This window comes from Schistocerca americana, chromosome 6, assembly GCF_021461395.2.
Source record: "Schistocerca americana isolate TAMUIC-IGC-003095 chromosome 6, iqSchAmer2.1, whole genome shotgun sequence".
NCBI classification, from domain to species: Eukaryota; Metazoa; Arthropoda; class Insecta; order Orthoptera; family Acrididae; genus Schistocerca; species Schistocerca americana.
Genome location: NC_060124.1, coordinates 257,147,082 through 257,219,170, shown reverse-complemented (window position 1 = coordinate 257,219,170; position 72,089 = coordinate 257,147,082).

Genomic DNA, 72,089 nt, shown 5'->3' with positions numbered 1-72,089 from the left:
AACAACGGGCTGTTTCTGACAAAAAGAATTTAGAGTAGCCTATTAATATTTAGCTGCTGCACCTGCTAACTTTTATTTGCTTTCGAGAACATCATTACTCCAACACAAAAGAACATCATGGTGAGAAATGGGTAAGTCAGTTTTATTTCATGGCAGATCTCACCTTGCACCATTGAGCAGTCTGGGTTGTGAGGTGTCGTGCTAGCAAGCACATCAATTTTCAGTGAACAGTGCTTCTAATTTCAAGCAGTTATTTCCTCCTGAGTAGACCAGAAATTTATTTTTGTGGATATTCTTAGTCGGACGTTACACTTCACATTACACATTGTTCATGACGTACTTCGGTACTGAGTTTTAGTTACATAGTTTTCCATAGTTTTCATTGAGCACACAATTACATTCTTTTGGAATTTAATTAAATTCATTTGCCTTAGCTCTAATTTTACATTTCATGAAGTTTAAAGTTTCATTTCGCGACACTGTTCACGTACGCAGTACAGGGCCACCCAACAGTCAGTTTTGCTCAGCAACTGAATACGATGCCTGAAGTACAACACACACACACACACACACACACACACACACAAAGATTTCAAATGTATATATATTGTTTTCTCTCACATGCAGATCAAATTTTGTAGAAAACTTACAACTCCTGCTTTCCAGCTTAACATACGGAGGTACCATAGCGAAATGCATCGACAGTTTCTCTGATAAACAGTTGTTGACGTTGTATTCTGATTTACATTGGCTGTGTGATATGGATGACAATATCATATTTGTAGATTCACTGGAAAATCATCACGGAATGAAGATTCAAAAGCTTTTGAATTCTACATCAATCCTAGGAAGACACCGTTTACGGTTATACACAAAATCAGAAAAATTATAGGAAAGTAATTCAGAAATATGCTGGAATTTTTAGTTGGAAAGGCTAGACTCGAAGCGCTGGATCAGTTCAATTCAAACTAAATATCATCAAGTGATACGGTAAACTAAAATCAACAGTTGGCTAAGGCCCATTATCTCAACTTGTGGTTTTTGAATGCAAGTTTTTCACAGTTTTAGGCTACATATAAACAGAAATCTCTTGAAAATGGACCAAATTAATTCAGATCCTCTGAAATGTGGACTTACAGATGCACACGCAGAATCTCTTGATTGACAGAATTCCAAACTATCGATTTATGAAGAACTAGAAAAGGTTCTTTAAAACCACTAAAATCCGAGCGGAGTGGCCGCGTGGTTTGAAGCGTCATGCACGGACTACGCTGTCTCTCCCGCCGGAGGCTCGAGTCCTCCCTCGGGCATGGGTGTGTGTGTTGCTCTTAGCATAAGTTAGGTTAAGTTAGATTAAGTAGTGTGTAAGGCTAGGGACCGATGACCTAAGCAGTTTGGTCCCTTAGAAATTCACACACTTTTGAACATTTTGAACAAACCACTATAAACTAGTCTCTGATTACTTAGCGACGTGAGGAGACAGTATAAGAATCACAGCTAACGCTTCCAGGTGAATATGGAAGATGTTCATAATCTAAGAAGTTGTTTAAGAATTTCACTTGAACTTTTATCTAGTAACTTTCTCAATGGATGAAGAAGAAAGACGAAGTGCTGAACAATCACCTCATATCGGGTAACGGATCATCACGTTGAGGTAAATAAGAAAAAGTAGAAGAAGAACAAGAAGAAAGGCTGAAAGAAACTAAAACATCCTTCCTACTTCAGTGTTGGCAGAAAGTACAGTGACGTCAGTCATTCAATATTGATGAGTAATTTATTCTCTCAGCAGCTTTTATTGGTATTAGTTTCACACACTACCGATATCGGAACTAGATAGCTTCAGAATCGAGATCTCTATAATTGTGCTGTCTCATACACGGCTGGATGTACCCAGCGAGTCCGCATGTTTCAACTTTACTTAAAGAAAACAAAACACAGTAGTAAAACTGTTGATCAACGCCCAGACAGATTGTTTACGCCGGGGTGGTGAGACAGAACGACAGTCGCTGCAGATGAGACAAAACAAACTTATAAATCCCAGCTGATTCAAGCGCTATATTAAGGGACCTGGAGATAAGAGTCTAGCTTTCAAGGCATTAGCATAATGAAAAGAAAGAGAAACTTTTCTTGAAAGACAGTCGTTTTCAGCACCAAAAGCCATGATGTAATATTTTTGGCTAATTTATCCTTGAATGTGACTGACCTGATAAGACAGAAAATGATGTTGCTGAATGAGAAAAATCCGTTTGGTACCTTACTTTAAGCTTTCAGTAAACATGCAAATTTGTGCAGCTTGGTATAATGTGCAACTGCTTGCGTGTACCCAGATAACGTGAATCTATTGGGCAGTACTAGGTGGTGTTTGCACGGATTGAGTGCGTGGACGACCACGTCACACGGCACACAGTAACACGTTTCAAGCGTCTCAATGTTTGCACTGTCTGCTTTATAGAAATGAGCTCTCGAAGGCAATTACACCGTCTTCCCTAACATTACGTAATCTTATACGGGCGTGAAGCAAATGCTTCTCATTCCCTCGTGATGAAAAAAAGAGTCCTTCAGTGCAACTTATCGTAGCAGTCGGTAAAGCATCGCCGTAATTTCGTGAGCGCGTATCTGTATACGAAGCAGATCTTTAGAAACAGGTATACCAGGTGTAGAAGTATGAAACCGTAATTTCCCTTTAGATGGTGCTAGCCGTCAGTATAGGGCCCTTGAGATCGCGTCTGCAGCGCCACATGTTTCCTGTAACGGCTGACGACGAATGTCAGCACACAGTAATCCAAGTTCCATACATCGGCATCTGTTTCAAATCCGTAAATATGTCGAGTTTTGTGCCAACGAACTACGATTTGTAGACAACATTGGTTTTCTGTTGTCATTTGAAGAAAACTGCTTCAGAGTCGCATCGAATGATTGACTAAGAACGTGCTCTTGGGAAAACACAGTGTTTCGAATTGTTGAAAAAATTCCAAAGTGCTGACTTTGACGTAAAAAACTTCGAGCGCGGGAAACCACCGAAAAAGTTCGAAGACAACGAATTGCACGCTTTACTGGATGGAGATGATGCTAAAACTCAACAGCAACTACCACTACAATTGAATGAGACGCAGAAAGCCATTTCTCTTCGGTTGAAAGCTCTGGTAAAGGTGCAGAAAGTGGGAAAATGGGTTCCGCATGAACTGAATGAAAGACAGCAAGCAAGTTGAAAAACCACTTGTGAAATGCTGCTCGCCAGATACAAAAGAAAGTCGTTTTTGTCCATCGAACAGCGACAGGTGATGAAAAATGGATATATTTTGAGAATCCTAAGCGTCGTAAATCGTGGACGAATCCAGGCAAACCATCGACATCTACTGCAAGACCAAATCGCTGTGGAAAGAAGACAGTGCCCTGTGTTTGGTGGAATCAGAAGGGTGTTATCTATTATGAGCTGCTAAAATCTGATGAAACAGTTAACACTGATAGCTGATAACAGAAAATGATCGATTGAAATCGAGTATTACGTGGAAAACGACCTGAATATGGAAAAAGGCAACACAAAGTCATATTTATCATTGATAACGCGACATCACACGCCGCAAAACGGGTCATGGAAACAATCGTTCATTTGGGAACTACTTGGGCATGCAACTCATTCTCCAGACTTGACTCCGTCCGATTATCATCTATTTGCATCATTGGGACAAGCTCTCGCTGGACAGCGCTTCAGTTCGTATGAAAATGTACGAAATTGGCTCGCTGACTGTTTCGCTTCAGAAGAAGGTTTCCTTTGGCAGGGTGTTCATGATGGGATGGAAGGAATGTATAAACAGCAATGGAGATTATTTCGAATAATATACTGTTTATCATTTTCAAACAAGAGACGTGTAATTATTGCAACCAGATTCCAGTTTCATACCTCTACACCTGATAATTGAAATACGTTGATAAAAATCTAAAGTCTTCACTGCAAGCTCGTGATTGGGCTATTGGCCTGTCTGTAGTTAGACTACAGCCGTTCTTCGCTTTGGGGCTAGGAATGTGGGCACTTCGCCCCAGCCACCTTTTACTCCCAGAAAACAAAACTCCGCTACTCATTTGACAGTACTGTAGTGGCAGCTTCTGCCACCTAATGTATCAGGATGACAAAATGTAGCGGGAAGAGGTAGAAGGCACCATATTAAGACTCATCCGAGCTTTCCAATTGATTTGTTGTTTCCCACTACAATGCCGTGTTCCCCTCAGTCTGGGTCACCAGGTCCCACAGTGCTCAGGACACCACTCCGCTGTCTGCAAAACAGCTTGGCGCGGAATAGCTGCCTCAGCAACCCATGCATGCACTGTGTGTCGGCCTTGTACGCCAGCGGAGTGTGTCATCGTCAGGATGCTGGCAGTCGACTCAGTGGTCTGCATCCCTGCCAACTCAGGGCCGCTCAATGTGAGCCGGAGGCGGCCAGCTGCGTGCTTCTCGCTGGCGTGACTGAGATTGCGGTGACAACAAGCAACTGCGATCCAGGGTCTAAATCTGCTGCCATCACCTCAGGATGCCTCCGGAATGTGTTGGGAACCAGGACGACTGGCCTCGGAGGCGAGCCATGGAGAGGCCCGCTGCTGGCTGGCTACCGACACCTCATTGGCCTCAGAGGCTCGAACCAGCGACCCACTGTGGACTGGAACGCTGGCGCCCCATTTGCTGCTGCGTGTAGCTAGTGGTGTGACAGGCCCGCCGTCCAGGAGAGCTGTCACACTTGAATGAATCTCGTTAGAAACCTGCACCTATAACTGTGCGCCCCTGGTTTTCCATTCGTTCCACTTCGCGTCACGTACTCTCAACACGCTAGGTTGGCCAGTGGGCCCCTTCTGCCTGTCATTTGCGACATGCAAAACAGCTACATATAGTCCTTCAGCAATATGACAACCCTGAGACCTCTATTCTACTTCGCAGCTGTTGGTATGAGTAACTCACTGCAATCCGGCCCACACCTGGCTGTAACTTTTGCTCAGAATATTGCACAAAACTAAGTTTCCCTATGCTGAACGGTGGTGCCGCTACAGTAGGCTGAGTGGACTGGGGTACCCTGGAGGGACTGGGACGCCTCCAGGTGCGACTGATGGCAGTGTGCCATCCTCTACCCAGAAAACCGCCAAGACCACGAATCCCACAGATCGATGTATAATACGCAATAGTGACACTATGTAGGTCACTATTCAAGTGTAGGCGTAGTTAGCCACCAACAGTAGTACACAGTGCATTAAGATTAACGTGAACACCGTGGAGGATCAGTGGAGGATATATAAACAAAGCTTATCAGGGGGACGTGGAAAAGAAGCAGTCGTCGCAATGCGGAAACGGTGCGATTTGTCTGACGTCTAAAAGACATGATCCCTGGTTTTCTGGCCAAGGAAGGAAGCACTTCCGAAACGGAGAAGCTGTGAACTATTCGTGTTCTGCAGTGGTGAATGTATACCATGCAGGGCAAAATGCTATCCACAACTGGCACTGAGGCATCTGTGGCACACCACAGACCACAGACAAGATGGTTGAACGATGGACTGGAGATGTGTACGAGCGATTAGACGTGCAACTATTGAGCAACTGACCACCCAGGTTGACAGCGACCTATCAACAGTATCTCCTCAACGACCCTTCAGCGAACGTTTCTGCGTGTGGACCTCCGCAGTAAGTGCTTGATTCATCCGCCCATGCTGACCGGCGACGAAGGCTATAATTTGCATACCAATACTGTAACTGAACGACCACCAATTGGGATAGGTGGCCTTTTCAAATCAGGTTTTATGCTCCATGGACAGATCGCCAGTGGCATACACCGCGTGAAAGGTTGAAAGCGAACACCCTGCATGCGTTACGCTCTGGGGAAAGTTTTCGTGTTATTCTCTGGCGTTCTAGAAGGCACAGTGGATCAACATAACTTTGTATCTATCCTTGGGGGCAGTATCCATCCCTACATGCGGTTCGTTTTTCCTCAGCGCAATGGCATCTATCAGCAGGACAATGCATTTGTCACACTTCTCGCAGAGTTTTATGCGTTGTTCGGAGAGCACCAGGATGAGTTAACGGTACTCCCTTGGTCGCAAACTCTCCGAATTAAAACCCAGTGGAGAATTTGTGGGAACACTTTGATCGGTCTGTTCGCGGCATGGATCCTCAACCGAGAAGCCTACAGCTGCTGGCCACGGCATTGCAGTCGGCATGGCTCCACATCCCTGGCAATACCTTCCAAATGCCGCGCGGGGTAGCCGTGCGGCCTTAGGCGCATTGCCATGATTCCCGCGGCTCCCCCATCGGAGGTTCGAGTCCTCCCTTGGGAATGGGTGTGTGTTGTCCTTAGTGTAAGTTAGTTTAGTTAGATTAAGTAGTGCATAAGCCTGGGGACTGATGACCTCCTTAGTTTTGTCCCATAAAACTTTCCAAATCTCTTTGTGCATGTCTCGCAGCAGGCCGCTCTGCGAAAGGTCCCTATTCTTTCTTTTGACAGGTGACTGGACATTGTATGTGCTACTTCCGAAACCTTCTAATAAGCATCTCCATATACACGTAACATTAATGTTGCAATAAAAAAGTTGTGTGTCCTTAATTACGGTATAATGTGTCATACAGAGACCATTTATCATGCGTGTTAACACTATAGAATGTTCGAAAAAGATTAAGGAACGCAGAACATTACATATTTATCGCTCAGACACATTTTTTCCGGGACTATATATCTGTACTCAATGAACTACCGGATTTCGTAACTGAATATTACACAATACACAATTAATTACTTGCGTCTGACATCAGATACTGTCGTATTTACGCACTGGTCATCCTATGTGACGTTAAGTGCACGTGAGACGGAAAATTACTCGTTCCTCTTCACAAAGGCGGCCGTTTGTCTCTGTCTGGTGCAATCCTCTCCCGACCGGCTGTGCGAACATTTCGCAAGTGCCGGCTCGTTATCACTAACTCCTGTTTAATTTGAACTTTCTCGGCCAGGAGTGGCTCTTACGGCGAACAGCGTCGAACTAATTACATTCTGTTTCACAGCTGAACTTTGTCCTCTAATTGGCAGAGCATAACGCGAAGTTGGTTGAGAAAGTAATAATGTTCCACAAACATTCTGCTATTTCATCGGACCCTGGAGTGGGCCACAAGAAGCCCTGTGGCGTTTTGGTATCAGATGAATGTTCAGAGTGCAAGGTCATCAGATGTCACGCTACCCTGCGGATACCGATGATTTCTGATTTTTTTTTTTAAGTGTAGTGATGGTCGGTATCCCACACTGCTGAAGTTTCTGGCGAAATGGATGATTCGTCAGTAGTATGTCTGACATAGACTACTCGTGTCTGTAGAACTTCCAGGATCAGATTAATTACAACAAAATTTTTCCTGCAGTGCTATACATTATGTAGAGACTGTTTCAAAATTTCTATAAGCGCAGTTTTTTCATACAAGCTGGCTCTGCCGTGAACTCGATTAGTTTAAAACGATGTCTTGTAGCAAATATTCTTCCTCATATTTCATTATTCACCCAAATCATTAACTGTAAACGTGTTCAAATCTCTAGACGCAGAACCTAAAGGTGGAATTCTTAATTACATCAAGCAGAAAAGCAGAAACAGTAGCTGCATCCTCCCCTCCTTTTCGGTGTCCTTCATCCAGATAACGCTGTGTCTGAATTGCTATGGTACTTCTATTTTACGAAGAATCAATCATACTCCTATACACAGGCTGTTATTACGATCCACTCACCACTGCCAATGACATTCTAAAGCTATTGTAAGCCGCCCGTGGTGAGGTGTCCGTTCAAAGGGTTCTAATGGCTCTGAGCACTATGCGACTTAACTTCTGAGGTCATCAGTCGCCCAGAACTCAGAACTAATTAAACCTAACTAACCTAAGAACATCACACACATCCATGCCCGAGGCAGGATTCGAACCTGCGACCGTAGCGGTCTCTCGGTTCCAGACTGTAGCGTCTAGAACCGCACGGCCACTCCGGCCGACCAAGGGGTGTCCGTGTATCACCTATCTTTGCGTCTAGTGTGACCAAATGTGACCAGCCGGCCCTAGTGGCCGAGCTGTTCTTGGCGCTTCATTCCGGAACCGCGCTGCTGCTACGGTCGCAGGTTCGAATCCTGCCTCGGGCAAGGATGTGTGTGCTGCCCTTAGGTTAGTTAGTTTCAAATAGTTCTAAGTCTAGGGAACTGATGACCTCAGACGTTAAGTCCCATAGTGCTCACAGCCATTTGAACCATTTTTGAACCAAATGTGACCTTTTCTTCAAAGTGTTTGCTTGTCATGGACCTGAAGTGGAAAGTGGGAACCATATAGGTATTTACTAGCAGATGCGGAAAACGACGTAAAAGCACATTCAAGATGACACGTACACCAGCCCTCGTCGTTAATTAGTAAGGTTTATTACAATCGGGCTCGCTGCACCTCCCTCTGTCTAGTATTAGTACGCTCCCCTATCCGAGACGGTAGAAACAGTAGGTATACATAACTAGAAATTATGAATAAAGCCAAAATGAAACATAAAAAACTTTGAAGCCGCTGTTTTCAGTCAAACTATTGTCAGAAAGAACTTGAAGCAGTCACATAAATGAATGGTTTTTAGTGCGAGGATTGCATTCTAAGATTTCCTTCTGTAATCTAACATCTTGTCTCATCTGTAGCAATGCAAATAGTTGAAAAAGATAAATTTAATCGACGGTTTGAGGCCCCTAGCAAACTACATGTATAGCGTCTAGCAATATGGTGACGCGAAACGCGGACGATAAGGTTTGGGGAGAATAGACGGTTTAGAAATATGGTGCTACAGGAGAATACTGAAAATTAGACGGGTGTATTGAGTAAGTAATGAAGAATCACTTAATCAAACTGGAACAATTAGATTAAAAGAAAAGTTCGATGTATAGGAGATACTCTGAAGCTGAGTTGCCGATGCTACGTAATAAGCGTCGATCTATAAATATTCAACTTGAAGAAATACAGCTTCTCAGCAAACATCGCATTTCTGGAACCTTTATTTACGATGCCGGTTTCGATAAACAGAGTTACCATAATCTGATCTCTGTAGAGGTTAACACATGTGGCCAATTTGAGCTGAAAGTGTATTCTATGACTTAAGATACGGAGTATATTTTTAGTTCAAATTGACCACATGTATTAACCTCTGCTGAGATCATATGATGGTAATTTATTTATCAAGAATGGTAATAGTAAATAAAGGTTTTGTGAATGCAATCTTGGCTGAGAGCTTGTCTTCCTTCAAGTTAAATATCCGGAAGCATCAAGGAATCATGGGTTTGTTAATGGGGGGAAGTATGGGGGATACAACTTATAGAGGAAGATCAAGACTTGAACAGAGAGTAGAGGTTCATTGCAGGATTCAGAAGTTATGCAGAAATTAAGAACCTTGTAGACGTTAAACGAGCGTGGACAGCTGCAAGAAACTAGGTTCCAGACTGAAGACCACAACAACAAATGGCCACTATGCCACGAAGATTGAGACTTGGCTGCTCCTTGGAACTGACACACGTATGCTAGAATTCATGTATTAACAAAATAGCTGTAATTCATGTGCTTGTAGAAAGTCTGAATCGGTCATTTCAGAAACAACGTAACTCCACATTTTATACAAAATGAGTTATGTCCAGGTCTTCTTTACGGGTAACAGCAGCGATCTGTATAGAAACGACGTAATTTCCGTATAGATGTGTATGCTTTTTGGGCCAGTAAAAATGATAGAACATCCGTTAAGACACCAGGGAATGGTTTTTCAGGGTACTAGAGGGAGCTGTAGCGGGAAGAAACTGTAGAGGATGTCAGAGATTGGAATACACCCGTCAAATAATGGGGGACGTAGGTTGCAATTGCTTCTCTGAGATGAAGACGTAGGCACTGGACAGGAATCCGTGGCGGGCTGCATCAAACGATTCAAAAGTCTGATAAATCAAAAAAAGGTGTGCGATAGTTTTAGGAACAACGTATCTCCTGGAGTTCTGGTGTTTCTAATCTTAACCTTGATTCTGTAGGCAGTGGTGTGTGATATGTTTATATAGAAAGAAGTAACAAGATTTTTCATTGAAGAGTTGGTTGTGTTTTTGAGAAGAACACAAGATTCCTGGTCCTGTTATCTTATGCGATTGCAAGGTGCACTTTGATAACAGTTTCTGTGATAGTGGGAAACTCCACAAAGATGGGTGTGAGGAACGAAGCTGAATACACGAGAACGTGATCAAGGATAAACAATTGTGGAAAGAAAAACCGACGAGAAATGCAACTGCAAGAAAGCATATTTTGCTAATATTGGCATAGTTTGTTAGATAGATTTAATAAATTCAAGACCAAAGACGAACGGGATATACATTTAACAAGGTCTCATCTGTTCTAACAACGTTCAAAGACCTCGTCTGTCGAAAAATTTGTTATCTACTAAACGTAATCACAGTTTTAATTACCTCATGGTATTCAGTGATGTAGGAAAGTAGGTCTGCCAGAAGACATTTATAGCTTTCTATGGTCTTAAAGGTGACAGTAGACTCTGTCGTCTAAGAACAGTTGATAGCCGGTAACATTCCAGTTGATTTAAGAGGAAAAACCTCCACAGTAAATTTAAAGCCTACGGAAATTAAGTCTTTTCCAAAAAAAAAAAAAAAAAAAAAAAGGCTCAGTATTCTTCCAAGATGATAAATTACCTTGATTCAAAGTTAAATGTGAAAATGATATTTCAGGTGTTTAAAGAAAAACATCCTGACGGAGACATTACGTGTCAGTACTATGCTAAATACTTCAAAGACCATTTTCACTTCAGTTTGGTGCTTCCTCAGATAGATACCTGACGTACATGCGAAGTTCTGAAACAGAAACTGAAATCCCTCATTCCTTAACGAGAAGGCGAAGAGGGTTGCTGAAGCAGAATTAATGGTTCAAAAAAGAAGGGCTAAAAAAATTTCAATACATTTCATGCTTCAACGAATTTGGGCAGAGAAAGAGACGCCATGCAAAATACTTCACTGCCCAATAATCTGGTGCAGGAGCTGCTTCATTTTCGACAGTTAACCCCCAACGTTTCTCATATTCCTAATGGAAAATCAGGAAGTCATTTTAACCTCTATTATGAAACCCAATGTAACAAAGAACCAAATGAAGCAGCTTCTTTTCTTCTGCATTACACAGATAATTGCATTCTGAAGAATGTGAAGGAGCAGCAACTCTTTAATGATAGCCGAAGTGGTCCAAACAGTAATCACACTACAGTAAACTTTTTAATGGCCCCTGTAGAAACACAATGTTTTCTTAAATAGAGCATTTCTTTCCCCTGAGAGAACATTCTGTAGTCCCCAGTGACCGTGACTATTGTGTTGTGAAGAGAAGTTTGTCAAAGCACGATCGAATTTTTCTTCCAAAAGAAGTATGTGAGATAATAGTAAAGTCAAAACTCCCTGGGAAGTTCATGGAGTTCATGGTTACTATGGTAGGCGTTGAAGGTGTAAGTAACTTCCCAAGGACTGGAGGCGTTCTCCATACAAGAAGACAGTAAATTCACTGGAGAGCTTATCTCTGTCAAGAAAAAAGCGTACTACATTCCAGACATCAACGTTAAAGTATTTCAAGTACCCATCTCCGCAGCCAAGGACAGTAGTTGCATCACCATTCAACAACATAGCAGTGTACATACTTTCATCCTACAGGGTAGTAAGAAACGAAATGTGTGCCTACCACAAACAAGGGCATATAACAGACATCTTTCAGTCACTGAAGCTAAACTTACTAACTTGAAGAAGATCTTGTAGTATATTCCTGAAGAATATCAGATATTTCCGTTGAAATTTTAGACAATCATTGATAATTTGAAGTAATAGTTTTCAGCCTTCCATTTGAATTGCCATGTCATAGCATTATAAGATTACTTTTATTACGTAATTTTTAAAAAATATTAGATGCCTCAATTTAATAATAATGTGGAAGGCAATAAATTACTATTGTCGTACATTTGTGTAAGTTTATCGTATAAATCAGTTTTTATATGCTTCATAGCATTTGAAAGTAAACCTATTAAGAAATTGATTACAATAGCACGCATCAGTGATAAATTTTCACAAACGTTTGAGTTAATTTTACAACAAACAAAGTTTACCGCGTATTCACGTGGAAGAGACCTCCAAATACGTCGATTTTGTGTTGACAGTTGTTCCGAAATGAATATCTTTTTTCCTTGCAACTTCTTTTTGATGAAACACCAAAATTTTTCATTAGGATTAGCGTCAGGCGACTGTGAGCTTCAATTCAATATTGCATGTCTTTCCGCTTGTTCCAGTCGCTGAATTGTCCTCCTCCAGCACAAAATCTTTATTTTAGTCGATGAACCAACGTTTGTCAGTCGGAAGCAAACATCTTTGATAAACACGACGCATAATCTGCACTAATGTCATTTCTTGTGTATCTCAGTCAGGACTGAAAGGAAACTAAAGGCTTTATCGACATTGCACGAAGAATAAAGGTTCTCTCTGTTGGGCTGTGAAAGAACTAAGGTGATATATTTCACCATCTGTGTGTAATGCCGACCTTGCTCTTACTTAACGGACTGTATGTGAGGTGAAGTTCATGCAAGAAGAGTTACTTAATGGTTACCTTTCCTAAGAATGAAACGAAAAATCCGTTCTTTCATTCGTGAGTTCAGGGTGTTGCCATTAAATGCAGGTATTAAGACACCCCTCTCAAGGAGAAGAGCACCTGACACAAGTACATGTACATCAAGCGGATTGACGCCGTAAATTACCAATGGTCGTGATTAGAAAAGTAAAAAGCACAAGTGTGGCTTGGTTTAAAGTTGAAAAAGTAGACAGTAGCGTTATGATGATTTATTATTGTGGTGGAATATTAATTATAGTTGGAAAATTTCCGTGTTTCATTGATTATTTGTACGATTTCTATAAAAAGATTTACCGACAGAGTAGAAGGAAATGTACAGAAGAAACAATTTTAGTCCGGATTTAAAATTTGCACATGTCACACACTTTGCGTTATTGCGCCAGTGATGACTGAATTATGTGGTCAAATACTGAACTTATTACTGAGCCATTGACAGACTCAAGTAGCGAGGACCTTTTCTTCCTCCAATTATTGTTGCTTTGTACATTTCAGTTTTTTTCAAATAATGATGCAATTAGACTTTTTTCTTAAAGAGATACTTGCAAGAATATTGTGAAAGAATATCATTTGCTTTTGTTCCTTTCCTGTTTCGTGTGGTACAAGCAGTGTATTTAAATGCTGGCGGCAAACAGACAAATGTAACGAGGTGCAGTATCGTAGGGAATAACGAGTGAATTTTCAGATGAGGTATAATTTCGCCTTGACCATAGCTGATCCCACTGTAATCCAATGAAAAATTAAAAAATTGGGAGTACGAAAGTAATGCTTCAGTAATTGGTTGTTAGAAAAGTAATTTCGTTGTAGCTGCATTAATGAAGAGTTACGACACTGAAGGCTAATCTCCAATTATGATTTGTAGTAATTGCCGATTGGACCGTATCTCAATTTATTTAGAAGGTTCTTCATACATCGTACGGCTTATTCCGCTGGTGTTAACTGTCAACACGGGCGTTCCATCTGATTGTTCTACATGGGCACCTAGCCTCTGCTGATCTACTCTTCTGGAAGTGCAATGCTTAAGAAATTTTCTGGGTAAACAGTTGGTGTTCAGGATATCCGCAATTACGATTTCTGAGTTTGTTACATAAAGGTAATATGAGCTACCTAAGGGAAACTAAACACCTCTCTCTTCCTAATGCCCTTGTCCTTAATACTATACAGCATTCATTCGTCTCTCTCCGTGACTTTACACATAAATAACCTAGTAAAAAATGTAAATGTCGTGGGACTTGGCGTCGATGGTGATGAAATGATGTGATAATGATTAGGACAACAGAACACCCAGTTCCTGAGCGGAAAAAATTTCCGACACAGCGCGCAATCGAACCCGGTCCCTTAAGATAGACATTCTGTCGCGCTGACCACTTTTTTTCTTTTAATCTCATTTTGTTCGTTGTTGATCGTTGTGTTTGGTCGTTGCGGACGTCAGATGACATCCGTTTAAGTTCATTTGTTGATCCTACCACTCAGTTTCTTTATTACAGAGGCCAACCAGCTCTCTGACCGAACACGCTGAGCTACCGTGCCAGCACCACTCAGCTACCAGGGGCGGACTAATAACAACAGACAGTTTCTTTCTCCTTTCTCTCTCTCTATCTCTCTCTCTCTCTCTCTCTCTCACACACACACACACACACACACACACACACACACACACACACACACACACAGTCACACACACACACACACACACAGATCTATACGACTACTGTCTGATTGCACAGACTGACCCGATTTCTTGTATATCTCTGTCTTGCACTGCACTAGAAAAAAGACTCTAACATATCGCTGCGGTGAGGTTAATTTCATTTATATGCATTCAGAACTGTAAGTAGAATATAAATTGTGAATCAAGATCTCTTATATGTATTATACTATTAACTGAATGCAAAATTAGATTATAAATAACGAACACCGTCATCCAATTACAGAACTCTTACCTATTGCTGACCTGTCCATCTTTCATGTCGAAACGTTTGCTGTGGATCATCTACAATACTCACGGTAAAGTGACTGAAATCTACAGAAAACATGATGCGATGATATTGGAAACATTGTAAGTTAACAAAAATATAAATTGTTTTGTGAGCTGGACCACTAACAAATTGCTAGTACATCTTAGCGTAATGTAATTAGGCAGTGAGTCTCACTTCTTAACAATGTTAATTAGTCATCTGGAACCTAAATAAGAGAAATCAGTCTTTTTCATGACTAATAATGGAGGTTTTATGTCACCACCGCCAAGATTAGCAACAGCAGGTATTTCGACAATTTAATAATGTCGCCTTCCTGGCTGAGGTTGCTAACGAGTGCTTATGCCGTGGCGCCAGACCCGGGGGTAAGCCAGTTCGAATCCAGTGCAGGAAACAAGATTCACTGTCAGTATTTGGCCAGCAAGAGGAGGAGAACTAGTGGCGTAAACTCCCTGATCACCAGACTTTGCACCAATGTCCTGGTTTAAACACGAATAATGGGGACGTTAAGCTTGTCGGCTTCCTTTGTGCCATTCGTGAGGAGTACGCTATGTGCCGGCCCCGTTTTCCATTCTCTCCCTTCTCTCATCATCATCGTTATCGTCATTGTCATAATCATCATACAACACAAACATTACACTACACACACACACACACACACACACACACACACACACACACACTCACACACACACAAAATACATACATGTACTATTAAAAATAATGTGTAATGGAGTACGTTGTAAGAAAAAGAAACAAAAATTATTTAATCATTAATTAATAGATATTAATTAATTAAGTTTGTAGGAGGCGTACAGAAACAAGGGGGAAATGTTTGGAAGAAAAAAGAAGCGATTGTTGAAAGGTTTGATTCATCGTACAGAAAAGTCAAAAGAACCTTAGGGGAAATTAAACGCCAAGACGTCTATATTAAGAGTACGAGAGGAGTAACACAATTAAAAGCTGAGTAGAGAGCAAGTAGGTCAAAAGAGTATATTGCAGGCGTCTGGGAAGAGAAGAACTGTCTAGAGACGTGATCAAAGAAGAAATAAGAGTTAATAAGGAGATATTGTGGACGAAGTGTTAGAAACAGAGTATAACAAAACTTTGGAAAACTTCATTAATTAAAACTCCCGTGCTGAATTGCCGTGCTCCATATATGTTATGATTTGAAAAACTTGTTGTCAAATTAGGTGGAAGGAATACAGAATATTCCATCTGAAATTCTAAGATTGTTGAGGGAATTGCGTGGAGGGTATGGAGAAGGTTCCTTCTCAATGTCTATAATCGTTGAGGGACGTGGCACATGCTATCTCATATGTCTACCACGTTTAGTTAAAATTATTTCAGGAATTCGAGGGTTACACTAATTTATACCTGGCACTCCCCACCTCTCCAGACTCAGTATGTGTGCTAGGGGAATCTCATCCCGAAACCATTTCTTGCTGACAGTAAGTCATATTAACTCACTGTTCCGAAATCGGCCTGGCATATTTAGAGAAACTGGAAGAGAAACGTCAGAGCCATACAGTATGCTACTTATCAAATATATCTTTTGTCGTTCTCATCCCAGAGAAAATTACAGTTTATTTTTATGTGGTAACCTCATGCAGTGGCCTATTTATGAGCAATGAAAATGATTGATCTCGTTAACCTTTCTTCACTAATGCGTAGTAACTTCATCATATTGCCGACTAATTCTTTCTCTCTTTCGTTAATATATTCCATCAAATGTGAAGTTACGAAGAACACTGTGTAGTTTATTTACTATTCTTCGTTTCTGATTCCTTTTTGAAACAGCTACAGCACTTTCTGGTTCTCCAGAAAATTGTTCTTAAATGGAGCAGTGTAGGATTTTCACTGATTAGAATTTGGTAGATGTTTAGCCGGTTGGTAAATCCTACGTAAAAGCATCAGCGTCGATCTGATTTAGCTGGCATTCCTTCCCCTTCACACCGTTTCCGCTAGACTAAGAGCAGAGGATCCAGAAAATATGAGGCAGCTTTATAGGAGATTATGTATTGATCATGTCTAGCGCTTCAACGTACACGTGTAGCGGAATTCTGGTCTGCTCTAAATACGGCAAATTCTCAATCTCCTGTAATTTTATTTTTAAATATTCACTGGAAATGACATCTCACTGAACTCCAACAGAAAATTAATTTATTTATTAAGGTAACTTTTTTTAACTAACTTACTATTATGATGCAGAACTTCGAACAATCTGTGGCCAAGGGTCTGCTGCAGACCGTATTCTTTTCGTTATGTAGTTAAATTCTGAGTAGCGCGTGACTCTGTGTGTCTGCTAATGGTGTTTACTACCCACAAATCTTACCTTCTAGTCCTAACGGAGCAAACCTCCTAGGTCCAAAAGGTTTCAATACCGCACACAAGTGTGAAGTGTCTCTGATACTTAAGATGCAATTAATTAAAGTTCAAAAACCTTAATACAAGTGATAAATCTAAGAAAAATATTATTAAAAGCTGAATGCTTAAGTAAATTAAATTAAATAAATAAATGGTAGAAATACGTTCCCCATGTTGCAAAACATAATAAATAGTTTGGGATTTGTTCCTCCCCTCCCCCCACACCACTTGACGCCCCACTCTGTAGCTTCTGTTCGTCTCCGGCATTCGGAAACAGGTATGCAAAAGGCAGGACACTATGCGCAGATGGACTCATGTTCTTCGTTTTTGTGGCTATTCGGATCACTTATTTGAAGTTCTACGCTTAACACTCGCTTAGCACTGCCGTACTATACCGCGCAGGCCGTGCCTGCACTTCCTAACATCTTCCATCTAACGTCAACAACTCGAAGTCGGCAGAAGATTACGAGCGAGTTGCAACAGGGAAATGCCCTGGCCGTTCATTCCGTGTCATCTCTCTTAAGCGTAAATGCAGTGGCGCAAATATCTAGCAGCTTGAAGTTCAACACAATCAAACACAGGAAACATGCACCGTACGGACTGCTTCACTCTCTCTTTTATTCTACAGACGTCGCTCTGTTTTATGTTAACTATTTAACGACCTGTATTCTTATTTCATGCTTTTTGTGTAACTACTTGAAAGATTGTTGTAGTATTTGTCAGTTCTTATAGTTTTTACGAGTGAAGATTGTGTTATAGAGGCATCCATCACGAAGAGTAAAAAATGAAGAGGACACGTAATTATACCTACATAATTTCCTGATTTCCGATTTTGTGTTCAGTTGACAACACATGAGCACTTGTTCACCAAGTGCCGCCCGTAGGTATCAACCATCTGTATTTTAATAGCATTTCACTCAACTGACAAGTAGTCCTAGTGGAATTATTTATACTTATTTCAAGTCGTAATATTAGCTTTTCTTTTCTATATTATGACTTTTGAAGCTGGCCATTGTAAGCCGAAACCGATTATGATTGTGCCATAAAAAAGTGTTTTTGACAAAAATAAAAGATGATAATTCAGTCACCGTCTCCTCAAACACAACGTCTTTTTTTTATATTTTTTCGAAAACATTCCACTCATCTAAATTGCTAGCCCCTATGCGTTATTTTTTAAGATATCTCGGGCCTGGCCCGTGTACAGTGACATAATGAACTATTCCCCTTGTGGGCTCCATGCACCTTAACTAATCTGCTCGTCAGGTTTAGGAGGAAATTGTCAACATATCTTCCCATTGTTCACAGGTTGTAAAAGCAGCCAATCAGTTGCAAAACGAAGGTTTATTAGCTCTTGACTATACCTCTGCCCCTGAAATGTCTAAGAGTTATACTTCTGGGACAGCATCTCAGTTTCTTCCATCGTATGACCATTATGAAGGATCTCCATATCACATTCCTGTAGATATGGGAAGAGTCTGTGACACAGTCACTAGCAAGAGGGTAGACTTCCGATTATGTGGTGAACAGATGTTTGAAATTCTAAGAATATAAGCATAATCGATAGAAAAAAGAGTTGTACACACTGGCAGTGACTATGTCACAGACTCTTTCCACTTGTTTCCTTCCGTTTACAAGGATAGTTGGTGATGGGGAAGGGTTGGGGGGGGGGGCGACTGGCGTCATAGGAGTGGTGGCATGGGTGGGAGGAATTAGCTTAGTAGAGGTACCCCCGTGGTTCTATTTCCCGTCAAAATTGGAATTTCCCCCCCATGACATCAGTGCGATGTTGTCACGCCTATGGCCATTTTCAATACATCTGACAACTCTGCCAGCTGTCCCAGAAGCCACCTACCCCACTAATACTGTGCGTTGTTAGTGAAACTGTTTTATGTGTGTGAAATCTTATGGGACTTAACTGCTGAGGTCATCAGTCCTTAAGCTTCGACACTACTTAACCTAAATTATCCTAAGGACAAACACACACACCCATGCCCGAGGGAGGACTCGAACCTCCGCCGGGATCAGCCGCACAGTCTATGACTGCAGCGCCACAGACCGCTCGGCTAATCCCGCGCGGCAAACTGCTTTATGTAAATGACAGGAATTACACTACTGCATTCAGAGAGTGTTGACAACTGAGAGGTCTGAGGAGAAGTCCAATGCCATTAAATGATTTAAAGAATATGGTAACGAAATCAGAAAACACAGGTGAGCTTGGTGTGGTACCTGGAAGAGGAAAGCGTTCTAACCCACTGGAAGTTATTGACGAGACTGCTGTTGCTGTGGCTGACCACGTAGCATGTGACCCACATAGTGTTAGTGCTCGTGCAGTGTCACAGGAATTTCCGTCCCATGATCAGTACTGCAGAAAATTTTACATCTACTTTACAATGGTTCCCATATAAGATCCAAATAGTGCAGCAACTGATACCTCACGATCTCTATCAACGTTCTGAATTTGCCCTTCAGTTACTGGCACGGGTCGAAGTTCATGACACGTGTCCAGGCAATATTTTATGGAGTAGCAGGGCACTACAGGGTGCAGTAAATGCACAGAACTGGCGAATATCGTGTACTGTGACGTCTGTACGTTATCAAGACCTCCTTGTACAGCAAGTGATTCCCGCTGTGGAAGAGGACAGCAGTGTGGTAACCACTGTTTTCATGCAAGATGGGGGGGTTACTTCATGTCGCTCGTCCAGTGAAAGATGTGCTTAATGTCACCTTCCACGAACGTCTTATTTCCAGGGGTTTTCCAGATAAGCGGCCTGCAAGATCACCTGATCTGAATCCATTTGACGATCGGCTTTGAGGAAATCTAAAATAATGAGTTTACCTGCGACATATTCGGTCTCTATTTGATCCCAAGGCCAGTAGACAAGAAAACAATGTTCAGATTCCACCATAACTACTGCGAGCAACTGTTCATTACGCCGTTTTACAGATGCAGCATCTCTTCGACGTCTTTGGTGCTCATATTGATCAAACTGCGCAAATAGTAGTTAATAACAAAATCAATAGTATTCCTTTCTCACTTGTTTGGTATTTTCTGCCCATAAAATTCCATTAAATGTGGAAACATTTGTGTATGTCTTTCTCGCATTCACAGCAGCAGATTTCTGTCTGTTGGCCAAAACTGGTATTAATTTTTTCCCGAGTAAACCGGTTCCGCTTTAACTGAATAGCATACCTAATAAGTTTTCCTCCCATACGATAATTAATGTCTGCACTGGACCTATGTGAGTAGCTGCACTCTTATTATAACTACACGGCACATTGTCACTGCCCAGTGTCAAGCAATTTCGTAAGCGTACATTCGAAACAGCTAATGCGCTAAGTTACAGCTGCTTCAATCAGAATTCACTATGCGCTTGCGAACTCTCGCCTCTCTGCCTGACACTACCGGTAAGCGAGATAAAATTACTCTGACCAGAACGCAGCCCTGTCACTTCCCACAGTTCGACTCTGCCTGAAAACTGTACTTGCCACGCGGGCCTTGTCACCACATCGCCAGGATGGTTTAGTATATTATGGCACTTATAACTAAACACAAAATCGCGGAATTCCCTTCCAGCTGTAACCAAACGGTCATCAGCGACAATAAATTCACTACACCGAGATAGTAGACATCGGAACAGCAAAGACAGCTAGCTTACCTACATGCATTTTAGTAACAGCGTTGTGACTAATATAAGCATTGCGCACTGTCTGAGCCTGCGAATGTTTCATCAATCAAAAATACTTATCATCACCAAAGATATTCACTTCCTATGAGATTTAAATTTTAAGTATATTATTTATGTAATGTGCACAAAGACAAAGCGTACTTTGCAATACTGCGGAGCCGTTTCTCGGCAAGTGTCTCCTCGCTTGAGGCTCCAGCCGTGGTTTTCTCGAACAGTGGCGCGTACTCCTCTTTGCTAGGGATGGCGGTTTTCGCTGAAACAACCGATTTCCAGTTGCACCGCCCATTTCGTCCCCAGTATAATCTATCTCTGGAAACATCTCACAATAACCAGCTTCTGAAATAACCAACTTTCGTTTTTTACTGCTATTACTTCCAGTAATAAACGTAGACTTTGAAAATTAAATGATTGAAAACGTCTAATGAAGATCAAGTAAGAAACCATGATCAACAGGAGCGAGGGGGGAGGGGGTGAGGCTGCGAAAGAAATTGGTCTAAGAGGCTCCAGCAAAGATTGCAAAGGTTCTCGAAGAAGAAGGGGGCAATAACAACGAGAGCGAAATGTCACACGTTGATGACTTCCCTGCATCATCACAAAATGGCTCTTAGCACTATGAAACTTGAAACGTCCCTTAGAAAAATTATACATGACTGTGCTTAAACTGACACACAATATTATTTTAGCGCAACGCAATCTGACTTTCAGTAATCACTACAAGAGAATGGCTCTGACAAAATTAACCTATACGTTTCACAAATCACTTACCTCACAAAAACCGTCGTTACTCGGAACTACTGCAATACAGCGAGTGCTACTACTGCCAGCTAAATAAAAGATTCAAACTACAGGAGGCACTGACTACTGATAGGCATAGTTTGCAAATGAAAGATTTTAATAGAGAACAAACAATGTATTTACCTTAATAGTCATAATATATATAGCAGCTCATGACATCCATTCTTACAAATGTACTGTTTCTGATGGACACACCTCCAGATTATCCATTCTCAAAAATCCGCCATCTCACTTCCCCACATCCACCACTGCTGGCGGCTCGCCTCCAACTGCGCAACGCTATGCGCTGTTAACAGCCAACTGGCCAACACTACAATAGCGACTATTGCAACAATGCCGACCAGCCTCAGACTGCACACAGCAGAGCCAGTGATTTTCATACAGAGTGCTGCATGGTGTTACCAATATAAAAAACTAAACAGCCTACTTACATAGCCCCCATGCTCCTCACAAAAAATTTTACAAATTGTTTTGGGCACCGGACAATATAGATTTGAAAAAATTTTTCATAACTACAATAACAAAGAAATCAAATGCGCACAGTTATTGATACAATGTTGATCAAAAGCTAAAATTTTCTCACAGTCCATAAAGACAGTCCTGATCATTCATCACAGTAAAATTGCAGTGTTTTTCTCAAAGTCTGAGCAGTAGTAGAAAATGCACACGGAATAAGTGGATTTCCATGCAGTCTTGAAGAAGTAGTGTTGTCCTTCCAACGGAAAGACAGTGCTGATTCTTGACATGCAGACAGGCAATGGGCCACAACAGAGGAAACCCACCGCAGAGTCAGTCGAAGTTTTGAAGAATATTGGTAGGTAGGCCATCACAAAACAGACCACTGTAGTCTTGTTAGAGATTACGGTATTGGTGGGCCACCAGAGGTGTAGACCCACTGTAGTCCTTGTAGAGATGGCTAACAGCCATCTCTTGCGACTGTGCAGGTGCACAATCACCATCAAAGAGTCTTGCGGACAATATAGCAAGTCCATAAACCACCACTTGTGTACTCACAAAACTTTTTGGGATGTCCTTAGAACCAGCAATCCTGTTAACCAGTCCCTTGCTGAATTATCAACACACGTGCAAGCGCTAACAGTCCTCCTTTTTTTTTTTTTTTTACATATTGCGCATATACTATGACCAACAGAAATGTGTGCAGTGAAATGAATGCTTACTAGTTACTTAATTTGATAAACTGGTGTCAATTACAATTTTATAACATGAGAATACAATTACAGAGATACAGAAAACATCATTAAAAACGTAATAATACAGATAACATTTGTAGTAATACAGGCTATACAAAAGAATAGAGGTAAACATATACATCAGTGTTACAGGAATTATGACATAAGTAAATACATAAAAGATCAGAATAACTTTTAAAACATCAACTTCACACATGAGCATTAAAACAAAACAGAATAAATAATGTCTAAGCATCTTTACAAGGCAAATAACATATTATCAGAAAAATTCTACAACATAAATCTTATTAGCTAAACACGTACAGAGAGGAAAAGCACAAATTCACATAGTGTAATAACACAAAAATACAGGGCAGGGTTTGTTTTCTGTGTAACATTTGGTACTGCAGTCCAACCCAAAACTTCATTCCATACATCTTTCGTCTTATTTCAACATTTGTTTCCACCAAAAAAATCCGATCTCAGCATGCTTTCTGTATTTATATGTTCACATATTTCTTACCTCATTATTTATTTTCCATTATCTTACCTCATCATTTATTTCCAAGAAAATCCTACCTAAACTTGTTGTCCCTAAACCCTAATTTTTGTTCATATCCTCTTTCAAAATCCATTTTTGGTCGAGAATTCACGTTACAAGTGTGTAGCAACAAAATCCTGTAAATATAACAGTGTACAAAAAATTTTCGTCAGCCTTGTGGTACATTCACGTATTTACACACACTTCATAACTCTTAAATTACGATTCTTGGTTTCCAACATCCTTTTTCACAAGTCAGAGTCCATAACCACTACTCATTAACCCTTACCTTCTTACACATATAAATATTCGTCGACACTTCTTCAATATTTCATCATAATAAATACATAGCATAATCAAATTCCTCATATAGCATCAGCTTATCGATCATAAACATACCTCAACAGCATAATACACATTGTCATCGTAATAATAACATCATAAAAACCCAGCCAAATCTCAAAAACGTCGTAGCTTTCTGCAATAATTTCAAAACCTAATGAAAATTCTCTGCTCATTTCAATAGTGTCATCTACCTCAAACGTACTTAAAAATCATGATCACATACCAAATACATAATTCAAAGCTCTCATAGTATCACAATGGTTCCGAAAAAATTTGAACAGTTCACAAAGTACAGACAAAATACAGTTTCATAAGTGTGAAGTTATCCAACTGTGTAATTGTGTAAACATGTGTCACTGATGTAGTAAAAATAAATGGTTCTCTTTCAGTTAAATGATCAGATAGCTATGTAATTTATGTGTTAGAGAAATATGGTACCGATGTGTAAAGTTGTATAACCAATACCATACTAGCTAGGGCTCCTTGTGCTTGCCGGACACATAGTACAAAATGTAGGCGTGTACCCCCCTGAGGATTAATGTAATTATACCCTCAGGTGATACAGATTACAGCAATGGAATGAAATGTATCACAGATACCTTTGTATCATTGTACTTCAAATATCTTTAAAAATAAACGTTTTAAATACAAAATTAATCACTCAAATGCGTGTACTGTAGCGCTAAGCTGTGCGTCTTGTTGTAAGATAATCTCTGTGGAGTGTCGTAGTTATCGTCCTCCGAAAGCTAAGTTCTGCAGATGTCAATGTACTTACCTCATGATAAACAAAAATGAAATGCCTTGCGTATGGATATCTCAGTTATTACGCTTATTGCCATGATGAAGAAAGTACTGTGCTGTAACTTATTGTTGTGCTACGGAAAAAGCTGTCTCATTGTAGCTATACCACAAAGTTACTACTAAAACATGTTTTACTTTCCAGAATAATAAAGAAAAACTGTGCAGATATAAAACAGAAATACCGCAAAAGCAACATTGTAAATTGTCACTCATTAGTGATAAAATCGTGTAGCTGTTTTAACCACTGTGTCACCTGGTATCTCACAGGAAGCATTTTAAATCCAGAATGTATTTTCAAGTAAACCAAAATGTTGCATTAAAATCTCATTAGCAGAACCGGTACATGTTCTAAGTATGTGAGCCTTATAGTAGTTACGTAATCTGTAACTAACAAGCAAGAATGTACACACACAATAACACAGTGTCGTCTGTTCACTATAACAACGCACTCGAAAATACTGTCTAAATATGTTCCCTAGGTTCTTGTCTGGATAGTTAACTCCAAAACATTGTTGCATGTTAACAGTTTCTCAATGTGACAAATTGTACTAGTAGCGTGAAGTGACAAAATTTTATGGCAAAGACTAAGTTAAAAAAAAAATAGATTATCTCTCAATAAACGGTTTTACATGTGAAATGTGGTGCAGTCCTTTACCCTTTCTAGTGCACAGATTTTCAGCTTCAAAGTAATTATCATGTTGTATACGTTGGTAAGGAATGCTAAAATCTTTCTCAAGGCTAGCGTCTATTTTATTTTTCTCTGAGCCAGCCGGCGCATGTGGCTGCCTGCGGTGCAGGTCATTGTCTGTCTCTTTGTTCGCGCATGTCGTTATTGGGATTTGGAGGTCTAACTTCTACAAATTCACCTTGTCAAGAGGACCCTGCCCTGTTTGAATCCCGCCAGCTCTGATGAAATTCAGGTCTGTCGTTACGATTATATCGTCTGTCGCCATGTCGGTAATTTCTGTAATTTCTTTCTTGTCGGTTAAGTGGTGGAGAATTCCTCCCTGAATTAACACTGCATGGTGGACCGTCGCGCCTGAAGTTATTCTGTCTCCCGTGATAATAATAGTTCTGGTTGCCATATTGTCTGTTTCTATGGATGTCTCTGTTATATTCATAACTACGGAAATGCGATCTTTCTCTGTAACTATTACTGTGCCAGTGGTTGTCATATGGGTGGTGTCTGTTTTGGTCACGATCTACGTGTTAGAATAGCCTTGTTGCGTCCATTTATTATTTCTGTCACCACGAAATTGGGACGGATGTGAACTGTAATTGTTGTGTTCCTGTTTTCACGTTCCGCGTTTGTCAGTGTCAATTTATAATTCTTGTAAGAGTCCCTGAAAACCTTCAATGTCGTCTTTGCAACGTCCTGCCAAAATAGTATGTCGTAAATGTTCAGGCAATTTGATTAAGCAAATGCGGATGAGTTCTGAGGGGCTGTAAGGGTTTGACAGGTACTGATTCTTGTGCAACATGTCTTCAAAATATTTCACAACACTGGAAAATCCAGATTGTTCGAAATGTTTCATCATTATGATGCTATGTTTTACTCGGTCTTGTGTAGCTTGAGACCAATATGATTAGAGGACGGCATGACAAAATTCTCCTTCACTGTGACAATCGTGAATGACCGATCGCATTCTTTCAGCTGGTTCATTCTCTAAGTAGCCACACATAAATTGTAATCTGTGCTCAATGACCAGTTGGGAGGAAAACAATCAGAGAATTGATGGAGCCACGCTTGTGGATGAATATCGTTGCCGGAATTCTTAAATCTTTTGAATTTATGTGTAGTAATAAACAGCTTATAGTCAAAATCATCATGTCGGCGAGTCGCATATCGGTCATTGTTACGTCGTGTCGGCGGTTCCACCTCAAAATTCGGTGCACCTTGCCAATTTCTTTCATAATTTCCGAAATGCCCTGTGTTATTATTTTGTGGCTTTTCCGTATTTCTAAGTCCCCCTTCCTGTGTTGGGGCGCGAGTGTCCTCTGAAATATGTAATTTTTGTATTACTTGTGCCAACTGATATTGTACTTCCTGGATTTCTCTTTTGTGTTGCGTATTAATTTGATTCCGATTTTGTTTGAATTTCTTAATTTGTTCATGCTCTTCAGTGTCAGTGATGGCTACAGGTCTTGTGTCATTCAGATCATCATCTACCTTTCCAGATAAGTTAGTGAACTGATCCGAAAGTTCGGCTACTTTCTCCGATAGTGTACTTATTTCCTCAGTGTGTTTTTCTGAACCAAATTTCAGAGTGTTCATTTGTGTTGAAATCGTATGTACTGTGTCCTTTAAATTTTCCTGAGATTTTGAAAGTTGCATAACCGAATCGGTAGATGCAACTGAGTCAATTTTAGCTTGTAAGGTCTCATGATTTTCATGAACAATAGTTTGCTGTTCTTTTAAGGCTAATTTGTGATTCTGTAATGTATTTTCATGCGGCGAAAAAATAGGTTGGAAATGCTCACAAATTTGTGTTTTTACGTCATTACAGACTTTTTGACATTTCGATTCGATTTTATGTAACTCAGTAGTTAAATCTTCACGTGTTTGTTCAAGTGTATGTTCCACTGAGTCTAACTTTTGAAGCTTTTGTTCCATTGTGTCTAACTTTTGAAGCTTTTGCTGTGTTTGTCTCTGATTTTGTTCCACTGTGTCTAACTGTTGCTGTGTTTGTCTCTTTTGTTTCATTTTTTGCAATAATAATGTATTAGTGTCTGGAATCTGTTCCTCTATGCTTTGCGGCAGTGCATTTGCACCGGCAATGTTCACATTTTGACAAGCAGGAAATGTGTCTTGACTTATTTGAGAAAACTGTGAGGACGCAAAATCTGAATCTACAGTATTTGCAAGATTATGTCTGGTCATTTCCTATTCCTGAGGCGAGCTGTTGCCGACCGATCGATCGATAATGCTTCCCTGTTCACTAATTGTTTCACTGTCTACACCATTATTTGCAGCCCGCTCCATTTCCCTATGCACAATTACCAAATTACTACTTTGAACATTAGTTAATTCATTACTCGGCGGCGCTAACACACTGCTTTCGTCTTCACTGTCATTTCTCAGTTTACTTTGGAGCCTAGTATTACGTTTTTCACACGCCATTATTATCACAATATTTCACACGACAACACAGAAAACCACAATTTGATGAGCAAAATAAGAAAACACATTAACATAGCATTGAAAATAATACCTCGTTAATTGTAAGCACAGCTGCGAAATACTTGGTGCAAATTTACATGCATGCCACAACTGTTTTACTGTACAAGAATGAAAAACTACAACTACAAAGGAAATTCTCTCTACAAGTACATGCTAGCAATAAACAAAGGCTGCACTAATTACACAAACTACAAGAAAAAATCAGAAGATTCCAGTAAGGGTTCCTGGCAGGGTCGCCATATGAAATGTCCCCTTAGAAAAATTATACATGACTGTGCTTAAACTGACACTCAATATTTTTTTAGCGCAACGCAATCTGACTTTCAGTATTCCCTACAAGAGAATGGCCCTGACTAAATTAACCTATACGTTTCACAAATCACTTATCTCACAAAAACCGTCGTTACTCGAACTACTGCAATACAGCGAGCGCCACTACTGCCAGCTAAATAAAAGATTCAAACTATGGAAGGCACTAACTACTGATAGGCATAGTTAGCAAATGAAAGATTTTAATAGAGAACAAACAATGTATTTACCTTAATAGTCATAATACATATAAAAAACTAAACAGCCTATTTACAAACTTCTGAGGTCATCAGTCACCTAGAACTTAGAACTACTTAAACCTAACTAACCTAGTGACATCACACACATCCATGCCCAAGGCAGGATTCGATCCTGCGACCGAAGTGGTCGCGCGGTTCCATACTGAAGTGCCTAAAGCCGCTTGGCAACTTCTTCCGGCTTTGCATCATCGGTGTTGGATGTTATCAATTTTTCACTCTGAAGCAACAACAAAATTAAGGGTTCAGTTACTACCTCAAAATTGTAGCACATCAAAAAGTATTACGCATATCAACCAAATTTACTTTCTTCTCCAAGGAACATCATGGATGTCTATTCTACTTACTTGGTGTGGCAAGTTTGTTGGGCGTCCTTCCGTTTTTAATCTTTTAAAGCAAATGGAGTATTATACTTCAGCGCTACCACACTTCATAAACTACTTCCAAACTAGTGATGATAGCACTCTGCAATATAACTGACGTGCGAAGACTACATTATGGACTTCGTGGAGGAACGTCTTGCACAATGCACATACACACATACAGTGAAATAGCCCAAGCCACACGGAACAGGCACATTATTGCCTCTGCAATGCTCTACCGACTCTTATGTCGTGTCGTTGTTGCTAGTTTCTAACTGCAAGTTGATGGCTTTTCCCAGTTTCTAAAATAATCCAATACTGCAGAGCACTGGACATTTAACGAGCAAATCTTATTCGTTTTTTAAAATGTTTTATTGTGATACGAAAAAAGTTAGCACTGCTGCTATGATAAATTGATATGCCGGTAATTTATTTTGAAACTACTCCATTGGTCCATATTTGCAAACAAGAACGACAATATGAAATTGTTGGTCCGCGGTTGGAGAGATAAATATGTAATAGAAGTCGTCAGAACTCCCGGTACCATTTTCATAACCTTCTCGCAATATGCGATACATCTCTCGCGACACGCGCGAACAGCAAGATGGCGTAATGTTTTGGATTACAAATAAGGTGCGAAAGTCAAATTTTTCTGTCTCTAAAAGTAACTGCAAGCCATCCAACGAATGTGAGTACACGACAAATTACGTAACAACTTAGTGCACAACAAAACTCTATCCACAACACTAAGGCAATCCCAGTTGTATAACGCTGACATACAGAAGTCTCACTTTTCATTTTGTTTACTAATTGACACCCATACAGTTGCAGCTAACATGATGTATGGCGTGGAAAACGGCAAGTAAACAAAAAAGAAAGACAAAACATAGAAAATATACCGGAAACACGGCCAACAATTGTAAAATCATGCTGTGACGTATAGTAAATTAGGTATTATGAAGTTATTCACAGGAAACAATATTTGAAAGGTAACAGTGCACATATAATAAAATTTTAATATGTTCCATAAGTGAGTATGCCATATGCAAAAGCCGCTAAATGCGTTTTTTATCGATTTTGAGTTGAGCCCACTACCGTATAGATATTTTCAGTGCCGACGAGTTGGAGTAAGTTTCAGGGTGCAAAACCCCCTATAAAACGTTGAAACTGGCTTTAGAAAATTGTGTTCGGTTACAAAAGCCGCGAACTCCACGTTGTCTTCCGGCGCAAAGCCTGCTAAATGCACAGCGTTTGCAAACCTGCCCAAGTTCAATAGGTATGGCCGTCGCCGTGCCATGTTGCACAAGGAACGTCAACAGACATCAGACTTACCAATACAGACATTCAAAGCTACCTGTTAGTTTGTTACAATTCGAATGGATATGGTTCTTAGCCAGAGTTAGTTCGGCCGCGCTGTCGCAAAGACGTGAGCAACAATGAAGCACTCGCTACCGATGCGTTGTCGAAATACACGCCGGTAAGCACAGATCAGCTGATCAGTAATATTTGTTGACTTATTCACGTGAATGTTTAGAAGAAAATAAGTGTTGATGTGGTCGTTTTAAACGAAGTAAACGAAGTGGGAGTAATTGAAATAGTACGAATTCTGCAAGAATTCGAATCCATTGTCGTAGCTAACACTGACTATAATGACATACTGGTACGTTGAAGGCGTAGTGAAAGTTACTGATAACTGGCATTCCCAGATTTAAAAAGCCAAAAAAGTCGTGTTCATGAAAAGCAAAAACAAGAGGATTTGTCAATTTCGTGGAGATACATTCTACAACTGTGAAGCTGCAGACGGGAAGAGGATCCTGAAGAGGAGGAAAAAATTTCAGCAAAGGAAATGGCCCAGCTCCAATCGCAGCTGGTGTAAGAGTTTCAGAAGCTAAACTCGCAGACTTCAAAAAGCCTTTGGAACTCCACTTTCGTGAAGACTGGGCGACCAACAACAACCTCAAAATCTACACCGACGTGTCAGACGAGCAGGAAGGCACCCCTGAAGTCGCTCCTGCAGATGTCAACCACCTGCAAATGCCGGAAGCGATTTTGAGTCTATTGGCAGTGGTGAGGTTTAAAGCAATTTTCAGCCATTTTCGTTTCCTAGAAATTTTTGTTGTTGTCTTACCTAAGATACAATTTGCCATCAATTTTATTATTTTCTAAAATCTTGTCTACGTTTTAGCAAGATGCTATTTGGAGTTTTATTTCCTCCAATATCTTGGGATGCATAAAATGTGAGTTATTTTTTTTAACAATATAATGTTGAACATCCATGTCTGCTCTTTTTTTAACGTTAAGTAAGTGAGTCTTTCCTGGTAGAATGATGTCACCTTTGTATTTTTATATGCCAATTTTGTAGACTTTTCACACTTCCCATTGAAATAAAACATATTCTGTTTATATTCGCAATAATTAAATTTCATCTTTCCATCATTACTATCGTATCACCGAATGGCGGGTTATGCAACCGAATGTTCGTTTTGTAATTGGATCAATACATTTGCAAAACCTACTAACTGCAGAAATCGGATGCAAAAACCGCTAAGTCAATATTTCACTAAAGATTTTAATGTATGAAACATAATTGCGAATTTCAGCCATTAATACCGCGTAATTAGCTATTCTTTTTCTTATTTTTAGAAAAGAAATGAAGCCTTTAACTTTAATAGTTTGGATGGGACGAGTTTTTCGCGATTATCTCAGTTTCGCTTATCATGCATTTCGCAGATATTGCATCTAGGCTCCTCAGGAACGCTATTTCTGAAAGTTTTAGAATCAAAGAAACCAGTGCTGGTGGTGATGGTGATATCTGTCGCTGACACTAGTTTGGAAATGAAGAGATAAATAACAAAAGTGATTTGCATGAAGGCGGACCCACACCCCCATGTTGTTGTTTTTGACACACTGGTTTTCGTACACATTTGTTGGTAAAAATTGAAGAAAATCTTATATAACCGGGATCAAACAAATACCAAAACAAAATACACTTTATTCAGAACTATAGTACCGGTATCGGTTTTAAATGGTCAGTTTTTTCCAACCGTACTCTGTGCTACCCCACCATGGCAACGCCACACCACCAGCTTTAAAAATTGTTAATATGTACACCATCAGAATACCTTCCCTCTATAGCTCCTAGAGAGTCCATTGCCAAAGTATATCTACAATCCGTAACTTTTGTAGGCCCTGCTTTGTCTCTGACTTGCCACTTTTGTCTCCTCAATTCATTCAGCAGGAAGGGGTATTCACTGTTGGAAATTATGCACTCTTTTTGCTTGGGATACAGTTCGCCCTTAACCGCCAGTCTTTGAACCCTCCACCCGCGTGGCTTCACCTGCACCCTGACGATTTGCTTTTTTAGCCAACACCACTCCACTCTGCAGTAATGGCGTATCCTGGTCACTCGTGAATTTTGATTGGTCAGTTGATTTGAAACTTGAATATCTCGTGATCTGCAGCTTTGATTTCGTTGCCGTTTTCGTCACAATTATTCTAATAAAATTCTCTATCTAACTACATATGATTCTAGATGCTCAAGTTTTTCGACCAGTCATTTAATTTTTGCAGTTACGGACGAGGCGTACAATAAGCGTGAACAATGGACTGCCACACCACTGCCACAACTCACTGATGGAAAGCCTTTACGTGAGATTGTTGGGAGGAATAGCTGCGTTCTCTGGTGTTGGCCACTGCTATATTGATATTCTCTCGTCACTTGTGACTTGAACTTCACACAATAATACTCTACAAAAGTGAACTGAGAATGTTTGCAACAACGAAATATTTGCTTCGTCTAATCGCCAAACATATTTCACCATAGTTGTGGCATCGTCAATGGGTTTTTTTCTTTTATTGTTTCTGAAATATATAGTTTTTATTGTTTCTGAAATACATTGTCATAAATTTTATGTAGGTTAGGAATACTCCATCAGATTTAGATTGCACAAGTATTTTACCATTTTTACACCTACATCTACATCCATACTCTGCAAGCCACCTGATGGTGTGTGGCGGAGTGTACCTTGAGTATGTCCATCGGTTCTCCCTTCTATTCCAGTCTCGTATTGTTCGTGGAAAGAAAGATTGTCGGTATGCCTCCATGTGGGCTCCAATCTGTCTGATTTTATCCTCATGGTCTCTTCGCCAGATATACGTAGGAGGGAGCAATATACTGCTTGACTCCTCGGTGAAGGTATGTTCTCGAAACTCCAACAAAAGCCCGTACCGAGCTACTGAGCGTCTCTCTTGCAGAGTCTTCCACTGGAGTTTACCTATCATCTCCGTAACGCTTTCGCGATTACTAAATGATCCCGTAACGAGGGGCGCTGCTCTCCATTGGATCTTCTCTGTCTCTTATATCGATCCTATCTGGTGCGGATCCCACACCAGTGAGCAGTATTCCATCAGTGGGCGAACAAGTGTGCTGTAACCTACTTCCTTTGTTTTCGGACTGCATTTCCCTAGGATTCCTTCAATGAGTCTCAGTCTGGCATCTGTTTTACCGCCGATTAATTTTATATGGTCATTCAAGATAATTTATGCAATTAACTGCTTCCATTTGGTGACCTGCTATATTGTAGCTAAATCATATAGCATCTCTCTTTCTACGTATTCGCAGCACATTACACTTGTCTACATTGAGATTCAATTGCCATTCTCTGCGCCATGCGTCAATTCGTTGCAGATCCTCCTGCATTTGAGTACAATTTTCCATCGTTATAACCTCTCCATATACTACAGCATCATTCGCAAAAGGCCTCAGCGAACTTCCTATGTTATCCACAAGGTCATTTATATATATTGTGAATAGCAACGGTCCTACGACACTCCCCTGCGGCACACTTGAAATCACCCTTACTTCGGGAGACTTCTCTCCGTTGAGAACAAAATGCTGCGTTCTGTTATCTAGGAACTCTTCAATCCAATCACACAATTGGTCTGATAGTCCACATGCTCTTACTTTGATACAGTTCACCACAGTCGTTTAATAAACAAACACCTTGAGGAAGTCAAGAAACACGGCATGTACCTGGGAACCCGTGTCTATGGGCCTCTGAGTTTCGTGGACGAATAGCGCGAGCTGGGTTTCACACGATCGTCTTTTTCGAGACCCGTGCTGACTCCTACAGAGTAGATTTCCAGTCTCCAGAAAAGTCATTATACTCGAACGTAATACGTGTTGCAAAATTCTACAACTGATCAACTTTAGAGATACAGGTTTATAGTTCTGCACATCTGTTCGACGTCCCTTCTTGAAAACGGGGATGACCTGTGCCCTTTTCCAATCTACATCGTCTGTGTCCTGCGCCTGCCAACAAGACGCATACATAAAATCTGTTTGGAGGGGACAGTGTAGTATATTGAATATAGTGTACCTGGGAAAACACGATGTTTTGCCGTCGGTACAGCAGTCTAGCGACTGATTTCAAAATCACACGAAGTATCTCACAAGAGAACTATCAGTCGAGAGCAAAGATCTTTCACAACAAGAGGAATGAAGAGAACAATCAGTCGAAAGATCGTTCATAAATAAACAGATAGAGAAGGCAGAGGAGGACTGTAGCCATAACAATCGTAAACAGTTTTACAGGACAATGAGAAGCTACAGGAAGGAATACAGAACTAAGCTTACGAATGAATGATGAGAATGGAAGACGTGTCACCACATCGGCCTTCGGCTACTACTTGATTATAGGTCACACAGAAACACTGCGCGTTACTTCACAAATTCTGTTATTGTGTAACGTCAAGCAATGTCGCAAGCAGCCACCGCTGTGTATGAACCAAATAAGAGATGCTCTGCCGACAGCTGATTTTAGGTGACCAGTGGCTGAACTGCGGCCTGAGCTGCGGTTTGTAGCCCTGAACTGAAACTCATGTCCTAAGCTAATCGCAACCTCGTGATTTGTAATGTATCTGAGAAAGCGGTGGTCAACAACCTGCGGCAGATGTAATATCCCGATCGTTTTGTTCACGGCTATTAAAGCCTAACCTCTAAGAGTAAACTGAAGACTGAAAAAGTTCAGTACCATTGCTAAAAGTAAACTGAAGTAAGCTGTAATTTCTTCCTATCATTGTTTGCCTGAAACTATTCTCTCACTGTCTACACGAGCTGTCACGTTACTAACAGATGAGCGTGCTTGAATGCATTGGGTTGGAGATTATAGAAGACAAATGGAGATTCCATATATATATATATATATATATATATATATATATATATATATATATATATATATATATGTATATATCTAAAAGCAGCTAGAAAAGTGAATATGATGATGAAAATGACACGGCACGTGTCGCCAATCGCGTCTTGCGCGAAAGTGTTCAGCAGCGTTCAGTTAGTGATCTCTATGAAACGTTTGTTTTTCATAAGTATCGTTATGTGTGTGTGTATGTGTGTGTGTGTGTGTGTGTGTGTGTGGTGCGGTTATCATGTGTGATGAAATACGACATTAAAGGGCCAGACTCATGATTCAGTATCCAAACACATCAAGAAAAAATTCCGGACAATAAAATTGAAGTGAAATGACCAACCGTTGAGACAATCTGGCAATGGCGAACGGTTCGGGTGTAACGTTGTGCGCTCTGATTACAAGTAACCAGTTTCATCCTGTGAAGTGTCAATTATCGAGAAATTTTAATGAGACTGTCGAAATAGCCATAAGCATTTTCCATCATTTTCTGCAGTTATAGTTCTTGAACTCATGTGATAGCCTTTTGCGCTTCTTAATATTTCACGTTCTACACATTTAACTGCTGTAACATATATTTAAGCTATTTGGAACATATTGTTAATTATTCAAGTAAAGAAATTTAGGGTGAGTAAAATGCTATATATTTTAGAGCTGTTTATATGTTACGCGAACAATTAAGCCGTGCTACGTTGGTTGTGCAACCATCGTGTAACTTGAAACAGAAGAAGGTCGTTTATAATGGATCATGTGAAACCTGGAAATGAACAGAATTTTTAATGTCAACAATTTTACCTGTCTTGTAAATGGAAATTTGTGTTAGTTTCATATAGCTTCTATTTCAAAGTGTATTTAACTTGTAACTATTTTCTGGTAATACTTCTACTTCATTTCATTTCATTTTATAATTATTGGGATGTAATAAATTAAAAATGTAACAGATAGACTAATAACCATGCCTGGGAGGAAGATAGACTTCCGTCAGTCCCAAGCTCGGATAACGTAGGAGGGTTAGTCGTTAAACTAACCACTCAACATTTCAAAAAACTGGAGGCTTCTTATACATTCACATCCAGCCTAAGATTCGAATGGATGTTACGGAAAATGACCCAAGCTAACGAATAAATGACTACGAATAGCAGAATGGAACGTAAGAACACTATATTCACCAAGACAGACAAAGATATTTGATGAACAATTAACAGGGTACAAGATGGATATTACAGTCCTGCAGGGGGAAGATGGCCTGGGCAAGGCATGCGCATAGAGAAAAACTATACAATCATTTACAGCGGTAATGAACATTGTCAACATATATTTGCGATGACACTAGAAAATGTCAATGGTGCATCAGAATCAAAGGTAAATATAGAAAAATCTGATTAGTAAGTGTCCACGCCGGAACTGGGGACAAAAAGGAAGACAAAAACGACGAATTTATGATAGCTTAACCAGTTGCGATCCAGATTATCACAGAATGAAATCAAAATTGTGCTGGGAGACTTATTTGCCAAAATACGACAAAAGCGCCATTGGAAACCATATATATACATGTTCTGCTTCCACCCTGGATCAGCTGATAATAGTATACGGCTCATCAACTTCGCCACAGCTAGAAACATGAAAATAGGCAGTTCATGATTTCCCTATAAAGATACACATAAAGCAACATAGGCCATAACGGATGGGATAACTAAGAACGTAACAGTAGATATGTTGATAGAGAAAAAATATAAAAATGCAGTACCAGATGTTAGGACAATGAGACGGGCTGAGGTAGGATCAGACTATTCGCTTGTGCTAACAAAGATGAAACAACCATCACCAAAACAACCAAGTAAGAGCAACAGCGGCAAAAAAACCTAATAATTAGATGTGAGTGGGCTAAAAGAAGAGAAAGTGAATAAACAGTTTTTCATTTATCTTAGAAATAGATTCGCAAAAGTAGAGAACGGAAAACAGTAGGAAAGAAGGTAAAGATATCAATACAGAACGGAGGAATTTAACAACAGTTATAAAGGAGACAACACATAAACTACTAGGAGACAACAATAATAGCAACATCATGCGCATACTGTGGTTCAACGCAGCATTTAGGAAAGCAGTTCAGGACAAGAGAGCAGCCAGACAAGCAGTGATGAGCATTAACAAATTTGAAAACCAAATAAAACTCAGAGCAGCCACAGGAGGAATAAAGAGAACTATCAGTCGAGAGCAAAGATCGTTCATAACAAGAGGAATGAAGAGAACAATCAGTCGAGAGGAAAGATCGTTCATAAAGCAACAAATAGAGAAAGCAGAGGAGGACTATAGCCAGAACAATAGTAAACAGTTTTACAGGACAATGAGAAGCTATAGAAAGGGCTACAGAGCTAAGCCTGCGAATGAAAGATGAGAATGGAAGTCTGATCACTACAAGTGAATGGAATCTAGAGAACTGAAAGAGATACTTCAGCGAAGTGCTGAACAAGCCGGTAGACACCTACGACAACGAAAACGGAGGAGAAAACAACCAGAACGTACGACCATTAGTCGAAGAACCATCTCTGATGGAGGTGAAGGAGGCAATAAAAAGACTGGAAAATTGGAAGACCCTAGGCGTAGACGAGTTGACAAAAGAGGCATTGAGGAGAGAAGTAATGTCGGAGGAACGGAAAATTGCTGCTGTATGCCCATACAAGGAGGCAGACATAATGTTGACAGAGAGCTATGGAGGGATCTCTCTGCCATGCACGTGCTACAAAATAACATCAAGAATTATTTTGAAGAGGCTCAACCCACATACTGAAGAAATATTAGACACAGCAAAAGTAAGATTCAAAAAGAGTAAGTTAAAAATCGAACAAATATTTACTCTGAGACAAATACTAGATAAGAACTGGGAGTGCAATCAGGATACTTTCTGTATGTGTATAGACTTCAACGAAGCACTTGAAAGCATGGTGAGAGTGGAGATGCAGGGGACAATAGCAAGTACAGCGGGATTTCTCAATAGGAAAGAGCACGGAAGACTTAGTGAAAATGAGTATTGATGGAAGAAGCTAAGAAAGTAGCTCCAAGCATAAATTTAAGTAAAACAAAATTCATGGCAATAGGAAGAACTGAGTTAGGACCAAACCACCTAACAACCAGGAACCTTGTAATACAGAAGACAGACAACTTTACGTACCTCAGTGTCGACATCAACCAATAAAACCTTATAGGACAAGAGATCGTAACGAGAATTCGAGCCGGGGGAGGATGTCTATATACTGTACATAACATTGTAAGATCTAAATTACTGTGCAGGCAGGCGAAAACAAGAATATATCAGACCATCATCAAATAACAGTGTGCTACGCAAGCGAGACATGCACCCTGAACTTAAAAAGAGAGAACCAAATATATGGACCCCTGAAAGAAAATGAACAGTGGAGAGTCATAAAAAACAGAGAACTCAGACAGTTATACAAGTTACCTGACGTCGTTGCGAATGTGACAACTAAAGCACTCTGGTGCTACGGACATGTGAGATGGAGGGGGGAGAAGACGGTAATAGAGGCAGTAATTGATGGAGAAGCCTAAGGAAGGGGACTACTAGGACAACCGAGAATGACATGGAAGTGTAATACCATGAAATACACGCAGATACTGGGTCTGGAAGATGAAGATGCAGCTGACAGGAAGGTGTGGAAGGTGTGGAAGGTTGTACTGAGTGAGGTCAAGGACCGGCTGCCACTTGTATGGCCATTATAAGCAAGTAAAGAAGATAGAATAAGTGTTATTTCATTGGCAAGATTTCATCGACAGAAACGCTTTTAACCTTCTGTCGAATATTTGTTCCTAGGTAAATGACCTTGTTGTTTCTTGGAACATATTTGTAATTTCAAAAAACAACTGCAGCATACTTTAGTGAAGCCATCATTTATAAAACTGAATAGCACTCCGTCCTCAGGCCACGAGTGGTCTACCGGGACCATCCTCGGTGGAGAATGCGGATAGGAGGGGCGTGGGGTCAACACACCGCTCTCCCGGTCGTAAGATGGTATTCTTGACCGAATCCGCTACTATTCGGTCGAGTGGCTCCTCAATTGGCATCACGAGTCTGAGTGCACCTCGAAAAATGGCAACAGCGCGTGGCGGCCTCAATGGTCACCCATCCAAGTGCCGACCACGCTCGACAGCGCTTAACTTCGGTGCTCTCACGGGAACCTGTGTATCCACAGCGGCAAGGCCGTTGCACGAGAACTGAATAAGGAAAGATAGTAAAGTTTTATTAAAGAGCCAGCTAGAGCCAAAGTCTGAAAAGTGCACCAAGACACAACACTCTCCCCAATTTTTTTTTTTTTTCAGAAACAATGAAAAACCTGAAGATGCCTCAACTCAGGTGTAACATGTATGGGGATTAAAGGAAACAAAAACTGTGTTCTAGCAAGAAGACGGACCCCCTTTAATGAACTGCTTCTGCAAACGTGGGAACTGAGCTTAAAATTAAATTATGATAATATTCTACAGATACGATAACTGTTCCATTACAAATATTCTGATCCAATAGATACGCTAGCGTTCTTTGTTTCAAATATATATGAAAGAGCTGGAATTTTAATAATGTTACCAGTACAACTAATTATTAACCTAAAGGTTCTTTACCGGTAAAGTTGCAAAGTAATTTGTTATGGGGAACGAGTTAGACGCCGAAAAGCAACTCAGCCGAAACTAAACTGACAAATTACCAACTCAAAGTTTTCGACGTTTGATGTGTGGAATAAAGTAGAAATTACGCTGCACCCTCACGTCTATGTATATGTGACGTGTGTGAAGTTGTAGCTAATGATTATACAGAATTTACAGTAATATGAGAAAAGGGTGACTTTTGTTTTAATGAGCAGTTTTTCATGTCGGTAACCTTCGGCACTGTTTTGCAGCAGAAACGCGCTCATTACTAGGGTTGGAAACGAGGAACAGACGCATTAGGAGCGCAGTTAATTAGCGACGCAGCTAATCCCTGACAGGGGAGGTGGGACTAGCACCGATGCATAATTAAGGGCAGCGTCTCGGGCGAACCGATAAATTGGTTTTAAGCCTACTGTGGGGGGATTATCAGGATTAACAAATTTTTGGAAAAAGTAGGCAGAGAAAGTCTGTCCCTTCACGAAACTTCATTTCCTTTTTTGTGACACTCATGGTTACAAAGTTTAATAGTCTGTTAATTTCCAAGATGGAAGCTCTCACCGTGTAAAGGAAAACTCATGACCGTGGGGAATAAATGCTGAATAGTTGCGCAATTTTGTAGCTAACTTGTACAAGCAACACATGTATACATGCATATTGTCTAAAAATCTTTGTCCCAATAGTAGGTATGTCTGCAAAGCTAAATACCCGACGTTGTATTCTGTATTCACTTAGGAATCTACAACCATTGTGACGCTAACGTGGAGATGTACATCATTCACCCACATAAATTTGATACTATCTATAATTTTGTTTATCTGTCAGTCCTCAGTTACTGTTAATATTGTGTTATACTAACAATTTTCAGATTACGATCCCCTATTTGTAACTGAGCAGATGTTGATATTGTCCTGAACTGCTGGTGAAGCTGCTCCGTCCATATCACTAAACGTCGTTCTCAGCATAGGACAGAAACTACACACACCACACACACCACACACACACGCACGCGCACATTTCTACCATGCTGATTTGACAAACAAGCAAACATTACGGAAGAGTAGCCTCGCCAAGAATTTACCAAATTTATTCCATAAATAACAGAGATGAACTTACTTTGTTGTTCCATTTCATTAATTTTTTGTGACTGATTGACTCAAAGTTTCATCAGTTTTCTCTTCCGTCCGTTATTTCTTTGTTTTTGATTTGTCAATCATCAGGATGTAAAATAGTATCTTGAATTACTAAATCAGCTTTTTTCTGCTCTGTGCGTCAAGAGTGAAAAGATTTATGGGGTAATTATTGTGCCATCTTCTCAGTTCTGTTGTATCCAAAGTTGATGTACAAACATGTTTCCAGCATAAATAAATGGCTACAAAGATTAGAATGTTCCCGAATATATTGCCTCTATGTTTGGAAACGAAGAACTCAAGGACGACAAGGAGACAGTAGATGATCTACTTACGCTGACAAATGCCAAACTGGACTCCCTTGACGTTTAAGACTGCCGGTATAGATACACAGGGTAAGGAATTTGAAACTTTTTGTCGAAATATTTGGTGAAATACACATCAGATTAAAAAAATGTGTTAATAAACGTTGTTCACTTCGAAGAGGGACATCCATTAACATAACGCTCGTCTCCCCTATCGGAAGGTGGGGGGGGGGGGGGGGGATTCCGAAATCTCTGGCAGATTTGGATTCTCCGTGAAAAATACGCAACTGTTGTATGAAACATTTATTTCGTTTCATGACAGATGGCGTTGTAGTCGACACACATGAATATGGGGTGACAATTGTTGCAAAACGGTAATATCTCACAAAAATACACATCCGAATAGGAAAACCAAAGTACATTATTTGGTAGTTGGGAGAACACTATTACGTGACACGGTCTACCCTCCGACAATGCATTAAACACATTTAGCAACAACGACGTGGACGCAGTAGTAAAGTGTTCCCTTCGGGGTGCTTGATTAATGTGAGTCCCCTTGCCTCTCATAAATACTGCAGTACGTAGTGCAGCAAATGGAAATGTTGTCCGTTGCTTCTAATGCACTCTGCAACTCGGTATCTGAATGACAATCCGACATATATTAGTGTCTCTGGGCTAATGTTTCCACATTCATTGCGAATTCGCTGCCACATATCTTCGGAGGTTGTTGGTAGATCCATGTAAACTCTCTCTTTTGCCATCCCCACAGGAAAAAATCGGTAGAAGTCGGGTGAACATGCAGGCAACGTTTGAGGACCTCTTCGTCCAATTTACGCCTGCATCTACATGGTTACTCTGCAATTCACACTTAAGTGCCTGGCAAAGGGTCATCGAACCATTTTCATACCACCTGTCTGCAATTCCACTCTCGAATGGTGAGAGAAAAGGAACAACTAAATATTTCTGTTAGAGCTCTGATTTCTTGTATTTTATTATGATGATCATTTCTCCCTACGTAGGTGCGTGTCAACAAAATATTTTCGCATTCGGAAGGGAAAGTTGGAAATTGAAATTTCGTAAGTTGATCTCGCAGCAAAGAAAACCGCCTTTGTTTCAGTGACTGCCACCCCAACTCGCGTATCATATCAGCGACACTGTCACCCCTATTGCGCGATAACACGAAACGAGCTGCCCTTCTTTGCACTTTTTCGATTTCCTCCGTCAATCCTACCTGGAAAGTATCCCATAACGCGCAGCAATATTCCAGCAGAGAACGGACAAGTGTAACGTAGGCTATCTCTTTAGTGGGTTTGTCGTATCTTCTAAGTGCTCTACCAACAAAGCACAGTCTTTGTTTCGCCTTCCCCAAATATTATCTATGTGGTCTTTCCAATTTAAGTTGTTCGTAATTGTAATTCTTAGGTATTTAGTCGAATTGATAGCCCTTAGATTTGTGCGATTTATCGTATACCCAAAATTTATCGGATTTATTTCAGTACCCTTGTGGATGACCTCGCACTTTTCTTTGTTTAGTGCTAATTGCCACTTTTCGCACCATATAGAAATTCTCTCTAGATAATTTTGTAAATGGAATTGAACGTCTGCTGATTTTACTAGACGGTAAATTACAGCGTCATCTGCAAACAATCTATGGGGTCTGCTCAGATTATCACCTAGATCACTTATATAAATCAAGAACAGCAGAGGGCCTATGACATTACCTTGCGGAACGCCAGATATCACTTCTGTTCTATTCGATTATTTACTGTCTATCACTACGAACTGTGACCTCTCTGAGAGGAAATCACGGATCCAGTCACACAACTGAGACGATACACCATTTGCACGCAATTTGATTAATAGTCGGTTCTGAAAATATAGGAATATGGAATTGATCTGAGATCCCTTGTCGACAGCACTCTGTGTGGCATAAGAACGATATTTTCTGAATCCGTGTTGGTTATGTATCAATAAGTCATTTTCTTCAAGGTGATTCATAATGTTCGAGTATATTATATGCTCCAAAAACCTATTGCAAATTGAGGTCTGTGATATGGGTCTGTAATTCTATGGGTTACTCCTGTTTCCTTTCTTGAATATTGGTGTGACCTGTTCTACTTTCCAATCTTTAGGAACAGACCTTTGGTCAAGAGAACGGTTGTATATGATTGCTAAGAAAGGCGCTATTGTGTCTGCATACTCTGGGAAGAACCTGATTGGAAGACTTGCCTTTCTTAAGTGATTCGAATTGTTTCACAACACCCAAGGTACCTACTTTTATGTCACTCATGCTAACAGCTGTTCTGGTTTCGAGTTCTGGAATATTTACTTCGTATTCTGTCGTGAAGGATTACGGATAACTGTATTTAGTAATACCGCTTTAGTGGCACCATCATCGGTAACATTTCCAGCGCTATCACTCAGTGACGGTATTGACTGTTTTTTGCCACTGGTGTACTTTACATACGACCAGAATCTCTTTGGGTTTTCTACCATATTTTGAGACAACATTGTATTGTGGAACCTATTAAAAGCATCTCTCATTGACGTCCGCACTAAATTTGGATCTTCCGTGAAACTTAGCCAGTCGTGGGGATTTTGAGTTATTCTGAATTTGGCATGCTTTTTTTGTTGCTTCTGCAACAGTGTTCTGACGTGTTTTGTGTGCCGTGGTGGATCAGTCCCGTCTCTTATTAACTTATGCGGTATGAATCTGTCTATCGTTGTCGATACTGTATCTCTGAGTTTGAGCCATATCTGGTCTACACTTACATAATCCATCGACTGGGATCGCTTCGATTCAAAACTTCTCCAGCTGGTCGTGGATAATCCGCTGGGCACCCATCGAGTTGAAACCAGATATCGAGTCTCGTCTGAAGTGGAACATCGTCCATTAGTGTGGGTAAAACGTTATCCACGATGTCCCTGTACATTTGACCAGCCAGATTTCCTTCTATGAAGTATGGGGCAATTACATGAGTACCTAAAACACCGCACCAAACGTTGACACTCCATGGACGTTGATGTTCAACTTGCCTTACCCAATGGAGCTTCTCCACTGGCCATATTATGTCGATTCACTTGACCACGATTCGTAAAATTTGATTCATCCGAGAAAAGTATCTGTGAAACGATGTTATCATTGACTGTCATTTATTCCTGTATCCAGTTGCACAAATTCAGGCGATTGTGAAAATCATCACCATGCAGTTCTCGATGTAGTGATAAATAAAATGGGTGCCATATGTATGCATGCAATATGCGTAGAACACTTCTTTGCGAAATTCCTGAACCTCACGCAATTTGCTAAGAAGTAATGAGAGAATTTGCAGCAACCGCAGCTAAAACATTCACTGTGTTATTTTCGTTTATCACAGGCCGCGGTCGGACTCTTTTTCTACGTTTAACAATTCCCGTTTCAGTGAACAGGTCGACACTACGGCGAAACGCCGTTGCAGACGGATCTTTCCTATCGGGGAACGGAGTAGCATACCTCTGACGAGCTCTGTCAACATACGAGCCACAGAGTACGCGGCACTGGTATCGACTCTCTCTGTAATCATTAACATCGTGAAACAATTGCGACGAGATGTGTCCAGTCCGAATCACTGAAGTAACATCCTAGGTCTGACCGCGGACTGAGCGCATGAACACGGCCAGTACCTCATTCGATTGTAGGAGCCGACACATTAGCAGAAATATCAACAAATTACTTCGCTTGACTTAATGGGACGTGTATTTATATGAGATAGCACCGTTTTGCACCAACTGTCACCTCATTTCCACGTTTGCCGATAACAGCGCCATCTAACATGAAACGAAACAAATGTTTCGTAGAAAAGTTACACATTCTTTTCTCGGAGAATCCGAATCAGCAATAAAAAATAGGGGATCCTATTTAAGATTTGAAAGGCACCTCCCTTCCGGCTCTGGGCATGGTGCAGGGGGTCGATCGTTATGTTAATGGATGCCCCTCTTCGACGTGAACAACGTTTATTACCACTTTCTTTAATACGATGAGTATTTCGCCAAACATTCCGACAAACAGTTTTCAATGTCTCACCCTATATATGCACATTACAGATGAAGAACCTGAAACGTGAGACGAAATTCAACGGCACGAGAACCTAACAAAGTGCCTGAAAGCACGGTGTCGCTTACCATGTGGACGTAATCAAGAAGGAAATAACTCACGTGAAAGTGGGGTACAAATGGGCGTTTTACAATATACTAATGAAAGAAATCCAAACGGAACATTGAAAATATTAGCAATATTTCATTGACAGACTTTAATTATTTATCTGCAGTGCCCAGTATTTGTTTCCCAGTAGGTAATGCAGATTTTGAGAATAATTCTTCTGTTAACTCCCAAATGAGATGTAGTGGAACTTATTTATCTCTGTCAATATTTTTAATAAACCAAAATTCTGGGCAAGCTCTTTCAAACTAAAACTCTTTCAAACTAAAACCCGATAATTCAGCAGTGATTCTCAAGAACAGGGTAAACTAAATTTCTCCTAATAGTGTTAAATGAGTGGAAGAAGAAACAAATGCGCTACAACGGGTGTTGACGCTCAAGACGTTGATGGTGAAGAAATTTACAATTAAATTACTATTCGGAGATTTTAATTAATGTTTTCACTATACTGCACATCTTCTACAACGGCTGAATCAGAAAACTAAAGTTCAAACCTAAAATACTAAGGGCTACTAATAAACGAAACACCAGCGTACAGAATATCAGACCAGTTTGGTTACTGGATTGGAACAGAACGGAGCATATTGCTCGTAACTGAGATAAATCTACAGACATAAAAATAGCTTAGGGCGTACTTGAAGTGAGTACAATAGGATCGTTACTGCTCAACCTATACATTTGTATACAAGCTAGTGGATAACTTTGAAAGCTTGAGTATGCTGTTACTGGATCATGGCCTCATACAGAGTATTTAAAAAGATGTATTTCAACTTTTGCGAGGTAATAGTCTACAACAAGGAAAAACCGTCAGGAAAAAAATATCCATAAACCCAATGTGCAGACGGTACCCTACCTTCTGGGTATTTTTCTGCCTACAGGACACGAGTTGAATGGTTGCTTTAATCTGTCAGATCATAACGCAAAATCTTGTCTGCCATTTCCCGTGCAGAATAATAGTCTTCCATTGTGTTGGTAAGGGCAAAGATGAAACTACATTGTAAAGGGATTTCACAAAATTATGAAACCATAAAGAGATTCCATGAAAAGTAACGTATACACTGCACTTGCCCAGAGCTGTGACTACAGCTTACAGTAAAGTCACCAAGCGATGTTTACTTCATGATATATCCATGGACAATACAGATGAATGCGTCCTCATTTGTTTGAAGCATTCTGTAGATCCACAGTCTATCGTACACAGTCACGACACTCACCACTGTGAAAATTGGTCAGCCTGGTGTGACAAGTAAGCCAGCCCTAAGATTGGTGTTTGTTTTTACTTTCCTACTTCATTACCAAAACATTTGTTGTACCTTAGGTTCCCAAGGATTAGTACATAATCACGGGATATAAATGATCTTGAAATAAATGTAAAAACAGATGGATCTCACTCTTTCTTTTTCTTTATTGTAATTTCATTCTGCTGGTCCATATGGGCAGGGGAGAGCTGGCAGCATCACAGTCCACTGCTCTTCAGCCAATTGGCTTTACAAAAGTACAGAAGGGTGATTACATAAAAAGAGGGATACTAGGAGAACGTAAAAAACACAGTAAACAGAGATGGTGGGAGTTAAAATATACACTAAGATGGAGACATGCAGTGGGGGAGAGTTAAAAATTCGACATAAATTTAAACTAACACAGTTGGAAAATCAAAGTGCACTTAAAAAACACTGGAGGCAAACACAAGTTAAAAGTCGGCGACAGGATAAAAATCACACACAGCAAGAACACTAAAAAAGCCACTGGAAAATGACAGAGCACTCATGAAGAAAAATACCGCTCTTAGGGACCTTCCAAGGGACTAGAGACTGGATAGGAGGGAAAAAAGGAGGCAGATGGTGCGGTTAGGGTGGGGAGTCTGGGGGCTGGAGGAAGAGGCAAAAAAGGGGACAGGAGGCGCACCAAGAGCCTGGAGATTAGGGCAGGAGATGAAGAGGAAAGACAAGGCAGCAGGGAGTGGACAGACACTGATGGGGAGCACGGGATAGGGAGGAGGAAAGCTGCTTATGAGAAGGGAGGGGAAGGAGAGGGAACCCTGAGGAGGAGGCAGGAGGAAGGTGGGGTTAGAGTTAGTAGGAGGGGTAGACTTTAGGGTGAAGCTCATCATCTGAGAGGGGTAGGTGATGTAAGTTCTGTTGGGAAAGGAGGTGGAGGATGTGGAGATGGAGAGAGGGCAGGACGCAAAAGTAAAGGTGCAGCAACATGCTGGGGGTGGAGAGGAATGGGGTCACCAGAGGGCGCAGAGGATCGAGTTGGCAGACAATATACGGGCGCAGATGTGTTCAACGAAAAGGAGAAGGTGAGGGAAGGGGATGAAGTTGTAGAGAATGCACATGGGGGAGGGAAGGCGGATACGCAATGTGAGGTGGAGTGCATGGCGTTTGAGGATTTGGGGGGCTTTGTAGAACCTGGGAGGGGCGGAAATCCAACCATAACAAAGGATGGGGTGAATCAGGGATTTGTAGGTGTGAAGGATGGTGGAAGGATGTAGTCCCCATGTCTGGCTGTATAGGAGTTTCAGGAGGCGGAGCTTTGTGTTGGATTGTAAGGAGATGGGAAGTCCAGGTGAGGTGGCGGTCGAGGGTGAGACCAAGGTACTTGATGGTAAGAATGAGGTGGATAGGATGGCCATTAATGGTTAGGTAGAAATCATGGAGATGGAGTGCATGGTGTGGCCTATGATAATCGTCTGGGGAAGGTTGATACAAAGGAATCATTGGGTGCACCAAGAGGTCATCTGGTCAAGGTGGGTTTGGAGGGTATGTTGTGAGCATTGAAGGGTAGGATAAAGGGCTAGGAAGGCAGTGTCATCAGCAAATTGGAGTAGATGAACAGGCGGTGGAGGTTAGTGCACATCAGCAGAGTGCAGGAAATAGAGGAGAGGAGAAAAAACAGAGCATTGAGGCACCCCAGCAGAGGAATAGAAGGTGCGGGAGATGGAATTGTAGGCAGTGACACAGGACGGACGACAGGAGAGGAAGGAAGCAACGTGGTGGACGAAATTGATAGGGAGAGCATAGATCTGGAGTTTGAAGAGGAGCCTGGGATGCCAGAAACGGTCACAGGCGTTCTGGAGGTCAAGGGAAATATAGATAGCCGAGCGACAGGAGCGAATTTGGAGGGAAAGAAGGTTAATAAGGCCAAGGAGCTGGTCGTTGGCTGAGAAGGCAGGCTGGAAGCCACACTGGGTAAGGGGAAGGAGGTGGTGCTGGTTAAGGTGACGGTGGATACGGCAGGAGAGGATGGTCTTGAAAACCTTCCTGAACACGGATGTAAGACAGATGGGATGATAGGAAGAGGTATCAGTGGGGGTTTGTTGGGTTTAGGGTACAGCAGGATACGGGAAGTCTTCCACAGGTTGGGGTAAAAGCCAGTGGAGAGGAGGACATTGTACAGGGTAGCAATGACAGCCAGGAAGGATTCCTTGAGGTGGCAGTAGGTGACACCATCCTGACCAGGGGCAGTGTTGCTTTTGGAGTAGAGGACGAGTGTGATATCATGTGCAGGGTTCATGTCTGAGGGGGTAACTGATCCAAGTAACGAAAGCTAGGGGGCGAGCAGTGAGACAGGTATCAGTACAGTCCAGAATGGTGAGGAAGAGAAAGTAATCAAAATGGGGATCACCAGCAATGGAGAAGACCTCGGAGGGGTTGGAAACAACATGGTTAGCCTTACTGGGAATGTCAGGAAAGGGGCAATCGTGGTGGAGGATGGGGTAATGCGAGGTGGGATGGCTACCAGTAAGGTGGTAGAAGGCTGACAAGTACTTGGAGGAGTTGACAGGGAGGCTGGAGTTGAGGCGTGTATGTCTGGCGCCATTCCTGGCATTTCTTTGCTGTAAAGTGGTTCCAAATGTGTTGCTGTAATTGTCAGTGGTGGATGAGTGTATCTCGGTCACAGGTGTGGAGGAAGGAGCAGTAGAGCCTGTGGGATTCACAAAGAAGAAGAACGGCCTATGTTACACCACGACACAGACATAAATTTGAATACACCGAACAGACACGTCAATGATCGGACGGACAGCTCATAATTTTGTGAACCAAGAATATGGGACACGAGGGAGATTTGAACACTGATAGCCTCTGTCGCAGGCCAACAGCTTGATCACATCATCACGACGCCGCAGCTATTTTTTATTTTAAATGCGCTCTATGCTGCACATCTTGAACTTGTACCGTTCACTGTTCCTATTATGCTTCTTTTTTCAGCTATTCTAATGGGTTAGTACAGCTAGTTCCTGTTTTCATGCTCGATGTGTGTACAGTTTTCGCTGGGCTATCCACTGGGCTATCTTACCACTATATCTGAGGGGGTTGCGATAGGAGCTTCGCTTGAAAGAATAATGGGAAGCAATTTAACCCTTGTGCCACACTAAAAAAATAATACTTTGTTCTACAACCAGGTTACCATGGTAACCTGATGAATTTATTGTCGTACAGTCACGGCTGTCAATATTCAGCTCTGGGTATACCAGTATATGAAATGGTTGCAACAAGGCATTCTAATTGTTGCTGGCTATTGTTGCTATTGTTTCACAACGTTATGAATTGATCATTAATGTACAAGCTTTGCTACTGTGAGCCTCAGCCTTGTTTATGATAAAATGAAACTCTCTAATTCTGAACACAGGAGATTAAGCTATTAAGCGAAAGAAGAGTATATTAGAAAGTTGTAGTCTACTGTTGACACAGAAGAGGATGGTCACTGTTTTTTACGTAAATTTAAACTAAAGAGAAGGAAGAGGAAAACAAGAAAAAGTTGTAGGAAATGTAAAAAGACATACGTGAGATGAGCATTGCTCTGCAACAACAGTGTGAACTTTGTGAGTAAATAATAGCTCCAAGTTTATCTTTCCACTGTAACGAACACCAGAATTTACTGGGTATGTAATGTAATGTAATTTACTTTGTCACACATAATTAAAAATTGATATATTTTGCACATATTTATGTCTATATGTGTTGCATCATTACTCGATTGTCTAATAAATAATAAAACTATTAATTTAGTACGTTATAATATTATGAATTATTTCATTTGTGTACGTCACACTTGTTCTAATGGAGATATGCCATTACCTGGGTAAGCCGAATATACATTAGAGAGTGCATTATGTTCCTTTGCATTTAAATGCTCTTGTTTGAAAGTATTTGAATTTTGCTTTTATTGTGACATTTATTAAGATGCAAATGAGGAATTACATGAAGCTTGTGTACACTAGTCCAATACACCTGAAAAATTGGCCGTTAAAGCTATAAAAGTTATTAAAGCTATAAAAGTTACCTAGGTAGCCGAATGTGGGCACAAGGGTTAACATTTGTTATAACCCCAAATAAGGTAAGGAATCATGGTATTTATACATACATTTTTCATCGTTGCCCTGTTTTTTGCTTTTGTGATTTATGTTCCTAATGTTTATTCCAGTTCCTGCACTCGAGAATGGCCTAAGGCAAAAATAAATAAAATAAAAATTTTTGCAGTCCATCATTCAAAAAATTTCCGTGTCTGTGGTTCCAACCAACATAAAAATTATCATTACAACATAGGCATTTTACGGCAGGATCTTATGATGAAACTTCCATCAGCAGTTTTCTCCTCAGAGAGTGAATATATGATTTTGGTGCAACCTGGATAGGAACGAGTGATCCTCATAATAAAATAAGAGAAATCAAAGCTAGCACAGGATGACTTAAGCGTTCGTTTTTCGCGAGTGCCATTCGAGAGTGGAACGGTACGGAAGTATCTTGAAGATTGTTACTAACCCTCTGCCAGGCCCTTAGTTGTGAATTGCCGGTATGTAAATGTACATGCTAAAGACTTTTACGTTACATTATAAAACTCCATTCAGAACCATACATCAGGAACAAGGTTTAAATGAAAATTATTTCTACTTGTAGCGTTGAAGCGGTGAACTTCATTTTTCGTTTTAAATTCACTCTTATTCTTATCCACAAATACTGGAAAGGAAGTCTTTGTATTGGCCACAGAAGCATAATACTTTCAAGGTTTCTGAAGGGTCTCACGCAAGGTGTTCTGTTGCCAACTTTGTATTATATTCACGCGCCACGCCTCTGTAGAGAAAAATGTCTCAAACTTCCAGCTCCTTTCTCCAAACAAAATTTTCCATAATACAGTATTTCATGAAAGTGTGCAGAGTGTACCGGCATTCCCGTCTGCAAGTCTGTATCATCTTTCCTCATTTGTTACAATTGTTTTTACTTCCGCAAGAAAAACATTTGTGTTCGGTTGTCTCCCAGCTCAGTACATTAGTATGCTGATAACTCTATACTGTATCGTTCGAACGCAACTGACCACGATCCGCTTTATCACTCGTTCAAAATGGTTCGATAGCAACCATGTAGAAAGTACCTCATTCTATTCTTAACATCAGTGCATAACACTTCATTTTTGTATCTCTATGCGATGAGAAAAATCGAAAATATGTACACTAGCTGGAAAATGCTCCTATCGGAGCACAAAAAAACCAATATGCCTCTCTTTACTAAAATAATCTGACTGAAAGCTGCCCCAAACTGTGAGTCATTAATCCATCATTGTAAGTCTCTCATGTCCATGCACTCCCAACTATCCATTCTCATCCACTCATTCGCCCCAGCTCATTGTCGTCATCTCTTTGTGGCTCTCCAACCGTCACTGTCTCCTGTTTCACAGCCACAATCTCCTTTGTTCTGTCCTACCAATACTGCCTCCTCCCATTGTCACTGTCTCTCTCTTGCTCGCTCTTACTGTTACCATCTCATTCATTCCCACCCCTGCTTTCTCTTCTCAATGTCACTGTCATAGACTCTATCTCTCATTATCACTGATTCTCACTCACATCCATTTCCTTCTTCTATTTATTATCCTTCCTCTTGCACTGTCTACTTCAATCTTTTTCTAGCACTAGTTCTCGCTATGTTCCACTAACAGTGTGTCTCTCATTCTCTCACGCTGGCATTGCATCTTTCGCTCTCTTTATACCACAACTACTGTCTACTATCTTTCAGTACTAATTACTTCTCCGCTTCTTTCCGGTGCCACTGTCTCCTTCTCTCTCAGCGTAACAAAGCGCTTATATGAACACATGCCAATATTTTTGCAAAAATGATGAGGCAGCTAGTACCCCTCTTTCGAGTCAGAGTCCTTTAATAAACAGCAACATATTCGTCTTTTTTGTGCTACGACAGGAGCATTTTCGGCTGTTTCCCTTCTTTTCTCTGTCACAGCGGGACATGTAACTCATTTGAAAAAAAAATTTAATGGCCAGTAAAATTCTGGTAGTTTACTTATGTGAAATAGAAACAACGCAAAACTAACTTTAAACCTCAGACCAGATTTTCTGCGCACAAAAATTTAGCACATGCTTTAGTATTAAAACGTGGAGTTTCCAGAATCCCTATGATGATAACGAAGACACCTAGATTTCTCAGTGCTACGTTGCTTTATAACGCAAATTTTCGCATCACGCCGCGTCTTACGTAGAAAATTAGTGTATTGTCGAGCCTGTGTATTTAGAAAATGGATAAACATATCTATAAAATTTTCAAGATTGTTCGAGACTGGAATCTTATGAAGCTATCGCAACAATTACAGCCATGTGCTGTGCATAGCCGACTTGGAATCCGGGACTGTGGTTTGGTCCCTGCCGAGTGCGAAAAAATTATAAAAACGCTTTTTTGGAGCTTCATCTAGAATCGCCCATGAATCTACGGAACTGATTCATTCGTTCATTCACCCATCAATGTACTTCAATGATGGGTATACCCATCATCAATCAATTTATTTAATTTTTGTACATGTGAGGATAGCGTTACTTTCAATTTCTGTATCTAAGAAAGAGACAAAAATACCAAGAAAATTTTTGACGTTGTTCGAGATCGTGATCGTAGCAATATATCGTAAATCATTTAGCCATTTGCTGTGGACAGCCGTATTGGAATCCGTGGCTGGAGTTTGGTACCAACGAATCAAGTTTTCAACAGTTTGTGAAGCCTACAGGTAAAACAATTTTGACTAATTGTACCCTTTAAAATTTACGAAAATGTATAATTCATTCATTCATCACAGGTGTATCTGCCATTTTAAGTCAGGGAACATAACGAAAGTAGACGTCGTCATCAATCAACAGTCAGTTTTAATAAATTTTACATACGTATTTTGTTTGTACAGTAGTGTAAATTTGAACCTCTGTATCTGTGAAACGGATGATGATATCAAGATAATTTTCAAGGTCGTTCGAGATCGTAGGTACATATTGCAAAAATTTCATCCATTTGCTGTGCATAGCCATCTTGGAATCCTCGGCTGCGTTTTGCTCTGCTGGTGATGGCGAAAAATAGTAAAAAATCCTGTCTTCGGGTTTTCAGAGGAACCGCCCATGAACTAACGGTGTTGCCCCCCCCCCCTCCCCCCCGTCTCATAAAGTCCGCAGTAGGCCACATCAAATGGAAAAATAATCAGTCGAATTTCTCTATTTGCCTAAGCAGAGAAAGTATGTAGTATTCATACTTTGCACTGTAGGATGGTGACTATAAGACGATTCTTCCATTGGATATACAAAATATACAAATGGTCCCTAGCCCAAGGGCGGTCCAAACCACTTCACGCTTTTTTATCATCACTACAATACAATGTATGAGCAACGGAAAATCCCGTTTTCATGCTCGGCGTCTTGGAACATATCGGTAATCACGCTGTCGCAATCGTACATACAGGGTGTTACAAAAAGGTACGGCCAAACTTTCAGGAAACATTCCTCACACACAAATAAAGAAAAGATGTTATGTGGACATGTGTCAGGAAACGCTTAATTTCCATAATAGAGCTCATTGTAGTTTCGTCAGTATGTTCTGTACTTCCTCGATTCACCGCTAGTTGGCCCAATTGAAGGAAGGTAATGTTGACTTCGGTGCTTGTGTTGACATGCGACTGCCGGCCCGAGTGGCCGTGCGGTTCTAGGCGCTAGAGTCTGGAGCCGAGCGACCGCTCCGGTCGCAGGTTCGAATCCTGCCTCGGGCATGGATGTGTGTGATCTCCTTGGGTTAGTTAGGTTTCATTAGTTCTACGTTCTAGGCGACTGATGACCTCAGACGTTAAGTCGCATAGTGCTCAGAGCCATTTGAACCACTTTGACGTGCGACTCATTGCTCTACAGTACTAGCATCTAGCACATCAGTACGTAGCATCAACAGGTTAGTGTTTATCACGAACGTGGTTTTGCAGTCAGTGCAATGTTTACAAATGCGGAGTTGGCAGATGCCCATTTGATGTATGTATTAGCACGGGGCAATAGCCGTGGCGCAGTACGTTTGTATCGAGACAGATTTCCAGAACGAAGGTGTCCCGACAGGAAGACGTTCGAAGCAATTGATCGGCGTCTTAGGGAGCACGGAACATTCCAGCCTAAAACTCGCGACTGGGGAAGACCTAGAACGACGAGGACACCTGCAATGGACTAGGCAATTCTTCGAGCAGTTGACGATAACCCTGATGTCACCGTCAGAGAAGTTGCTGCTGTACAAGGTAACGCTGACCACGTCACTGTATGGAGAGTGCTACGGGAGAACCAGTTGTTACCGTACCATGTACAGCGTGTGCAGGCACTATCACCAGCTGATTGGCCTCCACGGGTACACTTCTGCGAATGGTTCATCCAACAATGTGTCAATCCTCATTTCAGTGCAAATGTTCTCTTTAAGGATGAGGCTTCATTCCAACGTGGTCAAATTGTAAATTTTCACAATCAACATGTGTGGGCTGACGAGAATCCGCACGCAATTGTGTAATCACGTCATCAACACAGATTTTCTGTGAACGTTTGGGCAGGTTATTGTTGGTGATGTCTGGATTGGGCCCCATGTTCTTCCACCTACGCCAAATGGAGCACGTGATCATGATTTCATACGGGATACTCTAACTGTGCTGCTAGAACATGTGCCTTTACAAGTACGACACAACATGTGGTTCATGCACGATGGAGCTCCTGCACATTTCAGTCCAAGTGTTCGTACGCTTCTCAACAACCGATTCGCTGACCGATGGATTGGTAGAGGCGGACCAATTCCATGGCCTCCACGCTCTCCTGACCTCAACCCTCTTGACTTTCATTTATGGGAGCATTTGAAAGCTCTTGTCAACGCAACCCCGCCATTCTCCAGGACTGCATCAGCGCATCAGGGATTCAATGCGACAGAGGTGGGTGCATGTATCCTCGCGAACGGAGGACATTTTGAACGTTTCCTGTAACAAAATGTTTGAAGTCACGCTGGTAAGTTCTGTTGCTGCGTGTTTCCATTCCATGATTAGTGTGATTTGAATAGAAGTAATAAAATGAGCTCTAACATGGAAAGTAAGCGTTTCCGGACACATGTCCACATAACATATTTTCTTTCTTTGTGTGTGAGGAATGTTTCGTGAAAGTTTGGCCGTACCTTTTTGTAACACCCTGTATAACTTTAGTCGTTTCTCTCACAGGCTAAATTTTCACTTGCTCTAATAAAGTGGTCAAAATCTGCATTTTTGTACAACAAGGATCTAAATGTTTGAACATTCTGCCCGCAGGCACACTTGCAATTATTTATTGCACAAAAACCAAACCTTGCACAGACAACCACACATATGTCAATTTGGGGATGAAAATGCTTGCACTGACGTCTGTCGGGTCACTGATGGTAAATGCTATATGTATGACATCTGTAAATGTTTCGTTCTTGTGCAATAAATAATTGAATGTGTTCCCGGTCTTTACGTACACCCTGTATATTGCTGCAGTGGCCACACGTAAGTCTCAGATTCGACTGCAACTGCTGTATGTTGACTGAAGAGTCCTACTGCCGGAATAAGAATCAACCAATTTTCTCTATTCGCCTAAGCAAATGTTTGCTCGTCTCGGATTCGACTAAATCTGTTGCATGTTTATTGAAGAGTCTTACTGCTGGAAGCCGCTTTGCATTGCTGGAAGCCATAAATCCATATTGCTGCAATGGCCACACCCACGACTTCGAAATGTCTGCAGGTCTTGTATTCATGTCTTCAGCTCTAGGACTCGACTATAACTGTTTCATATTGATTGAAGAAGGAAATGATAATGAGTCTTGGTTGATGTGATTTTTGAGTTGCCGTTTTGTACCGCTGGAAGCCGCTTTGCACTACTGGAAGCTATAAATCCATATTGCTGTAATGTTCACGCCCACTACAAATTGCTTGCAATAACGGTAACTTGCAAATTTCACGCTGTTACATAATGTTTCCACGTACGTCACATAGACCTTCACTGCGAAGAACGGTTTGATGCAGCTCCAACGTTAGCCTGTCTTGTGAAGCCTCGTGATACTACTTCCGCACTTGTTGTTTTCTGCAGTGAAAAGTTATGCAATAAGCTGTGTTAGAGGGTGATCTCACTTACTTGCCCGACAACTACATGCAAGCCATTGATACCATGTCACAGAATCACTTTATTTCTGAGCATACTAGTAGCACTGTTCTGCTTTTCGTTGCTTAAAGGGCAAATCTCCGTAATTTGTGGGCTGCCACTAACGTGTTCTCTAAATTGTAGAGGGACATCACTGCCTAAATTCTACAGTATGTGAGGGTACTGGTGTGTATCTGTAAGTGGTTGTTCTTTGGAGGGCGACAATGCCCAGTGGCGCAGAGAATTGCAAGCAGAGGCAGTTGTTGTGAGCTGTGGACGGTGTAGGCTTCGTGAGCCAAAGGCAGTTGCGTAGCGAAGGATCTGTCTCTATGTTTAATAGTAGCGGCACACAGTTTCAATAATGGTGTGTTTATGTTTGTGCAGTGTGATGAAGAAAATAAATTAAATTTTACCAGTTCTCAATGCGTCTCCATCAGTTAGTACCACACCATTGCATTTAACAATGAACGAAGTCTCGATATACACGGTCAACTAAAACAAGAGGAATGTAACATAATAATCATTAATTAGCCCATATATTCTCCAAAGACGAAACGAGCATGTAAGTATTACACATTAATTTTTCCATTTAAAATACTTCTTGGTGTTTTAGTGAAACATGTTTCCGATTGAATCCTGACATTACCTAATCGATTATGCATTTCACTATAAAACTCCACGTGTGCCAGCTCATGTATGTTCTTTACGCCTAACACAATAATTCTGAGTGGCATAGGCTGTACACCACTCAACAGTACACGCCACACATTCGTACGTGAAGGTCCAAATCGATTAATAGTTATGTATAGAGTTGCAAAGCCATATTAAAGTAGCCTGTTCCTTTTCTTCTTTGCCACCAAAAAATTTTTAGAAAAATATATAGAACGGCGTGTGTAGCTTGCAATTTTTTTTGTAAATCACCAACTTTCGTATGTTATATTGCTATTAAGTCACTGAATATACTGAGTGTACCAGACATACTTTTACAACTTAAGCGGCGGCTTCGTCATCAAAAAGATGTAGGAAACTCTTCAAGTAAACATATGCAACCAATTTTCGAACTATGACAGAATATTTTACGAAAGAATCACGTCAGATATTGTTAAAATTATTTAAAGTAACCTACATTTTCTTCTTGTATCCCCTTTGTGACGTCGCGAGTTATTGCGAGATAACAGTTACTACAGTAAGCAACATTGCAATACAGTCCGCAATATTGGAGATGGAGGCTGTGAAGGAAACCGCAAGTTGTGACCTACCTATGAGTAATGTGCACCTGCTGCTACTGCATCGTGTGAACGAGCCAGCGTGTCACTTCGAGCGAATGTATATTCATACCACCTATGAAACTATACAAACTATATTAAATATTACTCAATCATTTTCAAAATCAGTACAGTACCTTTTGTTATTCACGAGAATATTGTAAAAAAATTCAACGTTGTAAATATCATAGTTTCGGAGATTTAAAAAATTACTTAAAAAGTCAAAAGCCGATACTTAGGGAATTAAATTCAGTTAGGAACTATAATAGTTTGCCTATTGGTATAATTTGAAAACATAAACAGAGCTCTCAACGTGCAGAATTAATTAATTGAGATTTTCATATTAAAACATTAATAATTTTTCGTTTTCGTAATATAAAAGCCAGACCGAATTATTACTTATACCTTCTGTCGTTATGGAAGTAAATGAGAGTCAGTGAGAGTGTGTATGTGGGACACACGTTAAAGTTCAAGATTAATTTCATCTAATGCTTTACGCAATCCTAGCGTTGGAACGATGTTTGTGCCCACTTTGCTGATGACATATGTCTAAGTGTACTTGTTTTTCTAAGGAGGTAGCCAGAATAGCCGTTTGCAGAGATATAAGTTTTAAATTTATTTCCAGAATTATTGTCTTTTCGTTTTCGTTTATTAAACATTACTATAGTATTTGTATGTCAGATTGACGGAAATGCGTCTGTGTATACGGATTGGTGCAGGCAAGTTTTGGCGCGAGAATGATCTTGGACGATGATTCTGATTGGCCAGTCAAACAAATCAATCAATCAGAAACAAGCAGTGCCTGCGCAGTGCTAGATAGATATGGTGTGGTAGAAGCAGCTACGAGAGGAGTTGCTAGTCAGTTATCGGACGTGCAGGTCATGTTGAACGCTTCCATCAATGTGTAAAATGAAGAACTAATTGGCTTCTCGCGTCCAGATTGTGTGGCCGTAATAGTAAATGCATTTACAGAGACTTTTGAAAAGTTGGGAAGTTTTGGAATTGTTTTCTTGGAAAGTTAGCTGCGTGTGAACTTTCGGCCTGTTTGGAAACTCCGTGTGGCGTATTCCGTATTAATTAGAGAATATTTTGCTAGCATCTTTTGTTATTAAGTCCACTGAAAAAGACGGAATGTAAAACTCAGAGTAGCGGATCAGTGACTGTGAGACCACGTAGTTAATCGGGTTGGACTTCTGCAAAATTCTGGATGCTTTGCATGTGAAGTTTGTTGTTTGACTGAGAACTAAGAGATATAGAATAGCTTTTCAATAAATAAGGACTTGGTAGAGCGTAAATTTGTGTTATTCAGCAATAAACCCCACCCCGCCGCAATTGGTGCATCAGCTGGGAAAAACAATAGTAAAGTTCGGGAGCGTCGGAACTTTATAAAAGCAGCAGTGTCGAGTGAACTCGTGAAGTATTCACAAGTGCATGTAATGGAATTATTGTTCGATGGAAGACACGTCTACTGGTGGATAGCGGTTGGAGTGCCGCAGCAAAGAACTCGAGTCCAAAGTTACTAGTGAAGTGTACCATGCAGCGAGAACAACAGACGGTGCGCTGTAGCAGGCAACGTTCCGGCAACTGACTATCGACAGGCGCCGCACTAATGCAGTAAACAAACTAGATGAGTAGGAAGTGTTGGTAGCCATGGCGGAAGCGGTGGACCGTATTCTGGATCGACGTGAGGAGAGCCTGGTGTACAGACACGCGGTTTCATCTCGCCGTGCAGTCAACCGCATGAGGCAAAACATAAGTGGTGTTCTGTTTAGAGTTTTGTGTGTGTAAAAGATGAAAATGATTCCATGATTGGTAATTTCAGTTTTGATGTTTCACAAGCTAATGTTAGTAATAGTTTGGCAGATTCACTGCATGTTAATTGTGGGACTGATAGTGAACAAAACTTGATGGAAGACGAAATTGAAAATACATCTGCAACTGTAAAAGACACAAAACAAGAACAAATGTCAGCTGCTTATGAAGCAAGAGATAGTGTTTTAGATATGTAAATATTCTAAAGAATATGAATCAGATGAATATTAATATGAAGGGCATGGGTAGTGAAATCAAAGCATCATCAAATTCTGATATTGAAACCAGAATGAGCACAGTAGGTACTGATATAAAGAATTCCTTGAGTTCTGAAAGAAATGAGTTACATGCTGAAGTTCATCTGGGGTTCACTAACTTGTCAATAGAAATGGAAGCTAGGATGGAAGATAAAATTTGGAATTTGAGGGATACCTGGAAAATAGTATGACTTTGTTCAGTAAAAATTTGAAATATGAAATTAATCAGATAGAACAAGAATGTAACCAGACTGTTGTAACAGTGAAAGATGAATTGACAGTTCAGATTAAGCAAGTTGCTGAGGATAGCTAACAACTGAAGAGCAAGTAAATTCAGAACTACATAAAGCTCATGTACAGTTTCGAACAGAGAGAAATACGGTAAGGATAGCCACGTTGCATTAGAAAGTCAAGTTAAAGATGGAAAAGATGTGTGTTCTTAGTTTGGTGTGCAAGTGGATAGTAAAATTACCTACATATAATCTAATATCCAGCAATTTAGTACCAGTGTGAATGAGCAATTGTGTGAGCATGAGGGTAGACTAACCCAAATAGAGCAAAATGTTAACAAACATAGTGGCTGTGTAGTAACTAATGGTGTAGTAGAATCATCTGAAATTGCTTATGTAACGCATCACCAATTTTAGCGATCCTAGTAAAATGTTCATCCAAAGGAATTTTTGAGTGATTTTGATGATGTTTCGCCTAAATCTTGGAATGATAAAAGGTAGGATTCATTATTTCAAATTTGTTGGGAGAATCGAGAATTTGGTGAAACTTAGCCTCAGATAGATATCACCGATTATTTGAGTTCAAACAGGCTTTTTTCGGTGAGTATTGGGGAAAAAGAAAAAAATGGAGGGTTTGAATAAATTCTGGAGATGGGAGAAGTATGATCCTGAGAAGAAAAGTGTCAAAAGATTTGTGCAAAAGTTGGTTATGACTTTGTCGTACTTGAATTCTAAAGTGGTAAGAGAGCAAATTATAATGGGAATTGAGAACAAGTAGCCGCTTTATTGAAGGAACAAAATAATTTCTGCACCCAGGGATGAAACTGACCGGTTTGTTCATTATTTGGAAAGAGTTGAGAACCTTTGTAAAGAGGGAGAGAGTGCTAGGAGAGATTATAGGCCTCCCGCTAGACCCAATGGCAACAGAGCTGAAGTTAATGTAAACAGGATCGGCGTGCAGCGAGTGAACAATTATAGAGGTAGAGGTCGAGGGAGAGGAGGTGCTGTTGTGAGCCAGTTCAACGACTGAGCTCGGTACTTTGACTGCTGCCAGCTGCAGTCTGATGATGTAATGGATAGGCGCAGCCTGCATGCTAACAGGAATGTCAGATGCAACGACAGCATACAGGAGGGAAACTGAAAGCAGTCTGTAATGGTGCAAGCGTTTACAGACTGAAACCACGTAAGTCAAACCAGCTAGTGGCACCCCTTGTAATGAAGGCACCAAATAAACAACATGGGGGTGGTATTACAGAAAACAGTAGAGCAGAGGGGAGTGACAATGTAACATAGTTTGTTTATTTAGGAAATGAAGTAGCATCTTGTGAAATAAAAATTCAAAATAGAGATCATAGGAACCATGTTAGTGAGGAACTAAGTACAGAAAGCGAAGATTCAGATCAGGAGGTGAGGGCGAAGCACCACCTGCAAAACAGATGAGAGGCATACCAGAGACGGTGGAAGTAGCATGAGAAGCTAGAGAAATATTTTGATTTATTAATAGTGGACGGGATAGTTAAGGCTGCCACTACTAACGAAGTGAGAGAGAATCCAGTAAATGTATGTGTACTTCCCACAGAAGGGGTAGGTTTTCATAGGAATGAAGTAGTGCAGGATTTACTACATGAATGTGAGTCTGTAGTCAGAAGAGAATATATTGGAGAACCTATAATTGAAGTGACAGTGTTTGAAGAAAAGGTTCTTTGTCTAATTGATACCAGTTCAGAAGTGTGTCCTGTATCACAGAATTTTATAAAAGTTCTACTGAAGAATAAACAAATAGTTGTAAAGCAAGTGAGTGGTCTAAACATTATTGTAGCTATTGGAAAAAACTAAGAAAGTAGTTAAACAAGGAGTCCTATTACCCATAGCTGTAAGTGGGGTAGCCATAAAACAGAATTTTCTAGTTATGGATGGACCCAGTGTGGAAATGTTGATATGTGCCGACTTCTTGCATAAATATGAACGATGGGTAAATTTTTCGTCCAGTGATGTAATTATGAGAATAAGTAGAAAACCTGTAGTTATTCCATTCATTGGAAAAAGATAAAGTGTAAATGAAGAACAAAGTGAAATTCCATACTGCAAAGTGGCTACATTGATCGAAGGCTATAATGAATATGGTGAAAGAAAATAAGTGGGTATTTCTGAGCTAGAGAGTCAGCCCTACCAAAGAATGACCCTGACTAACATTAACCTATACCGTTCACAAATCACTTACCTCACCAAAAATCTTCGTTACTCAAACTACTGCAATACAGCGAGCGCCACTACTGCCAGCTAAATAAAAGATTCAAACTACAGAAGGCACTAACTACTGATAGGCATAGTTAGCAAATGAAAGATTTTAATAGAGAACAAACAATGTATTTACCTTAATAGTCATCAAAAGTCATATTATATATATAGCAGTTCATGACATCCAGTCTTACAAATTTCAAAATTCCGCCATTTCCCTCCCCACATCCACCACTGCTGGTGGCTCACCTCCAACTGCGCAACGCTACGCGCTGTTCACATCCAGCTGTCCAACACTACAATGGCAGACAAAAATGCAAACTAGCCACAGACTGCACACAGCACTGCCAGTGATTTTCTAACAGAGCGCTACGTAACGTTGCCAATAAGAAAACATAAACAGCCTACTTACATAGACACCATGCTCCCCACAAAAAATTTTACAAATTGTTTTGGGCAGTGGCCAATAATGATGTGATAAAATTTTTCATAATTACAATAACAAAGATATCAAATGCACACACTTATTGATACAATGTTGATCAAAAGCTAAAATTTTCTCACAGTCCATAAAGACAGTCCTGATCATTCATCACAGTAAAATTGCAGTGTTTTTCTCAAAGTCTTGCAGTAAAAGAAAATGCACATGGAAGTAGTGGATTTCCATGCAGTCTTGAAGAAGTAGTGTTGCCCTTCCAATGGAAAGACAGTGCTGATTCTCGACGTGCAGACAGGTAATGGGCCACAACAGAGCAAACCCACAGCAGAGTCATTCGAAGTTTTGAAGAATATTGGTAGGTAGGTCATCACAGAGTAGACCCACTGTAGTCTTGGTAGAGATTATGGTATTGGTGGGCCACCACAGGTGCAGACCCACTGCAGTCCTTGTAGAAATAATGGTATTGGTGGGTCATCAAAGATGCAGACCAACTGTAGTCCTTGTAGAGATGGCCAGCAGCCATCTGTTGTGACTGTGCAGGTGCACAATCACCATTGAAGAGTTTTGCGGAGAATATAGCAAGTCCATAAACCACCACTTGTGCACTCACAAAAAGTTTTTGAAATGTCCTTAGAACCAGCAATGCTGTTATCCAGTCCCTTGCGGAATTATTAACACACGTGCAAACACTAACAGTCCCTACTTCTCACATATTGTCCATATACTATGACCAACAGAAACGTGTGCAGTGAAATGGAACTTACAAGTTAATAATATGACGAACTGGTGTCTATTACAATTTTATAACATAAGAATACCATTGCAAAGGTACAAAATACATCATTAAAGAACATAACAGTACAGATAAATCTGTAGTAGTACAGGCTTTTTTAAGGGGTCCATAGGCCCTTACTATAAGTTTTGCGACAGCACAGGTCGACAGGACAAACAATCGATAGTGTGTGTCGGGTTGCGAGAGCGAGAGCGAGTGTTGAGACAGTAGAGTGGGACCCAGGCTGCGGGCCGGGCTGTGGCGCGGCCGGTGGCCGTAATGCAAGGCCGTACCGACAAAGGGAGTGGCCATCGCCGTGGTTTAACCCCTTTGTGTTAGGAATATTCGGGAAAGTGAAAAAGTATAATTACTAGTGTGATTCAGTGATATTTTTGTGCCGATATTTGTCATTACGCGTCTACCGCGCCGGCGTCATTTGGATTGCAGTGTTGGATTGCAGTGTTGGATTGTAGTGTTGGATTACAATGATTGAAATTGCGTGTGACGATAATGAATAACGAAAGGGCCTGTGCTGAGATTAGCCATTATTAACTCTGTACGACGAAGGCAGTGGCTGTCTCCTTACTTTGTGTTTTTGTGATGAATATAGGTTGTTGATTAATGAAGCTGTGTTGTCGTTCTTCTTGGCACCAGACATGTCATTATTACAGCATTTGAGAAGGACAAAATGGAATGTAACATCTCCGTAGCAGTCCAATCCGATTGCCAGCCCCATTAGGTACACGGTCACATTAATTATTATCTATTTGGGCTGCTATCAGATCCCGATCGAGCGGGATAAATCAGTAGATTAAACTGGAGGTGTTACACCCCTGGCTTACCGTGAAAGGACAAGTACAATTTTCGGACGAATCGCAAAGAACAGTAGGTAATTTTATCTTATTTAACGCGAAGAAAATATTTTCCAATGTTGAATCGGGACAGAGCATAAACTTTCAAATCGCAACAAGAATCAGTGCATTTTTGAACAATACGAAGTAATAATATCTTACGATTGTGAATAAACTTTTTTTTTTCCTGCCATATTAGATGAGAATAACAGTGTCGATAAACTGTGTTGTAATGTACAAACGCGTAAATCCGCACGAAAAACTGTGAAAAGTGAACATTAAAGAAAGACACGTGTGAACATTACTATAGCAAAACGAACTAAGAATTCGTCACGAAAGCTTTACAGAAGTGTTTAATAGTAATATTGTGACTGAAATTGTTTTTTGAATAGTGAAAATCAGACAGCTTCTTGTGGACCCATGAACTGTTATGTGGACGACAATTCGTGTAGCGACGCAATTGTTGAGTGACGTGACACAGACACGTGTAGCAGTTGCGCCAAAGAGCTTCAATCTGCGAGGTGATTTCACACTTCATCCCAACCACCTGTGCAAAGAGTTGTTCAAGCACAGACGCACTACACCAAGCGCCGTCCCGACATCTAGCAGCCGAACTACAAACTACGCCCGCCTGCAGCGCCACGGAGTGGCCGACGGAGAACTACGACATCCAACCACAGCGAGCAGCGCGACTTCAAGCGGTTCCAGCGGCAGTACAGCGCCACGCCCACTTCAAACATCAAAACATCGCGACTAGTGGTAACGTCGGTTGGTGAATGGAGACGACTGGTTGACATAACATTAAATTGCAATGTGCAGTTTTCGCGGTAAATAAACGTTTGTAAACTGAATTGCGTGTTAGGAAAAGTGCCCAATTGCAGTAATTTCCGAAAAGTTTGCGAAAAGTACTCTGAAATTGAGCATACTTATTTATGCATACTGCGCTGTCTAAATGATAATTATACAGATATGCTTATTGTTTTTGGGGGTTTTAAATGTATAGATTTTATGAATAGTATGATTTATCTTATTTAAAACATTTTACATAAACTGTGTAGGTGAAAATTAATATGTGAAGTGGTAGTAGTTAAGGTGTAGGGAGCTAGCAACTCTTTTGCTGGTATACCAAGTGGCGACTGGTACACTCCCAGCTGGGTGAGACTTTACTTCTAATTTCAAGTTTCACTCCTCTACCATCTTTCTCTATTCTTAGGTTAAGAAAATTAGTGTAGTAGTTAGGATTGGTAGTGGTCATCCAAGTAATTCAGTCAGGAACCATGTAGTAAATTTGTAGTAGTTGCTGTTGATGTAGAGTGTGAGATGTCAGAGAATCAATAACTTAAAAAAAGCTCAGTTTACTGTGAGTAAACAACCAAAATTAATAATGCCAGAAGGAATAAAATGAGAACCATATCAGAAATCGAATGTTTACATAATGTCGTGGTAAGCTAATTGGTTAAACAAGAATTTGGGTAATCTTATAGAGTTGTTTTATGAGGCATGAAAAGGTCAAACTGTTGTAAGAAAATTGAAGTAATGTATCAGCTTGTAAGAAGATGAACATATAAAGAAACAAATACACAAGGAGATAGTTGTTCGGATAAATGACGTGAAATATGATGAATGGAGAGGCTAAGGAGCCTGAAGTAGTATTTTTATGTGGTTATTGCAGCGAATATGGAGAGTTGATGTAGGTTGAAGATATATATGCAGTTGAAGTTGCTGTTAAGTTGAGGGAGTTATGTGTAATGATGTATATTGAGTATGAGAAGTTTGAAGTGTTGAAGTATATGGAGGATTGATATAGGTTGAAGATATATATGTATTTGCAGTGAAGTTGGTGTTAAGTTATGTGTAATGAAGAGTATGGAGTATGAGATGTTTGAAATATTGAAGTATGTCATTTAGCACATGAGCAACATCTGTTTGCAAGTCATTTGTAGGTATACATGTTTATCTGAAGTATGCTGATAAAATAAAGTGTAACTAATGAATAATTAGTAATTCATGTATCCAATTAGCTATCAGAGTCAATTATGGTTATACGTAGGTCAAGCTTTAGAAGCAGGATTCTGGCACTGAGTAATGAATAATAAATATGCATATAGCAATTTTGAATTAATGTGAGTATAACAGGAAATATTGTACCTCTCATCTAAGCTTTCTTGATAACAATTCACATATTGAAGTAATGTTTGGCAAAATAAAATGGTCAGTAGTTGAAAATTTTTCGTTGGTTGACCACATTAGTTGTAGTGCTGCAAATAATTGTGTAAGACATGCTTAGCGATACAATGTAGCATTTAAATTTATGGAATCTGTAACGAGTGAGTTATAAATTAGAGTGATAGTAGTATGGACGGCACAAACCCCGCTGAAAGGACGGCATACCAAAGGGGTAGCTGGCATTCAATGTATAAATGTCATATTTTGTCTCAATTTCAATTTGCTTGTGTTAAAGATTTAAATAAGTTGTGATTATTTCTTCCTTAACTTTTATATGCGTTGGGAAGGGAGTTATAAGTTAGTGTGGTAGTAGTATGGATGGCACGAACCCTGCTGAAAGGACGGCATACCAAAGGGGTAGCTGGCATTCAACTAGTTTCTTTTCTTGTCTTTGCTATAGCAAGGTATAACAGATATGTAGTTAATGACTCGTACAAACCTTTGAAAGTGAAGAGTTTTTGGAAATTTTTGGTAAGATAAGTTTATAAAAAAATATTTACCATGCTATGTTAAGTAAGTAGGATTGATGTTGTGTGTTATTTGGACAATGCCATATTTTTGAGATTTAATAACTTTTTGTAGAATATTATTGTAGAGGCAGCCCACTACCGGAGTCAAGGATTTTCTTGGTGATTGTAATTTCATTACTTATTTGCACTGTGTGTTTTGTTCATATGTAGTGATGTCTAATTCCCTAGCCGATTCTTTTACGCCTGTGGCTTCAAAGAAGTTTTCGAGGGCGGGGATGTAAGGGGTCCGTAGGCCCTTACTATAAGTTTTGCGACAGCACAGGTCGACAGGACAAACAATCGATAGTGTGTGTCGGGTTGCGAGAGCGAGAGCGAGTGTTGAGACAGTAGAGTGGGACCCAGGCTGCGGGCCGGGCCGTGGCGCGGCCGGTGGCCGTAATGCAAGGCCGTACCGACAAAGGGAGTGGCCATCGCCGTGGTTTAACCCCTTTGTGTTAGGAATATTCGGGAAAGTGAAAAAGTATAATTACTAGTGTGATTCAGTGATATTTTTGTGCCGATATTTGTCATTACGCGTCTACCGCGCCGGCGTCATTTGGATTGCAGTGTTGGATTGCAGTGTTGGATTGTAGTGTTGGATTACAATGATTGAAATTGCGTGTGACGATAATGAATAACGAAAGGGCCTGTGCTGAGATTAGCCATTATTAACTCTGTACGACGAAGGCAGTGGCTGTCTCCTTACTTTGTGTTTTTGTGATGAATATAGGTTGTTGATTAATGAAGCTGTGTTGTCGTTCTTCTTGGCACCAGACATGTCATTATTACAGCATTTGAGAAGGACAAAATGGAATGTAACATCTCCGTAGCAGTCCAATCCGATTGCCAGCCCCATTAGGTTCTTACACATATACATATTCGTCGACACTTCTTCAATATTTCATCATAACAAATACGTAGCATAATCAAATTCCTCATACAGCATCAGCTTATTGATCATAAACATACCGCAACAGCGTAATACACATCGTCATCATAACATCATAAAACCTCAGCCAAATCTCAAAAAAAGGCGTAGCTTTCTGCAATAATGTCAAAACCTAAAAATAGTTCTCTGCTCATTTCAATAGTGTCATCTACCTCAAACGTACTTTAAAAATTATGCTCCCTTGCCAAATACATCATTCAAAGCTCTCATAGTATCACAATGGTTCCAAAAATATATGAACAGTTCACAAAGTACAGACAAAATACAATTTCATAAGTGCGAAGTTACCCAACTGTGTAATTGCGTAAATATGTGTAACTGATGTAGTAAAAAAAATGTTTATCTCTCAATTAAATGAACAGATAGCTGTGTAATTTGTGTGTTAGAGAAATATGATACCGATGTGTAAAGTTGTAAAAGCAAATACCATATTAGCTAGGGCTTCTTGTGCTTGCCAATCACATGGTACACCAAGTAAACGTGTACTCCCCTGAGGATTAATGTAATTATACCCTCAGGTGTTACAGATTACAGGAATCGAATGAAATGTATCACGGAAAACTTTCATTGTAATTGATAAATCTTGAAATATAAATCGTTTAAGTACAAAATTAATCACTAAAATGAGTGTCCTGTAGCGCTAAATGTACATCCTGCTGTAAGATAATTCTGTGGAAGTGTCGTAGTTATCGTCCTCTGTAAGCAAAGTTCTGCTGAAGTCAAAGTACTTATTTCATCATAAACGAAAGTGAAATGCCTTGCATATAGATATCGTAGTTATTACATACCTTACTGTGATCAAGAAAGTACTATAATGTAACGTATTGTTGTGCTATGGAAAAGGCTGTCTCATTGTAGCTATACCACAAAAGTTACTACTAAAACATGTTTTACTTTCCAGAATAATACATAAAACTGTGCAGACATAAAACAGAAACACCACAAAAGCAACATTGTAAATTGTCACTCATTAGTAGCGTCGTGATAAAATGGTGTAGCTGTCAAAAAGCAGATTATCTTTCAATAAACGGTTTTACATGTGAAATGTGGTGCCATCCTATACTCTTCCTAGTACGCAGAGTTTCAACTTCAACGCAATTATCATGTGGTATACGTCGGATTCTGTAAGATCCATTGTAAACTAGAAAGAATTTGTGACTCAAGTGTTTCTTCTTATGTGATAATGAATGAGCTTTAATGAGAACTTTCTGACCAATGTATAATTTCTTTGCATTTGCTTTACCGTGTAGTTATCTCCTTTTGTCTGTTGCAGATTTCATATTTTTGGTAGCCAAATCAATTATGTCCTTGTGTTGAAGTTTACGTGTATTCGGGAAAGGTACAAGCTCTCTGATTCTGTTCGGTGGTTCTTCATTCTTCACTACAAGAGTAGGTTGTAAAGCAGTGCAGTCATGAGGCATTTCATTCAGCACATTTTGAAATAAGTGTAAATATCTGTCCCAATGCTGATGCTTTCTGTGACAATAAAGTCTGCAAAGCTTATTGATTTCTTTCATAATCCGTTCAGACGGGTTACAATGTGGTGAGTACAATGAAATAAAAACAGGTTTGATTTTATGATTCCGAAGCGTGCGTGACCAAACAGCAGAGCTGAATTGCGGTCCGTTATCTGAAATGACTTTAGCAACGTGGCTAACTTCCCGTAAGAAATTTTTAACAAAGGCGTTGGATACAGACCGTCCAGTGGCTTTACGTAACGGACTGAAAGAAACAAATTTTGAAGTAAGTTCAACAGCGACTAGAACGTACGAAAATCCATTCGATGTTCTGACAAGGGGTCCCAAGAAATCAACAGCAGCAAATTCTTTTAATTTAGAAGGAATGATAGGAAACAATGGAGCACGATGTGACATAGTAGATGGTTTCGCCTTTTGACAAAGTTTACAAATAGACAAGATTCTTCGAATTCTCTTTTCCATATTGTTAAAATAACAAGTCGTTCGAAGAATATGATAACATTTTCGTGGACCAAAATGTGCGTAGCTGAAATGAATGTGCCAAATGAGCTTATTAACAAAATCGTCTGGAATGCAAAGTACCCATAGCTTGTCATCAACAGTGCAGCGTTTGAAGGGTATGTTGTTTCTAAGAAGATAATAATGGCAAATCTGAGTGTGTCTTTTCATGCCATTTACTTTTGATGTCTTTCCAAATCGGATCTTTATCTTGTTCATGAGCAATGTCCTTTAAAAATGTGGTGATGAAGTTTTCAAAGGCGACCTTCTGAATGTAAAGAATACTGAAATTTTTCTCGAGGTTGCCTTCTGTGTTACTTTTCTCAAGCCCAGCTGGTGCGCGTGGCAGTGCATCCGCAACAATGTTCTCCTTGCCGGGAACGTAGACTATTGTGAAGTGTAATTCTTGCAGAAACAATGCCCAACGTTTTAACCTGTCATGATTTAATTTTGAAGACATAAGAAATAGTAACGCACGATGATCACTGTATACTTTTACGTGCTTACCAGAAAGAAAGTAACGGAATTTGTTAAATGCCCAAACGAAAGCTAAAGCTTCTAATTCAGTAACGGAATAATTTTTTTTTTTTAGATTTTGTTAGCACTCGACTAGCAAATCTGGTATGATTTTTTTTTTCTTAGTAATTTAATTGAAAGCTTTGTTGCTTTGGTAAAAATAAAATTGGTTCTTTTTGTCGTGACAGAATAAATTACTATTAATCACACCAGATTTGTCGGAGAACAGCAGCAACATGTGTAATTGATCCAGCTTTAAGAAATTCTATTACCTTTTAGCGGAAAATTCGTGCGGTACTCTCCGACGTTAGAAAAGTCGTGGTGTTCTGTTCGGAGCAGGAGGCGGCTGTCTTTTCTCATTCGCGATATCGAAAATTACTAAAAATGAACAGAAATTTTTTTTTTTTTCGGAGGAAGATCGCGCGGAGAAAACAGACAGAAGTTACATGAAAGAAACCTAAGGGACCAACTGATTGGATTTGTACGAACATATAAACGGAACTGAAAGAACTTGGAAGAAATACTATAGCGATGTCGTCACGACAGCCTCCTGTTCCGACAGAACACACGCTGGATCATAAGCTGCATAAATCTTTTAAACAGGAAGGATTATCATAAGTGTAATTAATGAAAATAAGGTTGAGAGATTTTCTTTGAAATTAAATAAACTTCAAGGCTTCAAGTATTATAATATGAAACGGAAACTTACATTAACATGGCCACCCATTGTGGCGGTGGAGCGAATTTTTTTACGATATACATTCTCGCTTGTTTGTGGCTACATATATTTTTAATCACTTAAACTCTTAACTTTACAATAAAATGATTATGTCAGTATGGAGCACAATACTTTTGCGTCCGACTCGCAACACATTCACAGAAGAGCTAGACAGCGGCGCGGCTCCCTGCAGAAGTAAAAACTGGCAATTGTTATTTTGAAACATAAGTGCATCGTTTTTTTTTTTTTTTTTTTTACTGATCGATAGCAGCGTATAACAGTTTATAGCTATCGTGATATTCTGCGCTTTTCAGGAGCGCGGCAAAGATATCTGGTTACAACATTCATTGGTATATGTTAGAAGTTCGCACATACTGACGCAAATACAGAAGAAAAACTTTTACATGTTAAAAATCGCAGTGATAAAGGCTGTAATGTCACAATGCCTCCCATGGGAGGCATGATGATTCCGGAAGGATCATCAGGACTCACATGTAGTTTCAAGACATTACTGGGTTTTATCATCTGTTTACTTTAGTTCTAACATAAAATTGGAATGAGTTTGTCATCTAGTTATTTTATGCTTCCAGTACAGTTATGAAAACAAATGTCTTTCAGTGTCTTTTGTGCACTTTGGCACTTCTCTCAGCTCATTGTAAGGTGTCCTTGCACTGTCATCTTAATTGCTGTTACTGTGAAACAAAATATGACAAAAAACAATCTTAAGTCTAACACACACAAAGATAAATGAATAATACTCTATATAGAAAACAAAACATGTCAGTAGACAAACATACACAGATACATTGAAATAATTACTTAAACAGTCCTCTAAAATTGTCTGTGACCTGTTTGGTCTCGTAATGTTTTTTTTATCCGTTTCATTAGATTCTTTTAGAATGTCGTTGTTAATCAGGACGTTTCACTTGACACTACACTGTACACTTTTATTTGTCACACGCTCACTTAACCGGAGTCTGCAACG